This window comes from Coptis chinensis, chromosome 2 (assembly GCF_015680905.1).
Source record: "Coptis chinensis isolate HL-2020 chromosome 2, ASM1568090v1, whole genome shotgun sequence".
Taxonomy (NCBI): domain Eukaryota; kingdom Viridiplantae; phylum Streptophyta; class Magnoliopsida; order Ranunculales; family Ranunculaceae; genus Coptis; species Coptis chinensis.
In genome coordinates this window covers 100,682,227-100,754,315 of record NC_141457.1, presented here as the reverse complement: position 1 = coordinate 100,754,315, position 72,089 = coordinate 100,682,227, and the positions used below count along the sequence as shown (strand labels likewise).

The following is a 72,089-nucleotide window of genomic DNA, read 5'->3' as shown; positions in this document are numbered from 1 at the left end:
AAAATGGAAAGATAAAGCAGCAGAAGCACTCACCTGAGGAACCCTAGCTTGCGTTTTTGCAGAGGAAGCAAACACAGAATACCTTTTTGGTTGTCCCAAATTTGATTTTGTATAAACCGCCCATTCAGTTACCAAGAAGTTATGATTACGACCTTATGCTCTAGCCCACACGTGTTCCAAGATACCGCTTTTTCAAGGGTCCGTTATAACGCGCCGACACGCGTTTCTTCCTCAACCTGCTCTGATTACATCGCGTGCACATCACGCCACCACTCCACTTTCCCGCCAAATTGTCGCCACCATGATTCAAAAGTTCGCCCATCCCCGTCGGATCGTCCACCACAGTGTCGCTCATGTTCCACACGTTTCTTCCATTTTTCTCTCAGAGCGTTTCCCGTAACATAAACACTCTACCGGGGGGTGTGGGAGTGATATCTTCATAAAGTTATCGGGCTCTCACGGAGCATAAGCGAACTCATGACATCGACCTCCAAGACCGACACGTGGAGCAGTTCCTTTATGAACACACATGTGCGCAAAGATAAGCGAACTTCGGGACATCGACCTCCAAAGACCGACCTGTGAGTAGCTCCTTTCATGTAGGTGGATGCGAACAAAGATGTCACGTGCGATTTAACGCATGGCCGCGACGCATACTCGAATAGGATCACCACCAGGGGTAATCATTACCAAAATCTTACTTGTACTTCCCACCACCGGGAAATAAGGGCGACCGCGCCAACTCCCAATCAGCACATGACTAACAATATAACCAGCCCAACACTCATTCACGATCTCCACCTTACACGTGTGCAAGAGACACACGTGTCTCTGGATTGACCTTTCCTTTAGCCTATAAATACCACCTATTTGAACTACGTCGGGCCTCATTCCTCTCTCCCAGAAAAAGAGAAAAGACCAAAGAGAGAGGATACGTAGGCAGCTCGCTCACAAGCGAACTCGGTCCACCCAGAAAATCTCAACCCTTTTTCCCTCTCCTATCGCAAACACTAAGGAAAACCAAAACGCTCCTTTACACCTAGCTTTCAACGCAAGGTCTGATTGAACTCATCCTAATGCTTAACACTTTGAACTTTTGAAGTATAATTTGTTGTATATTGCTCATCATATACATATAACAGGACGGTCAAGTATATACACCGATGCCCACTCCTTTTACAAACTATTCCGATACACCAAATGTCTGGCAAACAATGGTATGAAGAACCCTCATAGTATATAATGTCTTATAGTTATTTTCTAAAATAATCTAATTTGTTTATCTTGTTCCAGGGACTACAAAGTTCAAGTCTTCTAGGAGTGTGTTTGGCAACTGAGACTGGAAACTAATTAAGAATAGAATGGAGTAGGAAACCATTGGAATGGAATCTATTAGAATAGAATTTGATTCCAACTTACAAAATGTGTATTTGGCAAACGTTCAGAAATCATCGGAATTCAATTCCTACTTCAATTAATGCGTTTGGTTGCCGATAGAATCCTCTAACAGACTCCAATTTTTGTTTATTTCCCCATTTTCGATTAGAAATAAAAACCGATTCCCATAGTCTAGGATTCCTTTGGATTAACAGGGGTCCAAAGACTTAATAAAAGGAATTGGAGTCCGTTTAGAATCCAATTCTATTGGATTCTATGTCTCCAAATAGGCCAAAAGTGAGTGGTCCACCAAGAATTCCAGTTAATTCCACTCCTCAAGTCCGATTCCTGGTAAACAAAAGCACCCTAGATCAATTGACTAAAACAGGGGAATCAAATCTTAGCGACACCAACCTACTAGCTTTAATGATTGTTTGATAAATAATGATGATGAAGATGAATTGCTACACCTGCTACACTACTAGTTTCTTTAGCTAATTTTGGTGATATATTGATGTCTAATAAGCTTTTCATGCTCAAAACCGGTTAATATCAAGTGCTTACGTTTCATTTTCTTGTTTCTTTGGAGGTATCACCGTGCTACCCCGCTAGAGGGGCAGCTCGCTAGCATTTCTCATGTCTAAATTCTTACTTTATTGGCGGAAGAATGACTGACAAGTGACGATAGTGTTTACATTCGAGCGGAAATGTGGGAAGTTTCATGAAAATTTCATTTTTTATAAAATGAAACCTTATCAAAATATTAATACTAATACAGGGATTGACTTGGGATTGACTTTAGAGGACAAATCGGCAGAAAGAAGAACTCTAGAGGACACGTTATTTTTGTAATCACTCGCAAAGACTGGGTGGATGAAAGTTCAAATTTACTCTTGACGTGAAATAAGAACAGCTCGGTAGATGAAAGGTCAAGTATACCCCTGAAGAAAAAAAAATAAATGGCCCGATCCAACTGAAACAACCCGGTTATGAACATTGATTGTTCATACCTACAATAGGTATGAACAATGAGTTATGAACATTGATTATTCATACCCCCAATTATGAACATTAGCTATGAACAATGAGTGTCCATACCTATTTAAGCTATGAACAAGCATTGTTCATACCTATCCATGTATGAATATTAATCCAGTTATGAACATTGATTGTTCATATCCACAACAGGTATGAACATTGATTGTTCATACCGAACATTGATTGTTCATACCTACCCATGCTGAATATCAGCTATGAACATTGATTGTGGCTATGAAAACATGAACCCAAAACAGATATGAACAATAACTGTTCATACCCCAAATTATGAACATTAACTATGAACAATAGATATAAACAAAACAGATATGAACAATAAATCTTCACACCCAAAACAGATATGAACATTGATTGTTCATACCCAAAACATATATGAACAATAAATGTTCATACCCAAAACAGACATGAACATTGATTGTTCATACCCAAAACAGATATGAAAAATACGTGTTCATACCAACAAAAAAATATGAACCCAAAGCAGATATGAACAATAAATATTTATACCCAAAACATATATGAACAATACGTGTTCATACTTAAAGTAGGTATGAACAATACGTGTTCAACAGTAAAAATGAACAATCATTGTTTGATTAACATTAAAATTTTAGAGGATCTTGGTGGAATCGAACGACCATCACCTTTGGATATCTCCAAAGTACTCGCCCATTTGAGCTAAAGATCCACCAGGGTTTAATTGAAAAAAAAAATGATAATGGTGTGATACTTCATCTTCAATGTCTTTGATTTTTTGGATAATGGTTGCCATCTTTGTTCAACTTCTTTAAAATAACTGAAGCTTCACACAACTTCGTCTATTTCTCGACTTTGGTTTTAGGTTTTTTCTCTCGTAATTTTGTTTGATTAAAATAGGGAAGGGGTTTTGGGTTTTTTCTTTCGTAATTTCGTTTGATTAAAACAGGGAAGATATTCGATTTGTAGTTTGATGAGGAGCGTCATGAATCAAAAAGTCAGGTCAGTTAGAGAAGAAAGGGGTTTTGGGTTTTCTCACTCGTAATTTTGCTTATTAACAAGAAAGGGTAAAAATGGTATTTAAAAAATATAAAATAAACCGGGCCAATTTATTTTGTCTTTGAGGGTTATTAAAATCAAGAAATTGGGTCCGTGAGTTATTTCATTGATGAAAATGGTTTTGTGAGTCATTATCACAAAACACTGTCCTCTACCGTTGTTTTAAATTGAAAAACCTAATTTCTTGATATTAATATAGGGTCGGAATTCTCTTATTTTGAAATTTAACAGTTCCGACTGGAAGTTTTGGAATTATGACAGTTTTGAAATCCCAAACTATCCTAACAAATAGCATAGTTCAGTTTGTGATTACAATAAAACTTTTGGAATTCTACTGAATATTTCGGTTTTTGAAAAATTCAAATTTCTAGATAAGAGTTGAAAAAACCTGAATTTCGAAATGCACTCAGAATATAACATAATAAAGACTAGAATTCCAGTTTTTAGATTTGTTGGAATTCAAGAGATTCCAAAATCTTGAACAATGCTAACAACAAGTAGTCAACAACACATGTTCAAAACTATAATAAAAAAAAGAGTGGTGAAGTTCAGAATTATTGACTAGTCAATGAAAATCACCTTACCAAATCATCATTGTACCGAAATTAGTAAATTATCCTTGTATAAAAAGAATTGAAGGCAAAAATAATAGTGTATTAACTGTATTCTGTTATTATTATGACTATTGTTCTATACGTGTAGATCAGTAGATCTTTTCTTTGCTCACTTGCTAAGGCTGAGTCTAATGGCTCTCTATCCTCATAAAAGTAGAGTCAAAACTGATAGTTTTCACTCTATATTGAGATACAAAATAGGTATTGCGCAAGTTGTTCTTTTTTTTGGGTTATTTGCATTCGGCGCCAGATGAAATGGAGTAGTTTATTGTGGGTTTCCTTCTATATCTGTAAAACCATTGGACCCATTTTAATTTCTTATATCTCTAAAACTATTGTTAAATTGAGAAATAGAAATAAAGAGTCCAAAACCGTTGAACTCTGCCTAATTCGTCCGTCAACGTGCATATTGTCTCAGTTGCAAGTTATTCTAAAAGTTCATGTAAAGAGGGCAGATTATCATACGCATAAGTTACAAACTTACTAAACAATAAGTCCCGTTCATGATAAATAATAAAAAGAACCCATAGACTGATCACATACCACTTCGAGTTGCAGAGCATTCAAGTGGCATGACTTAATAACCTTTTGTGCAAATTGATGTTTAGAAAATTTAGTGTCCAATCCCTGCATTTGTTGGGTACATCTAGGGTTGTCAATGGGTTTTAATAACTCGATAACCAATTCAAACCAAATCGATAAAAAACAGTTTGGGTTTTGGTAATTTGGTTTGTACTCGACCGAACCGATACGATATTGCTTTGGTTTCGAGTTTGCCCTCCACTAAACCGATATGAATCCGAACAATGTCATTTTAGTAATGTTTATGATTAATTTTGTATAGGTTTTATTAATTGTGTGGCTAAAATTAATTGATTTGATTTAAGATTTAATTGATTTTATAGACTTCGGTTCAATTCAGAATTGGTTTGCAATATATCTTATCGGTTCAGTTTTAGATGAAATATAATATTATCGATTCGGTTCAGTTTCGGATACCTAATTATCTTATCGGTTCGGATTAGGATTTTTTAAAACCCGACCCAAACCAATCCATTGACAGCCCTAGATGTACTTAGGATCATTGTCACCAAGTACGGTACGGGTTTAAAACAGTGTATTTGAAAAAAACTTAGTTCGTGTTTTAAACGAAACGTCTAGGGAAAAAAACGGAAAAAAAAGCGTAAAAAAACGTGAGGCATAAAAAACGGGTTTAAAACGGTAAAAACGTATAATACGTACAAGAAACGGTAAAAACCGATGATAAAGAATATAATAGATAAAGAATTTGATTTTTTTATAAGAGTGGAAAAAAGAATTGACATATAAAATAAAAATAAAAATAATACAAATGAAAGAAAATTCAAATACATGAAAGTATCAAATTATTATTACTCATCCAAATACTAGAAGTTTTAGATTCAGTACCAAAACACGACTCTAAATAAGATACTACTAATTACCAACCATAATGGCATAATCAAGTTCTACAAATAAGTTAATAACTTTAAAATTTATAATTAATTATTAATAGTCCAAAACAAAATAAAACCGTCTCAATAAGTCAATCTAACGCCCACTCTTCAAAAAGGTAAACTCCAAAACCCCTTTTTCTTCTTCGTGTTATCTTTTAGATTAAAAAAAAATAAAAAAAAAGTTTTAAACGGGAGATTTTCAAAATCTCGGGTTTTAAACGTTTTTTAAATTTAAAACGCGTTTAAAACGGTTTTTTTTTTAAAACCCGGGTTTTAAATTGGAACCAAACGTCTTGCCAAAATCTCGGGTTTTAAACGCGTTTTTTTCAAAAAAACGCCGAACTTGGTGACAATGCCTAGGATTGTCAATGGGTTTCGATAACCTGATAACCAACCCAACCTGAACCAATCCGATAAAAAACAGTTTGGGTTTTGATAATTTGGTTTGCCCTCTACTGACTCGAAACCGAACTAATAAAATATTGGTTAGGTTGTAGGTTTGCCCTCCACCGAACCGATAAGATGATATTTTAGTAATATTTATGATTAATTTTGAATATATTTATCAATTGTGTAGTTGAAATTAATTGATTTAATATAAAATTTATTTTATTTTATAATTTTCGGTTCGGATTGGTTCGGTTTCGATTTGTAATATATCTTATTAGTTCATATCGGTTCTTCGGATGAAATATAATATTATCGGTTCGGTTCGATTTCGGATTCCTCATTTTCTTATGGATTTGGATTCGGATTTTCCAAAATCCAACTCAAATCCATCCACCGCCCTAGCCCCAAGGTAGATCGTACCCTGATCGAATTAATGTTAAGATGAAATGTAGCTTCCAGGAATAACAAAATGTTAAATAGAGCTGTACAGTACTACAGTTTAGCCTTTCACACAGTAACTTCAACAGTGTACCTCTCTTCATATTGAATTTGGTTCTTGGTCTTGTTTTATGTGCAAGAAAATGGTCCAGAATTCCAGATACAAGAAAGGCTTGTATGCATAATTGAAAAAGCAACTCTTGTCCTTAGCATATACATGATGTATATCATAATGAGTGTGAATATAATCAGATAGTGTCAATAACTTTGAAACAATATTTTCGTGACGAATTTCATAGCTGAATGTTTAGCAATTCTAGAGGCGGTGGAGTATGCGATTAAGAGAAATTGGAGGAAGGTATGGGTGGAGTCAGACTCGACATCTGCGGTTAATGCTTTTGGAACTTTAAGTATACCTTGGTGTATGAAGCAGAGATGCATAAATCTTTTAGACTACTGCAAATTGACTCCAGTTTAGAAAGAAGCCAATTTCACAGCAGATCAATTGGCAAAGTACTCGGTCAGTTTGCAAGACAATGATCAAATTGTTTTTATTGTAAAACCCCCATGGATAACCAAATTGAAGGTTCCATGATGTATATCATAATGAGTGTGAATATAATCAGATAGTGTCAATAACTTTGAAACAATATTTTCGTGACGAATTTCATAGCTGAATGTTTAGCAATTCTAGAGGCGGTGGAGTATCGCGATTAAGAGAAATTGGAGGAAGGTATGGGTGGAGTCGACTTCGACATCATGCGGTTAATGCTTTTGGAACTTTAAGTATACCTTGGTGTATGAAGCAGAGATGCATAAATCTTTTAGACTACTGCAAATTGACTCCAGTTTAGAAAGAAGCCAATTTCACAGCAGATCAATTGGCAAAGTACTCGGTCAGTTTGCAAGACAATGATCAAATTGTTTTTATTGTAAAACCCCCATGGATAACCAAATTGAAGGTTCCAGAACATATTTATTATAGGTTTTGTTAAGTTCTTATAGTGCTAATGTGTGAGTAGACTGTAAGTAACTCCTCATCCCAACAACCACCTTTCATCAATACAAATTTTTGCTTACTGAGAAAAAAAAAAAATTTAATTTTCATAGTTCAACTTTTGTCGCAACAACGCTTTTTTAGTTTTTCCTCTATTTGGAATAAATGGGACTGAAAGTTATAGGAATCTAGATGTGAGATAGGCTTCACCACAACAATCTATTTTTAGGTAAACTGACTTTGGTTTACAAAATGATAGGTTAGTTACCTCCCTGGGGTCAATGAATCTCGTTAGAGACTTAGAGAAACATGCATAGAGTTATTCCCATTTGGGGTTGATCAAACACTTAATTCCTCAAATTCATAATTCTTTTCCTTGATACTTTTGGTTCATTCATGCGTTCATTCAACTTTTGCTTTTGGTATTGCATTTGCTGTTGGCACTCTAATTTCCGCAAATGTACACTCTTTCGAGACGAAAGTGATGCATCCATCTTCTTATCATTTCTTTTGGTAATTCGTAATCATCTTAGTTACGGAATATACTAAGAAATTCATTCCACGCTTCAATTGAAGACCAACTTACCTTGCAAGAAACCATAGACTTAAAATTTTCGGTTGGAGATAATCTTGTCAACGATGGAGCAAATATAAAAGTATAGAAATCAGAATAAAATATCAGGTAGGTAAAAACCGCAACAGGATATGCACTGTTCATTTATACCTGCCAAAACTTGAGACTGTTGGGCTACTTGAATGATTTGATCTAATTAAGTCATCTAACTCAACAAGAAAAGTTTGGAATAATTTTTATATTATTTTTTTTTCTCTTATCGGTTGGAATACCTTCATTCGTATAATGCAAGTGTTGTACTACAATTTCGGTGCTTGCATGGATTTGTACATAAACATAAAAGCTCAGGCAACTTCATGAATTATGCTGTTATCCATGAAACCATGATCCATCAGTTATACTTACAAGGGAAACGATGATAATTCAGAGTTTAGACATTGTCATTGTGATGTTACTTTCTGACGCATTTGATAGTTGCCCTACATATCATAGAACACCAACTTTTTTTAATTCATTCATTCACTTATCTTGGAGTTTGGTGGGCATTTTGATTGATGCACTTAACTTTCCATTCTCCATCACTGGAATACATAATAAATATTTGATTGAAAAGAATAATGCTCTACACTTTTGGTGATTATTTATGTTTATGGTTTGATCCAGGGCCGGCCCTGAACTTTGAGGGGCCCAAGGCGAGTTTCTTAAAACGGGCCTATATTATTGAGAAAAAAAACAAGTCTTTTATCCAGTGTTCTAAAAAACGTTAGGCAGTAGTCGGGCGGTGGGAGAGTGCCTAACGCCTAGACCTTCTAGGCAGTGCCTAGATGGATTAGGCGCTAGGCGGTTTTTTTTCTTAATATATATAGTAATACACACATATACTACAAGAAATGAAAAAAATCATTTACCATAACTCAAAAAATAAACACATACAAAGATACTTATTACAAAAATGCATAATAGTTGAGAAATATTGACCTCATATAAAAACATACTCTTTGTTATAGTGGCATATAATTTACATTAGATTTAAGTCTTTTAAACTCATTCAAATCTTAAGCCTACACGGGCCTTTATTTTTCGACATTTAATCATTCCAAAAAAAAAAAAAAAAAACTGGACCGCTGGAGACTCACCTAGCCGCATCCTAATCGGTCCGTCTAGACCCTCCTAGTCGGTCCACCGATTTTTAAGCGACTAGGGCCTAGGCGAGTTGGTTGGGCACCAGCTGGCGCTTTCAGACCGAATTTTAGAACAATGCTTTTATAATGATGGGACGTGGGCCAATGTTTGAGTGGACTTGACTGCACATAATTTGACTGGACTGAACAACCTTGAGTCCTTTACATGTGGTCTAGTGGGTATAAAATTATACTTGGGAGACCAAAATTTAACCAACAAGCTGGGGGGCCCTAGGCGGCCGCCTAGTTGGCCTGCCCTCAGAGCCGGCCCTGGTTTGATCTGATTATCACTGAGCGTCCGAGCTTAAAAAGTGGCTAGTACCAGCACCATGTGTGGTGGACCGCCATATTATGCTATATATTTTTCCTGTGTTGCCTAAATGTAACATCAACAAATTGTTTTTGAGAGACTAATGAAGTGAAGGCGATATAGATCTTCTATTGGTATTCCTAAGGCTGAGTCCAATAGCTCCCTATCCCTTTAAAAGTAGAGCTAAAGTCAACAGATTTTACTCTCTATTGATAGAGAGTAAAATATGTTGACTTTAGCTCTATTTTGTTGATTTTAGCTCTATTTTATTGATTTTAACACTACTTTTAAAGGGATAGGGAGTCATTGAACTTAGCCTAATATTCTTTTGCAACACAGTAATTTAGACCTTAAAACAGGTTTTTGTATATCGGCGCATATTTTGTTGATGTTGTGATCATTGTACAAAATATCAGGATATGGATATTTATCGATATTCAATTTCTGGATATGTATCGTGAATATATCCTTTTCTTTGAGTGATATTTGACATTGTTTCACATGCAAATATCGTAGATATATCCAAAATATCGACAAATATCATAGATATTGTAGATATTTCTTAATATATCATGATATATTATTTATATTTATTTGAAATATAATGGTAAATATTAAATAAAATTGTTATATATACAAAATATCGCAAAATATCTCCAAATATCATAAATATCACAAATATCATCAAATATTATCGATATTTAAAGTCGTATATATCTCTAAACATATCGTGATATTTATATTTTTTTCTAAAATCTGGATAGATATCCCCAAATATCGCGATATATCGGGATATTTTGTAATATGGTTGTGATAACAGACTTATATGCAGAGCCGGCCCAAAAAAGACTTTGCCAAAGTGGGCCCTTACAATGAACATTGAAGAAACTCGAAATAATTATTTCTTAACCATTTGTTACTGCTATTGGATCCCATTCAGCAATTTTAGATTTAAGGATCTTTAGGTTTAAAGATAATCGTAATTAACCAGAGTGCATTTGGTGCGATATCCTATTGCGAGTACTGAACTCATTAGTCGTCCCAACTCCCAAATGACCTGATATTCATTGGATGTGATTCTGTGAATCTAACTTCTGATGCATTTTCGTACAGAAATTACGATTTACTGATAGAAATAGTACCTAAGAACTTTATTTGCTTCTAGTCTTCTACTAGAAGCCTTCTTATCCATAGCGGATTGGGCCGGATTTGGGTTATAAAACTACGGGTAGCGCAAGAAGGCAAGAACAGTTAACAATAACCTGAAGCTTCTCATTCACCTGGAATCTTATTGGCAACCCGCAACCCTGGTCACTGTGAAAATGAATTGACATGGCATAAGAAATATATATTCAAATTAGGAGAATTTACTGAGATCACTGTACATACTATCATATCGCAACTTAGCACTGCTGCACTGATCAAACTATCATAGCATACCGATAAGAATGAATAGTGACTAATGTGGAAGTCAAAATATAATTACTGGTCATAACTATGATTAGCGCTGCGAATGGGCCGAGACAAATCCGAAGCCCGATTGAATCCGAACCGATAAGACAAGGACTTAAGACTTTACATTTAGTCTGATAAGATCATTGAGTCAGGTATGGACATATCCTTGTCCGGTCTGATAATGGTCTGGCCCGAAATCTATGATCACGTTGTATTTGCCACACAAGAGATGAGGGTTCAATGCTTGCTACTTACGAATCTGATTAATTTTTAGAAAAAAAAAAAAAAAAAAAAAAAAAAAAAATCCATATATTGCTAACGGACTTAGGCTTTGCCCGAATTCGAACTTGTCCAATAAGACCAAGACTGGGCTTGGACTCGAAAATTCATATATGTTATGGGCCGAGTGTAGACCTAGGTGTGTCCTATTCAGGTCCGGCCCGTTGACAGCCCTAACTATGATCTCTTCCGTATAGTGATTTGAATCACACGAGATAAAAAACGTTATGCTTAATTCAACATTCCTGTGTTTTACGAGTTCCAAAACATGTGCGAATGTGAAACAAAATTTGCAATCGACATAAGCTGCAAATTTACAAACAGATGTGCTCCCAATGTGAATTATATGTTGCACCGGACATACTACTAGAGTATATCACCTTCTATCTTCCTATATAGAAAAATATGGGGGTCGATGAACAATATTTGTAAATGTCCCCGGGGCTATTTGGTAATTTTACTGTTTAAAATAGTTTATTTTTAGATTTTTTTTATGGGCATTTCGTCATTTTTCATTAAAAATAAATTATTTTTGTCAACATCATGGGTCTACGTTTAGTGTTCATATTTTTTTTGATGGGTCCTATTTGGTTTGGCCAGGTGCAAGAGGCTAGTATATAAAAACAAAATGGCAATATATATATATATATATATATATATATATATATATATATATATATATATATATATATATATATATATATATATATATATAATTTATTGTCGATAATTTTATAACATTGTAAGCAAATTTCAATACGTCTAGACATCTTCAAATGTGCTGATTTTTTCTAAAGATGATCTGTATTGTGGGGGAGAACATCTCCACTAAAAATCACTTTATAATTCATTGTTTTTCATAGTAGAGTTTTTTTAGAGTTCATATAAGTGGAATTCATATAACGGGCAAGTATATATATATCCTTACAATTATTTATTTAATAATGATGTTTTACTCTAGGGATCTAGGGGTTGCAGCCCACCCAACTTTTCTAAGAAAATAAAAAAAAAAAATAGTTATAATAGTATACTATTTTCCAAAAAAAAATTGATTAGGAGTGAAAATTTGTAGTAGCAGCGCATCTTGAGTAAAAATCTTGGATCTGCCCATGGTAACAAGTATAATTATTACCAATGGTAAGGGCACTTTCGGCCTCTGTCCTCAGAGTTACTAACCCTCGATTTGCGATACAACAAACTTATACAAAACACATATCTTACTGATGAATAGTGATTGTGGAAATGTAGGGGCAATTTCATCATTTCACTTTTTTTTTTTGCTTTTAATATTTTTTTTGACTTCTGGATAGGTAAAAAGATAATTTTACATTTTAAAAAATTTATTCTGAAATTGCCATCATAGGTGAACCCTCTATGTCTAAAAAAAATAGACACACAGGGGTATTTTGATAATTTCATTGTTTAAAATAGATTTATTATTATTATTATTATTATTATTATTATTATTATTATTATTTTGTATGGGCAAAATTAGGGGTGATTTCAGATCGGATTGGATAAACGGCATTCGGAAATTTTTCCGATGGCAATATCCTTTCCAAATCCGATCTAATTATTTTTCGAATGACAAATTTTTTTCCAAATTCGAAAAGTTTGGAAAAATTTTAAAAATTTCGCAATCGGCAAAATTCGAAAGTAAATCGGAAATTTGAATTATATAATCAGATTCTCTTTTAGAGATAACAATTTTTATCCAATTAATACATTTATTTAGCAATAATTTTGAAATTTATTCATTCAGTAAACAACTTAGACATTTTAACACACTTATTCAGCAAGTTTTTTTTTTCATGTTAATGCATTAATTCTATAAATATTAATATAGGAGAAAGAAAGACATGTACTAGAATGACAATCTTGATTTCTTGAAGGTGTGAGAGAGACAAGGTTCTACTTCTCTAGGATTTTTATTTGGTTTGTAAACTATATATAGTTTTAATTTAGTAACTATATAAAATAGATGATTAATATATCTTAAAAATTCAAAAATTAATTAGAAATCGGATCAGATTTTGAAAACACATCCAATTCACATTTAATTATTTTTCGAAAAAATGGATATCGAAACACAAATATCCTTGCTAAATTCAGAAAAATATCTATTGAAATTCATAAAAAATCATGTTTTCAAAAAATAAATTAATTAAAAATTAGCACCCTAAAGAAAAAATCATTTTTTTCGACATCACGGATTCTATATTACTGTTCATAGTTTTTTTTTTTTTTTTTTTTTTTTTTTTTTTTTTTTTTTCACATCGGTGGGCCTATATATATATCTATTCTACTCTGTAATGCGGCGTGGGCAAGCGAGCCATTTGCCGTGGCAAATTCCGTTCGCACCAATTCAGACGATTTTACCCTCTATTTCTATTTTAAAAATACAAGAAAGTAGCTAAATATAAATGTAATAGTTGTTTTATTTAGGGGCTAAGAGGTAAAAAATGAAACTTGCTTTATTGATGGCGTGGCCAACTTTTTGATTGAGTTGTCTCTATCAATACAAACTATTGGACGATTCTGTCCCTATTTTACATCTTCAATTACAAAATAATTGTTTTAATATTTGTTATGTTTTAGGGGTAAAAATGTATTTTTTTCGAAAAAGTTGGTCAGTGCAAATTGTGGCAGAGTGGCGTAGCCACGTGCTCAAAACTAGTATAATTTAAAGAACTGAAGAAGTTTGGAAAACGGGACCTAGCCCGTGCTAACATGCTAGTAGCCTAGTAAACGACACTTTTAAGTTCTAACAACTCGGTTAGAAAATGAGAGTTGTCACACTTTAGATTTCATCGCTGACGACACTTCTTTGACAAAGGACTTCCATCCACTCACCTTTGAAGTGTTTTCTGGTAACTTATATATAATACTAGTGATGATGGTTATGGTACCCCATGCTTGATGAATGTTTGATGAAAGAGAATCCAGTTTATTTTACTGTAAATACTTAATGTATATGTATAACAGTTCACACTCAAACAGTTTTGTATATATAAATTATCTCTATCATATATAAAGTTAAATTAGATACGTAGTTTGGAAGGATTGATAAGAATTATATTATTTTGATTTTCAGATTATGACAGGGTTTAGATATTTGAAATCTTGATATTTCAAAGAAAACTCTGTCAAAATTTTATAAAATTAGGATGACGTAATGCCTCGAGATATATCACCATGTCCTTGGGATGTGTGTTGGATCTGGAGCGTTACAACTTTTGAGTGGGAGAGGGGACATGACTATTGAAGAAAAATGTATGAATATATAGAACTCAAGACCAACTTCATTGAATGAGGTGATTTCAAAAAAAAGTATTGACTACCTTTAATGAATGAAGAATGAAGAGTTCGCTATAAGCAATTATTAATCTTACGTACTTCACCATTAGATTATGCCAAAATTGTTTTTTCCTTGACAATCTAATATAACAGTTTCAAACTTGAATCAAACTGGAGACATCAAATTTGAGGTTCTTGAATGAGAAAACTATAGCCTATCAAAAAAGATAAAAAAAATTCCAAACAAACTTTAAAAAAAAAAAAAAAAAACATAGCGCACCTGAAGAGATGGTTTTTTCTTTTCGTAAAAAACCGATTGAATCAAATTTCTTTTTTCGTAAGAAACCCATCGAATCAAATTTCTTTGTAAGTAGTCGAATTTTTAGATAATGAAATAAAATGTTTACTCGTAAAAGCCCTTTTTGTTGGGTTTAGCTTTTCTTTTTGGATAGGAAGAATTTCAATCCGGAAAGACTGCTTTGGTTTAACCTGTTTTTAGTAATATATACTAAATAGGACTCTCAAAGTATTTTTAGCACAAATCCCGAAAAAATCAGGACCACCACTTAAGTTCTTATAACTTGCTTAAAAACTGAGTTGTTTTGTATTATAGACTAGAATTTAACCCGTGGCCAGTGGCGGAGCTAGGAATTTGAGTGAGGGTGAGCCACCCAAACAACCAAACATACAAAAAAATAATTAATAATAACTAATTTCTTTTAACTAATAATTCAAACTTAACCTAACCACAAAATAACTATATTTCGAACATCAAATATCTTATAAAATGATACAATAGGAACATTGGATCAAGAGTCTCTAAAATGTAATGTCCAGAGAAGAGGGCAAGAGCCGGTAGAAAGCAATAGACAACTAGACAACGAGGAATATTGAAGTGAGCGGGTAAATGCCAACGCTAAGGTATGCAACCCTTTGCGAAACTTGAGGCGGGGACCGCAAGCGAGTATTGTTACGAGTAAAAAGATCTCAATAGGAGCATTTTAACATTTTAAAACCCACCAATTTTTATATAATGAAAAACGCTAGTAGAACAAGATCACGGTGCAAATTCCTTCTTGAACACCTACAGAAGCAGCTACCAAGCGTCCTATTAACCAAGATCACATACGGAGTTTACCAGCTTCACTAACGAGTAACGAGTCCATTTCCACAATCTTTGACCAAAAGTCATCATATCCACATACCACATAAGGACCTATTTATAGTCATTATTTTCCAACACCCTAGCATGGGTTGGAACATCTTCAATCTTCATAAGGAACACCAATATGCTGGGATCTTGCATCTGGCATAAAAACTCATCCCTAAGTCCCTAACACAACCTCTATTGACTAAAAAAAGTAAATTCCACCATTTAATTAAACACACCTCGGTCTCAAATTCGTGATCACATGACAACCATAATTAACACTAGAACACATTGACTCCTAAAAACTCCTAAATACAACCCGGAAATAGACCTAAAATAGACAATGTTACAAATTGCCCTTACAGTTGCAAACCTAAGTATTTAGTAAATTCACAATAAGAAATTAAGTAAGAGTTGCCATTAAATAGTATGGTATATGAATCAGTACAAAAAGATCAAAAAGAAGACAAGAAACCAAATAATGTGAGTCTTACCTAGTTACTCCACAAGAAGTCAAGAAAAGTAGAAACTTTTTAGTAGAATAATTGAGAAGGGAGTTAAGTAGGAGAAGTGGAGTGCCTGAGGTTTGTTTGGGTTTATGGTGTTTTTTTCCCCTTTTTTTTTGTTTGTTTGTTTGGTTTTTTTTTTTTTTTTTTTTGGTTCGACTGATAGTATATTTTTTTTTCCGGAAAATTGAGGGTGAGCACTGCCCATTAGCAATGCCACTCGATTGTTATTATGGGTGAATTTATTGAATCAAACGCCATTTTACACCAATTTATTTTTTAAAAATTTGGCATGGTTTCCCTTTTTTTTGACATCTAAAATGAACTTGTATTGCGCCATATTGATATTAGACATGATATGGATTATAAATAACTTCATACGACAATGCGCCAGTTTTGGATTATAATAACACATGATATGTAAATTATTTGCATGAACACAAAGAGGGTAGATCTAAGATGATGATCTAACATGCAATGTGTTATTATAACTATTATGAGCAGATTTGGTACAAGCAAAACTTTAGAAGCTTAGGTAGGTTTTGGCACAACCTAACTGCCTAAAGTAGTCTTAAGCAGGACAAAAAAACTCTAGCAGATTGCAAATCATATTGTTGGTTCTCATCTTATGTTAAAAGAATGGAACACCAAGTCCAGCTGAAAAGTACTCAGTTCTCATCTTCTAGCTTGGATTCTACTTACACCTTCAGAAATCTCTCGTCGAATCAGACAAAAAATATATGTATTAAGAAACTTATAGCTATGATTCAATAAATTCTAGCTATAATTTTAACTATAACAAACCAAAAACTAAACGATACATCATATTAAGCAGAGAAAAGACAGTGGTAATACTCATGATGACATAGTACTTGCCGAATTTGAAAGCTGGCCTTCGTTATTGCGGTTATGTAAGCATTCTCTTTTAACACACAATTGTAAGCATTCTCTTTTAACAATAATGGCCCGAAACACTATCCTTAAACAGATTCTGTAAGGCTATTCATTAAAACCGGAAGTTCAAAATCATAGATTATCAAAGATTTACCAAAACAAAAGGGAACATACTGAATTTTATAGTTGTGCATATTGCTTGCCTACAATAATTTGAATTTGAGTAGATCGTTTTATGCAAGTACCAAAATCTATAGGGGAATGAAGAAGAAAAATTTACGTGAAATACCAAAATAAGTAGGAAGAAGAACGTATAAGTGTCTAACAATTATTCTCTCAAAAATTTCTCTAGAAAGGATACATATATATTAAGCAAAGAAAGGACAGTGGTAATACTCATGATGGTATGGTACTTCCCGAATTTGAAAGTTGGTTTTTGTTATTACAGTTTGTGTTCAAGTTAAATATTCGTGCTAGGCAGACTAATACTTTGAGGAATATGCCACATTCACCTAGTTGATTTTTCAATGAAGTTTATATGGGACTTCTAGAAAACTAATCCAACCAATTTAGTAGTCAACAAATTTATTAGAAAAGTAAAATACTGATAAAATTATGTAAGCAGTACCTCCAATTCGTTTTTTCGACTTTTTTAAAATTAAATATATAGAGATCGACATAGTTCTACTATAACTAAACCGACCATAAAGCTACATGCATGATAAAATGGGTAGTAGAAATTTGAATGCATATTCACTCTAGAACACTAATACAAATAAATTTAGAAAATTGAATATAGTGTCACAACACTCTAGCTAAAACTGCTATTCAACTACGTGCTCTACTCAGTCTCAGTGTAGCTAAGTTCCTTTCCTTTCTCCATCCTTACCCGATTTTAAAAAAATAATAATAATGTTAGAATCTAGTATGCAACCGAGACAATTCCCAAAACAGTAAACTACAATTCTTTCAATTACACAGGATTAAACAAATAGAACTGAAAAAAAGTATTTGAAGATCAAAGAGCCAGAAAGAGAGTACCCGTTATCTCCACAATTTGAAGAAAGTTATTGAAGAAGTGTTGAAAGAGTTGAATTTGGAGTGCTTTTTTAGGAGTTTTTGTTTTTTTTTTGTGTGAAGAAAAGAAAAAATAGAATATTTTTTTTTTTTGCGTGGAGAAAAGGAAAATTAGGGGTTAGGCGAACTTTTTCTTTTTTATTTATGGTTTTTCTTTTGGGAATTTTTAATATCCCCCAGACACTCTCAAATCTGACCGCAAAATTGGCTTCTCTTCAACTTTTTGGCACATAAAAAAATTAAAAAAAGAAATTCTTACTCACGAAGAGTTCAAAAGAGCTTGACTTGTGCGAACTCAAACTTAAAAAACAAAAAAGTAAATGTGATGAAACTCATAAAAAAACATATCCTAATTAATTAAGGTTTTAGTCTTCATGCTTAATGCTTCAAGCTTCAGAGTTAGTAGCCATTCTTACTCCATCAATGAGTACTCTCTGCAAGCAAGAGCCCTCCATCCAGGGACACTAAAGAAGGATTAAAAATGAAACATAGAACAAAGTTTCAATGTTAAACCCTGATGATAACCTTTAGACATCAAACTTGAGGTTCTTGAATAAGGAAACTATAGCCTATCAAAGAAGATAAAAGAAATCTAAACAAACTAAAGAAAAAAATCATAGCACGCCTAAAGAGAAGGTTTTTTCTTTTCGTAAGAAATCCGATCGAATCAAATTTCTTTGTAAGTAGTCGAATTTTTAGAGAAGGAAATAAAATGTTTACTCGTAAAAGCCTTCTTTGTCAGTAATGTTACTCCAACCCACTTATTTGACCTACTATTTAAACCTACTGATGTGTCAAAAGTCTTAATCATTGATTTGCATAGAGATACGTGTCCGTGTGTATTGCAATGCAACCAACGTTATCCAAATAGTGAGTCGCAATAGTAGGTCTAAAAAGTAGGTCAGTATACTACTCCTTTTTTGTTGGGTTTAGCTTTTCTTTTTGGGTAGGAAGAGTTTTAATCCGAAAGGGCTGCTTTGTTTTAACTTGTTTTTAGTAGTATATACTAAATATGACTCTCAAAGTCTTTTTAGCACAAATCCCGAGGAAATCGGGACCACCACTTAAGTCTTTATAATTTGCTTAAAAACTTAGCTATTTTGTATTATAGACTAGCTATAACCCGTGGCTACGCCACTCTTGCCTCAAAGACACCTCTAAACATCCACAAATTCCTTAGAAACATTTGTGGGATATTTTTTCTAACTAAACTCGATTTTGACTTATTTAAATGACCAAAGTATAGACTTAACTTGCACTCACAAATACTAACTTAGCTCCTGGCTTCCCAATTGTATAAATGCCTTACTTCCATATGGTCGATTGTGGATGTATTTATTTGATATTTAAGGTATGGTTTTGTTTGTAGTTTAATTGTCTTGGAGCTTAGTTGGGTGTGCCTGTTAACTGGGTTTGAGGAAAATTGTGGATGACATTAGTAAACTTGGTAATTGTGGTTGGCAAGGTACTATTGTGGTGGGTGTAGTGTGAGTGTGTGACTGGGAAGGTGTTATTATGCATGTAGTATTTTGATTTTTTAATTAGTTATTGATTTTGTTCTTGTTTGATTGTTTTGGTACCTAGTAGGCTAACTTAACATGGCCTCTCTCAAATCCCAACTTCATAGCTCATGGCTTCCTAAATATATGAAGCAATTACTCTATTAACCATCACATATTTCCATGATTTAAAAGAGAAAGTTAAATTAAATTAAATTATAATATGAAGGAAAAGGTAGAGATTAGAGAATACAAACAATTCGACATATTTAACAATGAAATAATAAATTAAATTATAAAAAAGCTCCTATTTTGAGGGAGAGGGGGTCTATCTATATACCATTGGTTGATTACTTCACTGGTTGAACTTTGTGGGAGAAGCAACATACTCTCGTAACTCCATTACCTAAGTCATTATACTATCCTCGAGTTTTGAGGGTGACCAAATACTTTTGGCTATCGTTGAGTTTTGAGACCACGCCATTATTTTTAATAGTGTGTATGTTCTTAATAAGGTTGTTAGCTTTTGAGTGGGAGAGGGGACATGACTATTGAAGAAAATGGATAAATATATAGAACTCAAGACCCACTTCATTGAATGAAGTGATTTCAGAAAAAAGTATTGACTATCTTTGATGAATGAAGATTGAAAAGTTCGCTAGAAGCAATTGTTAATCTTACGTACTTCACCGTTAGATTATGCCAAAATTGTTTTCTCCTTGGCAATCTAATATAACAGCTTCAAACTTGAGGTTCTTGAATGAGGAAACTATAGCCTATCAAAAAAGATAAAAAAAGAAATTCCAAACAAACTAAAGAAAAAAAAAACATAGTGCACCTAAAGAGATGGTTTTTTCTTTTCGTAAGAAACCGATCGAATCAAATTTCTTTGTAAGTAGTCGAATTTTTAGAGAAGGAAACCAATGAAACAGAGAACCATTGTTAACCAACAACAACACAAAGAAATTGCAAGAAAGTGTTGCTGAGCTCAAGACTAACAGAAGTAGAACTCAAGTGCCAACACCTTCTGAAACTTTGCAGTACGGTATCTTAAGAGACTGAGTTATTATTTGATTTGCCAGTTACCTTAATTTAACATATGCTATAGGTTAAGAACACCTAGTATGAAACTCTTTGTAAACACATATAAAAATGATATAACACAAATATGGAGAACAACTTGATTACTTGACAACTACATTATACTTCTACCGACTATTCAGGTATATTCAAATGAGTCACAGACTTCCCACAACTAACAATGAGCATACCAAAGAATAAATTCTCTTGCAATATAGAAAATTTTAATGGATCCCGGCCCTAACATATAATGCAAAAATTATGTAATTGACAATATTGACAACTTAAAAAGATGGACGGATAGTCCTATACTCTATGGTAATGAACATATATGTTGGTATTGATGAACAACCAAAAGAACGTCCCTTAAGTTTCTATGTCGGAATCGATCGAGGCGAATGAAGTCTTGATGTTGGAATATCATCCTAACACTTTATTTGGAATCCTTACACATTTTTCTTATACTCGCCTCTTCACCCAACACATTACCAACTTTTCACCATCAAAGACAAAGTACATAAATTTATAATTCAACAATAATTAGCACCATGAAAACACAGGGGAAGCAGGTGTCATTGCACTACTACTACATGACCATACCTATATGAAACACATGTAGCAAATCAAAGAAAATAGTCATGGTAGACAAACTGCTTGGTCTAAAGTTTTATGTAAACATTACATGTATACCATGCATAGCCAGGAGGAAGTATTGATCTTGATGTCTGAAAGCTTTATATTCTTAACTGAGAATCAACTGTTGTAGCTTCTATTTGTTCATCGAATCCCCCCACCTTTAGTACTTTTGTTAATAGTTTCGGAAGAAAAAAACTTGGAGTGCTTACAATGTATACCATGCATAGCCAGGAGGAAGTATTGAACTTGGAGTGCTTACCGTGAAGAGAAATAGGGGTTTAAGGAAATCCCCCCACCTTTAGTACTTTTGTTAATAGTTTCGGAAGAAAAAAACTTGGAGTGCTTACCGTGTATTTTTGTTAAAAGCCTTTTTTGTTGGGTTTAGCTTTCTTTTTTGGGTAGGAAGAGTTTCAATCCGGAAAGACTGCTTTGGTTTAACATATTTTTAGTAGTATATACTAAATAGGACTCTCAAAGTATTTTCAGCACAAATCCCGAGGAAATCAGGACCACCACTTAAGTCCTTATAACTCTGCTTAAAAACTGAGCTGTTTTGTATTAAACCCGTGGCTACGCCACTCGAGTCATAATTAAATGAATACACATAAATTTAACCTTTACAGTAGAATTACCATTTTTTTTCTTTGACATTTAAATTGAACTTGTTAGTGTCATTGTGATACCCTTAACTGAATATGCCTTAGAAATCATCTTAGCCGAGTATATGTATTGAGAACAATTTGTTCATCCAGAAGCGAAGTGTACGTAGACAACTTTAACTGTTCATTCCTTGTGTAATCCATATTCAATTTATACATGTTTCTCAAACGGTAGGAGAAACTATAGGGTTATTTAAACAATGAAACAATTATATAATTTAATATGTGAAATAACTACACCTATTTGTGTGAAGAAAATGGGAGTTTGCGTGAAGAAAAAAGGGTTTTTGAGGTTTTTAGTCGGGGTTTTGGAGGTTTAGTATGTTTTGGAGGTTTTTGTCTAATTTAGAGTATTAGGTAAATAGGACTCTTCAAGCAGACACTTTAGTATTAAGTAAATAGATTTTGGAGGTTTTTGTCTATTTTAGAGTATTATGTAAATACGACTCTTCAAGCATTAACACAAATCCCGAGGAAATCAGGACCACCACTTAAGCCCTTATAACTTGTTTAAAAACTAAGTTGTTTTGTATTATAGATTTGTACCATGGCTTTGGCTTGATGATTTTCGTTTAAGTTTTTTTGGGTGTGAAGAAAAGGGGTTTTGAAGGTTTAGTCGGGTTTTGGAGGTTTTTATCTATTTTAGAGTATTAAGTAAATAGGACTCTTCAAGCATTAGTAGAGATCCAGGTAAATAGGACTCTTCAAGCATAGATTGAAATATATAGCATAGAAACATGACATAACATGGATGATGAATGGTAAGACTGTGGTTTTACAGGGAGATCATGAAGCAGATTCTGTTTCTAGAAGACGAAGGTGTTGTTCTTCCTAAAGCTATCAAGAATGTTAGATTAGTAGTATTGTTTTTTATGCTCTCTTGTCCTTTAAGCATTAAATCATTTTACCACTTGTAAAGGACTGTTGCATAGTTTTGATAAATGGCTAATGATAAATTTTACCTTTTTCTTCGTCTTAACACTATATGCTAGTCCATTCTTAAATCAAAGTACATGGACTGGCAGTCAAGTCACCACATTATATCATTTGTTATATTTTCAATGTGTAGTTTTATTTTTTTTGGGGTGGGTGGTCTAGGTTCCAAACGTGATGTGTGAGAAGTCATTTGAAAGAAACATGACATAACATGGATGATGAATGGTAAGACTGTGGTTTTACCAGGGAGATCATGAAGCAGATTCTGTTTCTAGAAGACGAAGGTGTTGTTCTTCCAAAAGCTATCAAGAATGTTAGATTAGTAGTGTTGTTTTTATGTTCTCTTGTCCTTTGAGCATTAAATCATTTTACCACTTGTAAAGGACTGTTGCGTAGTTTTGATAAATGGCCAATGATAAATTTTACCTTTTTCTTCGTCTTAACACTATATGCTAGTTCATTCTTAAATCGAAGTACATGGACTGGCAGTCAAGTCACCACATTATATCATTTGTTCTATTTTCAATGTGTAGTTTTATTTTTTTGGGGTGGGTGGGTCTAGGTTCCAAGCGTGATGTGTGAGAAGTCATTTGAAGGAAATAACACTGACAATGGTGCCTTGCAGCCTTACCTGATCCCTCCAAAATTAACATAGGATCAGCTGATATGTGTTGATCATGGAGTGATAGATCCAACCTCAATATTGGAAATTCTCTATTCATAAAACTATGAAACAAACCCATAGGAGAAGGGATTCAACAAAACTACTCGCCAATGTTTACAAGATTGAATCCATTTGTATATACGTTGATTCCTTTTCCTCTATTCTCTATAGCCTCATCCATTTATCCATTAGTACTTGAGTGTTTAGTCTGGAGGTACTTTGTCAAGCTTGTGTTTACTTTAAGGAGAAAACAATGGCAAGTTATCCTATATATATTTTGCCAAAAATAATAAACGCGGATTTTGGGAATAAAATTGGAAAAAAACCGGTCTATTAGCAGCTTTTGGCTTGATGATTTTCGTTTAAGTTTTTTTGGGCATGAAAAAAAAGGGTTTTGAAGGTTTAGTCAGGTTTTGGAGGTTTTTGTCAACAAAACTACTCGCCAATGTTTACAAGATTGAATCCATTTGTATATACGTTGATTCCTTTTCCTCTATTCTCTATAGCCTCATCCATTTATCCATTAGTACTTGAGTGTTTAGTCTGGAGGTACTTTGTCAAGCTTGTGTTTACTTTAAGGAGAAAACAATGGCAAGTTATCCTATATATATTTTGCCAAAAATAATAAACGCGGATTTTGGGAATAAAATTGGAAAAAAACCGGTCTATTAGCAGCTTTTGGCTTGATGATTTTCGTTTAAGTTTTTTTGGGCATGAAAAAAAAGGGTTTTGAAGGTTTAGTCAGGTTTTGGAGGTTTTTGTCTATTTTAGAGTATTAGGTAAATAGGACTCTTCAAGCATTAGCAGAGATCCAGATAATAAGACTCTTCAAGCATTAAGTAAATAGGACTCTTCAAACATTAGTACAGATCCCGAGAAAATCAGGACCACCACTTAAGCCCTTATAACTCTGCTTAAAAACTGAGTTGTTTTGTATTATAGATACTAGCTTTGTGAATGGAGTAAGCCACGTTTTTTCAACATGTTTTTTATTACTAATTTTTTAGTAGACCACGTGAGTTGACGAAATCACTTTTTTCACATTTTTTTTATTTTTCTAAAAGAAAAAGACTTCAAATTTTGCCACTGTTGTATTTGATGAAATCTACAAAACTGTCACCGTTTTGCCCACCAAAAAACAAATCACAAAACTACGAAATTGCTACGCAAAAACCAAAAAATTACGATTCTACCACTGTATTTTTTAACCCCATATTTTTCTATATAATAAGATATACTTCTTTGACAAAGGACTTGGTCCCATCCACTCACCTTTGAAGGACCACCACTTAAGTTCTTATAACTTGTTTAAAAACTAAATTGTTTTGTATTATAGATACTAGCTTTGTGAATGGAATAAGCCACGTTTTTTCAACACGGTTTTTATTACTAATTTTTTAGTAGACCATGTGAGTTGACGAAATCACTTTTTTCACATTTTTTTATTCTTTTAAAAAGAAAAAGACTTCAAATTTTGTCACCGTTGTATTTGATGAAATCTACAAAACTGTCACCGTTTTGCCCACCAAAAAACAAATCACGAAACTACGAAATTGCTACGCTAAAACCAAAAAATTACGACTCTACCACGGTATTGTTTAACCCCATATTTTTCTATATAATAAGATGTACTTCTTTGACAAAGGACTCAGTCCCATCCACTCACCTTTGAAGTTATATATATATATATTAACAGAAGATGCGCAGTGTATTTCATTTCGTTGACTTGTTTGTACACCAGCCAGGAATATAACACCCCATCTGAAGCCATTGCACATAGACTAACAACGATCAAGAAACCAGTAAAAGAACTAGAGTTTCAGTCTTCAGTGACACTTCTATTACTAGTTACCTCCAATGGGTCAAGGATCAGAGGTTCGTCGCGTGTCAAGCTGGGCCGTCAAGCCTCATTGTGTTACAGAAGAGTCACAGAAACCATGTTATTTGACACCATGGGATCTCGCCATGCTCTCTGTAAACTACATTCAGAAGGGTCTTCTCTTCACAAAACCACCAGATGTGGATATGCAAACCATCATTGAACATCTCAAGGACTCTCTCTCGAGAGCACTCACCCATTTCTTCCCTCTCTCAGGCCGCCTTGTTACTAAGAAAGGTGCTGACCCACCTTCTTACCATGTCGTCATAGACTGCACTGATGCTCCAGGAGCTGAGTTCATCCATGCTGTCGCAGATTTAACAGTAGCTGATATTACCTCCGCTGCCGATGTACCTCCATTTGTTGAATCTTTTTTCGCCTTCAATGGAGTAGTTAATCATGATGGTCATACGTTGCCTTTGCTAGCTGTGCAAGTCACAGAGCTTCTTGACGGCTACTTTGTTGGCTGCTCTATCAATCATTCTGTAGCTGATGGTACATCATTCTGGCATTTCTTTAATACTTGGTCCGAGATATCTGCAAGAAAAGAAGGAAATGATGAATGCATTTCACGCCCACCTATTACCAAACGCTGGTTTATGGATAACCAAGGCCCTAGCATCAACCTTCCCTTCTCCCACCACGATGAGTTCATAGAAAGATACACTCCCCCACTGCTCAGGGAGAGAATGTTCCACTTCTCAGCAAAATCAATTGCACAGCTTAAAGCAAGAGCAAACTCCGAGCAGAATACGAATAAAATCTCTTCTTTCCAGGCACTCAGTGCATTTGTTTGGAAATCCATCACGCAAGCTCGTCTTCTGCCTGCTGACCAGAATACAAGTTGTAGGTTAGCCATTGACAACCGATCCAGACTGCACCCACCTTTGTGTAAAAACTACTTCGGCAACTGCATCCAAACAGTGAAAGGGACAACCACTGCAGGTGAACTACTAGCTAATAACCTTGGGTGGTCAGCATGGCTGCTAAACCAGGCCATATCTGCTCACGACAACAACAAGGTGTGTGTGTTCCTGGAGGAGTGGGTTAATGCTCCTTTGATCTACCAGTTTGGACGATTCTTTGACGTGGACAGCTTGATGATGGGGAGCTCACCAAAATTCGACATGTACAACAACTTCGGATGGGGAAAACCTGTTGCAGCTCGCAGTGGATATGGAGCCAAGTTCGACGGAAAAGTGTCATCTTACCCAGGTTGTGAAGGAGGCGGAAGCGTGGATGTAGAAGTGTGTCTTCCCCCCAAGTCTATGGATGCCCTTCTGTCAAATGAGGAATTTATGGATGCAGTATCTGTTCCCCAATAGTACCAATTTTTTCAGGCTATATGAAATTCAACCAAATCAAATAAAATTGCATTGAAAGATAAATATGAATGTAGTATCCCCCAGTGATATACAAAATAACTAAGTTTGACTGGTTAGCAAACAAATATTTCGACGCATGATAGAATAGAGTCAAGAGATAAAGAAACAGAATCTGGCTATTTAAACTTTTCCATTCGACCATCCCCAATAAGTACATTGTCAAATATGAATTACAATTTCATACAAGTGAGAACAGATTCAGATGTGGAAACTCCATTTCGTATAGACAACTTACATTGATTAAAACTCCCAGACAGACGAGTGTAAGAAACAGCAACCAACTATCTTGATCTCCTAAACTATACAAGGGATAACTAACAAGCTCCGCCTCATAATAAGTTGTTTCAAATACATTTTGAAAAGCTCAAGCACCTCCATGGTTCAAAGTGTAGATCCAAAACCAATCAACCCAAGAAGGCAGGATCAAGCCAAACACAGCAGCAGTCCCTGGAATGCCAAACATTAGTCACCACACCATACAAAGGTAGACCTAGATTTGAGGATTCATTCAATTAGGGCGCCGTAGTCTCAGCCCAACATCCACTCCTTGTTCATGTTGAATATTACCAACACCCAGCACACCAACATCTTCAGTCTCTGGGACTGTCTCAGTTTCATGTCTCTCCTGGGATCCAGCTTCTCCAAAATTATGCAGCCTCCGACCAATTAAATACCGGTCATCTCTAATAGCATTGTGTAGGTTGGAAAACCAAACATGAAATCTTTTTGCACAAAAACACAGTAAACTAATACAGAGGCATCCCACCCAGGCAAAACGGTAGACAGCTGAGTTCACAATCAATGAATATCCAAGCACAGGGAACATCCCTCTCGCAAACACATAAGGAACACACAGTGCTGTCAGCAACTTCATGATGATTGGAATTACAATTTCCCGGAGCACCCAAAGCCCCCGCATTCGGGAGAAACCATCCTCTCTTACCCTCTGAAACTTCAGCCGCCAACTCTCATCGACCAGAGGTGTCATGTGATCCAACATAACCTGTTCCAAAATAGAGAAACAGAAAAGTCCAATAAACATCAAGGGTTAACGAGACAAAGTGACTGACAAATTACAAAATCCATCACTAGTATCCACTTGTAGAAATATAACCTTACCATTGAAATCAGTTTCACATACATCAAAAACCAAATATGTAGACTAGCTATAAATAAGATGTGAACTGGTTTCCAAATCACCAAAGCTTTAAAGAGATTAAGGGTATTATGAAAATATGAAGTAGGATCCATTAAGATACAGTTTCAGAAAAGAGGATATCCATTTAGATTAGGAGTCCACAAATTATTGCCTAACCATTGCTCACATTTGAAACTTTAAAGAAAACCTGGCACTCTTGGTAGTAATATCATAATCCTAATGATGTTACGGGAACACGCATAATTAAGTAGAAAAGGCAAACATATATGGGGCATATCAGCAATTTTCAGCATCGCATTATCATCTATAGTCTGCTTGATATCCTGCAATTGAGAGGAAACCCATTTCCATTTTCCATGTACTAAAAGTGTTGTGTGTCTGGGAGCCAAACTTCAAGGGAATCACATTCTCAAATCACCAAACTTCTCAGTTCAACTCCTCCATCTCCAGTCCCCTATCTTCATCAAGCTTCTTTTAAAAGCAAACTCACTACCTATTTTGCTGCATGGTTTTTCTCACTAACTTTTGCTTATGGTTGTAGCATCCTGCTCGCAGTTTCTCTCATGGTTGAACTCTTCCACCACAGCTAAATTCTTTTCAAAGAACACAGCATAATAAGTGTGCGTTACAGAGGTCTACAACAAACCAATCAGGTAAGTTCCAAGAACAACAGACCTTAACCAAAATTCTAAGTTACATTATGGTGCATAACTGGGAGAAACAATCCAACCCCTACAAGGGCACCACATTTACAATCACAAATATGAAATATATGGTACAGTGCTACGGTAGACCACACTCAGACAAGTACCTAGTCTTTAAATACTTGAATAGCTAGATGCAATAAACTAGAAATCAGTTTGTAATTATCAAAAAATAAATAAATAAAAAAGAAAGGTGAGACAGTATCTACCAGTCTGGTCCAGATCTTAAGAAAGACTAGCCCCAATGCCCAATCCTGATACAAAAGAAAAACTGGGCTCTCATCCACAGGCACTCTCATTGGCACAATCACCAAAAGCTCAAACAGTAGGCCAATCAACACTGGAATAACAAAGATCTGATTCAAAAAGGAGAAAAATTAGAACAAACTTCATAATCTCCGTAGCAAAATTAGCACTGAAATAGCTTTTAGCCTTTACCCATATTGACAGAAGCGCAGAACACTTGAAGACAATACTAGACCACTTCCACATTTGGTTTGCCAAAATCCTTGCTCTCCGAGTTCTAACTTGCTCAATAATATATCTCACTCCAGCTAAAGATGTCCAGATCGTGTAGATTCCAATAATGAACGCATACATATCTAAGGATAATCAAGATGAGGACAAAAAAGGATCAGATTGCATGCGATTGATTAGGCAAAAAAAATATATATATATATATATATATATATATATATATTGAGTCCAGAAGTGCATTACCATTACACTTAATTCCATGAGTTATAGGTAGCCGCGGAATGGAATTGAAGAGTGCACGTCCAAGTGAAATGGGTACAATTATCAAGGTTGAGTTAAAAACAAGTAAAGTCATCCATGCAAGCACCAACAACAGAACAATACGTAGAACAAAACCATATCTGCCAAGAGCAAACCAACCAAATAAGTACCCCACATAAAAACAAATGTAGCAACCGATTGACTTCACTATGGACTTGTAACATTCAAGAAAATAGAAAAGGTCCCCGAAGGCCAGAACATATCTAGATTCCTTCATTGAAGAAGACAGTGATACAGCGCCTAGTAATATGGAATTTGAAGATAACTACCAAGATTTGTGTTGACAACATGAAAACATATACATAATAACAAAAAATACCATAACGGTGTGATGTACTTACTCAGAATCAATGTGGTCATCAGCATCATATTCTTCTGCAATATCAGATCTTGCCACTGGATGAATGCCTCTGTTCATATCGTCATTATTCATAAGTACAACAAGGGCTTGATCTTGCTGCCCAACTCCACCCTGTTGTCCATCTTGTAGCCTGTCCTGTGCTTGCACATTCCCGACTTCTTGCCCACCGTCATTTACACCAGGTCCAGGCAATAGAAAATCAGTTAAGCTAAGTGCCCATCCAACTATGGTAAACCATTGATGGAGAAAGGCTTTAATTGTGGCCCGCAGTTTAAAATGCTCAATTGCAAAAGGTACACAAATTTGAAACAGAAGCATGTCCGCAGGAATCTCCGTAAATGGGTCAGATACACTACACAATAAGAATACTTTGTTAATGCCATGTGAGAAAAAAAATAGATCATACATATGAGATGTTTATGGCAGCACAATCAAACCAGTGATGTCAAGGAGACAGGAGCTTACGAAATATCAAGTGGGAACACCAAAGGTGCTAGTCTCATGGCAAGTTTCACTGGTATGAATACTAACATCACAATCAAGCTTCCATAAACGGCAACAGATAACAGAACCCGACGAGCATGCTTGTGCACCGGATCATCAATTAGATCACGAAATGGATTGTAGTTTGGATCAGCTGGGTCCCGAAGGAAGTATAGAACACCATTACGCAAAACCTAGCATGAGAGAGTCAAAAAGCTCATTAGCGGAATACACGTGACAATCGTAAGTAAGAATGTCAATAAATTAAGATCTTCTAAAAAAAAGAGAAGCAAGGAATGCTGCCAAACTTTATGCCTCCAACATAACTACAGTACCAATGAGGGCATTGTCTAAATGTCTTTCGAAAATTTTGAAATATATTTTGGTGGCAGCAGCAACTATTTTCGTTGAAACGCCACAAATCTCAATCTTTTTAAATGATTATAATCCTTGTAAAAGAAACAAAAGGAACAACACGCCATTAAAATAATTAACCACTGCAATAATATCAAATCAAGATGAGAACAGTTACCCCACGAAGAAGGCTGACAAAGATGCTTATTTGTAGCATGTACACAATCCCAATTATCCAATGTATCAACGAGCTCGCTAGAGGAGAGACTGAAAAGAATTCAACTCTTTGAGAAACTGTTTTCCCAAACATCCTAATAGTACAAATATCCAGCCACCAGCCACACATTAAAGGGAAAACCCCAAGCTCAATAACCAGAAGGAAAGCAACCTTAACCATAGTCAGTAAATGTCTCATTGCTGCCACAAATTGCCTTGTAAGGGATGGAATTGCCTCCGCTATAGATGCAATACCGTAAAGCCTCCCAACAGTTAAAGGATCACCTCTACTATAACGAATCAGAGCAACTACCCCTAGGTAGAGAAAAATCAGAGACGACAAAAATATGTATCCAGCGACAAGAGTAGTAACATCAGAAAGGTGTGAGCTTCCAACAGATGTCCCTTCCAATACGACAACTGGAAGTGAACCGCCAATGCTGTTCGAGACTTCACCTGCACTGGTCGTATTCGCTTTAAGTGTTTCTGCAAGTACATCAACAGCATGAGAAACAAGCCCATCATTGTGGCTTTCAGATGATAAATTCGTCACGGCAGTTAATGCATTCTGCAATGTGAGATTTGCTGAAGAAACAGCTGACTCCGTAATTAGGGTAACAGTTGACAGCAACGGACTTGTAGGAGAGGAGAAAAGCTTAGATATATAGTGGAGAACAATCCGGCCTACTGAAAATGGCGTAAAAATTACCACACCAAGGAAGATTATATTGCTTGCTAGAACCTGCACAGGCAGAGGAGCCCTTCAGACTACGATACTTCACTTTATAATGCAGAAAGGATGGCTGTATTTCTACAATACTTCAAGCAAACGATAAATCTACAACAAGAAATACCAACTGGTGCCATCTCCAGTTAATCAATAATCGCCAAACGCAATTATAAAATAATATGACTTCCTCTAAGGTAAACTCATCAGGGTTCTCTTAGAATAGCATCTTGAAAATACTAGAATTAAAAATCTGATAAATAGAGGCAAAAGCTCGAGTTTCGTGCTACAAAACACGCCTACTATTTATCTATTTGGTATCGGTAAAGTGATTCACTGTGTTACAGAACCTACAAACCTATCAAGGAGAGTTTAGAAGGAAATTAGACAATGCAGAAACTACAAGTCTAAATGTGCAATCAAAATCTTAAAAAAAAAAAAAAAAAAAAGGCAATCCGTCAATACAGATTCCATAAAATTTGCTCCATTCTTTACTAAATTGCAGCAGTTAACATCAGCTTCATTTTGAACGAAAAATTGATCATGATAAAAAACTCTGCAGTGTTATCAAATAAGTGTGCATGTGTCTATGCGAACATAAAGTAACATGTAGAAATTAAAAGCAGAAATGGAATAAGATACTTACAGTGAACGCATTTTCAACCAAATGAAAAACAGGGCCTTGCATGCCGACCAGCTCGTCAAAAGGTACATCTTCTGCACCATCAGCATCGTCCAAGCCATCAAACATTTGTTCAACATGAGCCTCAAGACGTGCTGCCTGCATTTCCAACCTAGCAGCAACGTTCTCCGCATTTCTCCTAATTAACTGACCAGCCCCACCAATACCATCTTCACCATTTCCAATACCAGCATTAACCCTATTATTTGCTGCCGCAGCCCTTCTCGCAGCAAGTACCCCTTCATCTTCTCTCTCACCATCCTGCCCACCTAGCTCTCGTAAATGTCTAAAATAATCCCTCAAAGAAGTAGCACCAAGAAAAATAAAAACAATACTAGCGGACAGCAGAAACCCATGCAAACAATCAGTAAGAATCACAGTAGTAGATATATGTCTCAAAAACAACTTATGAGCTTCACCAAAACTCCGCACGAAAGCCAAACGCCATATCCAAAATGTAATAAATGGTATAATCAGAAGCCAGACAGAGAGCACAAAAGCAAGACGCAAGAAGAAGTGCAAAACATGACAAGCTTTCATCCCAATTCCAAACACAAACTCCTGAAAAGGCAGCCTAACTGGTGCATTCTCAGCATACACTGGTGAGAATGAAAACGGATGCTTACACACCTACAAAAAAACATTAAATTAATTTCTAAATTTATTATAGAGTGGGTAAAATAATATAAAAAGACCGACCTCGCAATTTCTAGCATTGCTATGATTAAGCCACTGTAAGAGACAATCTTGATGAACATATTTAATACTACCACTGCAAGCACATGGATATCTCAATGGGTTTTCATCGTCCCCACTATTTCTACATATTCTACAAACATCTTCCTCGTCATCTTCGTCCTCGTATTTTCTGTTTTTCGATATGTTAAGAGGGTCGAACGATTCCGTGTCCATCGAATTGCTGTTATTATTTTCGGATGAAGATGGTGTCGCCATGGGAATTGACGAAGGTCAGAGGATTAATTGGTCAATTCAGGTAGTCTACCGGTATATATTTTGTTTTTATTTAATAAGTCGGTTGTCCGATATATATCGTACACTCAAACGTTTTGATTTTTTCCCCTTTGGCACTTAATTGAAAGCATCAATCGTCTGCCCAGAAATGCCAAACTAAAAATTCTCATTTTAACGTTACTACATTGACTGTATCGACGCTCCAGCTACAAATCCCTGGATGTCCACAATAATTTACAATCTAAACTCACCCATAACAAGTCCTTGTTATAAACACATGTTTCGGCAATGCAGACATAGAAACTCTGAATCCACAATTCAGCTTCCATGAGTCAAGAAACAAAAATTTGTCACATCTCCAAGTGCAGAATCAAACCACAGCATATGCTAGAGGAATCAGAGCAACCATGCTACTTGACACCATGGGATCTTTCAGTGCTCTCTACAGACTACATTCAAAGGGGTCTTTTATTCACCAAACCCCGAGACATCTCTATAAAAACCATCATTGATCAACTTAAGCACTCCCTTTCTTTTACACTCACCCACTTCTTCCCATTGTCTGGCCGCCTTGTGACCAAAAAGAATTTAGACCCGCCCTCTTATTATGTGTATATTGATTGCAAAGATGGTCCAGGAGCTGAATTTGCTCATGCTGAGGCCGACCTAACCACATCCGATATTTTATTGCCCATTGACGTACCGCCATTTGTTGAATTGTTGTTCGCATTGGGCCGGCCAATCAATTATGATGGTCACGATTTGCCTCTATTTGCTGTGCAAGTCACAGAACTTATTGATGGTATATTCATAGGGTGCTCTTTTAACCATGCTGTAGGTGATGGTATTTCGTTCTGGAATTTCTTGAATACGTGGTCTGAAGTCTCTAGAACAACGGGACATAACATCCCGTGCATCTCATGTCCTCCCATTACTAAACGCTGGTTTGTCAATAATCAAAATCAAATTATTAATCTGCCTTACACTCATCACAATGAATTTATTGAAAGATATGTAGCAGCACCATTTAAGGAGAGAATGTTCCATTTCTCATCTCAATCAATGGCTCAACTGAAAGCAAAAGCGAATGCAGAATCAAATACGACCAAAGTTTCTTCCTTCCAAGCTTTGGCTGGGCTAGTGTGGAGATCAGTGACTCGCGCACGAGGTCTATTGGCTGATCAAAAAACAACTTGCTGGGTGGCAACTAATGATAGATCGAGATTGGATCCGCCATTATCTGAGAACTACTTCGGAAATTGCATTCTTGCACTACATCTGACCCCTACAGCAGGGGAACTGTTGAGCAACAATCTAGGATGGTCTGCAATGCTGTTGCACAGGGCAGTAGTTGATCATGATAAGGTCAAGGTGCGTGCAATTATAGAAGCATTGACCAAGACTCCACATATTTTCCAATTCGGAGCTTCTGTTAATCCTTTTAGTGTGTCCTTTGGGAGCTCACCCAGGTTCAATGTGTATACCAATGACTTTGGATGGGGTAAGCCCATAGCGGTTCGATGCGGGCATGGTAACAAATATGATGGAAAGGTGAGCTCGTACCCAGGCCGTGAAGGAGGGGGTAGTGTGGATTTAGAGATTTGTTTATTTTCGGATACCATGAATGCTCTTGAATTGGATGAAGAATTCATGAATGCAGTCACTCCTTGTCCTACTGGATAAATTGTTGCATGGACTCCATATATATCAGCTACCAAACCAACCAAAGTGCCAAATACGCTTATTAAAATGTTTTTCAATTCCGCAATGATCCAGTGGTAGAATCTCAACACAGATGAAGGGTTGCAAAAATTATACAAGTAGGTGATGGGAAAGTGACCTCCTGCTGGAAGACGGGAGTGTTGATTTGGAGATTCGTTTGTTTTCTGAATCCATGGGTGCCCTGAGTCAGCCTAGATCAGATTTGTCCGAATTGGGCTTGGAAACAGGCTAGATGTGGGCCTAGAATTCTGTAGATGTGGGCTTGATTTTCGGATGGGGCCCGATTTTCGTATTAAGCTTATAGCCCATTGGACTTCAAGTCTAAGACCTTTTTCACAGTTTTTTGTTTTTTTCGATAATTAGACCTTTTTCACAGTAAAATCGCCATTTGCATGAAATTCTCATTACATTGCTCAGGAGTCAGGAGTCACTATGCGTCTATGCCAGACCTGTTTATATTTTTGGTCTCATTAAAAGATTTTCTATAAACCATTCTAAAATTGAATAAATAACGCAAAATGTAGATATTTGAATGAAGTTGACAACACAGAGCAAAATTAAGTCTAGGTGAACAGTCTAACTCAAAAATTCAACCGTAATCCTCTACTTCTATTAAGTAACCAAATTGTCGGTCTGGAAAAGCAGAACTTTTACATGTGGTCTGAGATTCCAAATGATAAAGTTTTACCCCAGTAAGAGGAAAAAATGACATTTGAAAAGGTAAAATGGGGGACACAGTACTGATGTGAGTTACATACAAATACAATCTTTCTTTCGCCGATGTGACAAAGACAAGTGGGGACTTCGTGGTTCTGCAACATGACATAAAGACTTGAATCCAATGCCAAATAAAGTAATTATCTGAAGCTATTCGAGGAAGAATCCAATGTTAACTGTAACATGTAAGATTTCAGTAGCGTAAATGGCCATTAATAATTTGATATATTGGTATGGGCTGAAGATGGAAATGTTCGTAGTTATCAGCTTGGAAAACTTTGCAAATTTCATCCCACTAAACAAACATCCTTTCTCTATTCCTAATAGCAAGTCCAATGAACGCTATATGAGCTGTTAAAAGTCATATAACACCCCAAAAACCAAATAACCATTCCAATGGGACTACTAGAAGGGTCTTAAATTTGGCTAGTGTGATATAACCAATACTTAGTAAAAATCTACAAATTTTATGTGGCAGTACTATAGCAGTCCCATATAGAACTCTTCCCATTGGACTTGTTCTAAAAGGAAAGTGTTAGGACCAAGTCCAAATGTCCAATGAGGAGTTGCTAAAAAGGTGTCACATAAGTTTTTGAGTTTTTTGTAGTACGTCACTATATATTAATACGTTTTTGAGTTTAGTCACACAAAGTTTAAAATTTTGATTTTAGTCACACAATGTCAACAAGTCTATCTCAATTTGTTAGTCAACGTATTTGACTAGGTTTGACCGTACGTCAAAATTCAACTTATTCAAAGAAGTCTAACATTAAAACATACTCACAAAAATTTTTAGACCGTTAGATGAAAAGTTTAAAAATAAATACAAATGAACACTAATTTTTACATGGTTAGACATATCCAAATATTATGATTTTTTGTGAGAATAATCTTCATGATAGGGAAATCATCTCCACAAAAAACTAGGCCTTAATTAATTTATATGTCGAAAATGTGGCTATAATGTGCACATAATGAATGTGCCTCTATCCCTCCCCATGACACACACATATATATATATATATATATATATATATATATATATATATATATATATATATATACCGTATATATATATCACAGGTCAAACGGTCAAACTTAGTCAAATACGTTGACAAACAGATTGAGACAGACTTGTTGATGGAGTGTGACTAAAATCAAAATTTTAAACTTTGTGTGACTAAACTCAAAAGCACACTAATATAGTGTGACGTACTATAAAAATACCCTTTTACCCTAAGTTTTTTAGCTCTTTTAACATGGCAAGTTAAATTTGCCTCATTGAAAACTTAAAACTATTCTAGTGGGGTTTTAAATTTGACATGCTAAATTGATATGGAGGGCACAATTTCTACCATCCCTCTAGTTTGCAAAGTTAATTGGAAATCTATGTCACAAACAACATAAATTCTAGGGTGAACTAGTGTTACCACCCTCCATAGATCCAATTAGGATTCCCCCCCACTTTTTTTAGTAGTTGCTATAATAACTGAAAATGACATAAATGCCCCACCTAATTAAAATTGAATATTTTCTTTTTGAAAACAATGAGGTCACAAATTTATCGAAATATATCACACCAGCCAAATTTAAGAGTCTTCTAGCAATCCCATTGGACTTGCTTTTAGCGTGTTACACAACTATTCATATTATATTACTTAATAATAATTTTAGATTATCCTTCCTTTTCCCTAAAAGAGGTAATCAAGTCTTCGCTAGGAAAAATACTTTTGCCATAAGCAACTTCATACTTAAGTAGTTGTATTAACTCACCTTGGATCTAATTGATGGATATGTGCACCTTGTACGTTTCTAAATTGCTTTATATTATTATGAAAAAAAATGGCCACATAACGCAAAGAGTGGAATCAAGATTTTTATTTTGGGTGACAACATGATGAGTACATACATGGTAATTGGTAAAGAGTTTGAAAAATGAACATAGAAGTTACAAGTTATACCCCATCATTTGCACCTTGTAGAGCACTAGAGCATTCGCTAAGAAGAAGAAACGACTCAATCGAAGTATGTCCAATTAGATACAATATAATTGACATTTTAGCTAGATCAGGTTTCACTAGTGCAATTTTTAAACTGGATACACAAGAGTTTCTAGTTCAATTAGGTGTGTATCCCTCTTTTCATGGGAGATGTTGCAAGTTCGAATTCTACTAAGTATTGGTTGTGATTTTTTTATTTTTTATTTGTAATTATGTGATAGGTTTTTAGGCCAGGTGAGCTTTCGGGCTAAAGATAGAGTGTTGTTACGATTGGTGGACCGATGAGCGAAAACAAGTCTTTATGGACAAAGTGGAGGCAGTTTGGTCTATTCAAAATGGCGCATTGGTGAGAGTTTCCGGACTAGCTAGGTTCGTACTAGGGTCCTTCAATGTAATCGGTGTGGTCTACATTAACTCTATATATTTGAAAGAAAAAAAGTTTAAACTCTATATATTTGAAAGAAAAAAACTTTTAAACTTTTATATATTTCTTAATTAATTCTCTTAGAGCCACGGGGACCAGGAAGAATATGAAAGTTGTTGGCTAGTTTAATCCAAGACAAAAGTAGCCGAGCATTCCATACTAAATTAGTTGACGTTAAGAAGAAGATATAAAAATCATGACGAATAAAGCCAAAAGGAGAGGGGGGCAATTAATCAATTATTATTATTAGTTGGCCTCCACCCAACAAACTTAGAATAAGAGGAAGGGACCGTATCAGTCAACTTATTAATCACCACTTCAGAACCCCCAAAAGAAGGTCTAAAGAAACCAAGCACTCAAATGAAAAAGCAAAGGTGCTATTGCCATTGTATGATGGATCGCACACTCATAACAAGAAATACCTAATCTGCAATACAGCCAACCAGTGTTTAATAGTTAGAAATTTGTTACAGTGACTACTGAATGAAAATTTCTTAGTAGCAAACTTGCTTCACTAACGCAACACTTCGAAGAAATGGCCCACAGCCCCACACACTGATTCATAATGTGCTACTTGTACAGTTTCTATAAAACGATATATGCATCCAACTACATGGCATTTCCATTAATATACTTTAGAATATGTATATCAATATATCATATCAATCAGTATCATAGTGCGCACGAACAGGTTGCTGGAGATGCCATGGGTCCGTTAATTAACATAACCTGGACGAGACTTTAGAAAGAGTTGTGTTAAATACCTGGATGAGACCTTTAGAAAGCTAAGAGGAGATTTTTTAATTAGTAAGATAACATAGGAGTTCTATTTTATTTTATATTTTTTGGCATACAACATGTAAATTAGGAATTCTAAGAATTCTAAGTTCCCAACAGTAAACGCACCAAACACAAACCTATCAACCCACAAACACAAGAAGGAGTTAGATTTTTTACAGCGACTATTGAATGAAAAAATTCTTACTAGCAAACTCTAGAGCCAAACGCAACACTTCGAAAAATGGCCCACAGATAGCCAAAACCATCGAAAATCTTGACTTCTTTTTATCTCTATAAAATATAAAATGAAAAAAGATGCATCCAACTACATAGCAAGCTCCCATTAATTTTTTTCCAGAGGAAACAAAGTTGTTCAATATAAACACTATCAAATTTTAATTTAGTAAAAATATATATATGATATCAATATCACAATTACCAAACCTGAATCAAGGTTTGATTTTTAACATGAATGGACGAACTTTATGAATCTGTTGTGTTAAACTAACTGGATGAGAATCCTTTGGAAAGATGAAGAGGAAATTTTTTTATTTTGATATAAGGTAACATAAGATTTCTATTTTAAATAAATTTTTTGGTTATACAACATGGGTTTAGTTATGATGGACAGGTGGTTGGCTCTACAGTCCACTTGCAGGCCTTGGACAAACGCTGGGATCAAAAAACAAACCACAAGAAGCATAAATAAAAGATTAGAACCCGGCCTGGATAAAGTTGATTAGTTTCAGCAGTGTGCAATGCACTTATTGCAGTTCAAGACACATTGTCCGGGGAAGTGAGCAGATATGAGACGATTTGGACGCCCTCTCTTGCACCTCTTGGGGCATACCAGCTTCTTTTTGTAGCAGTTATTCCGAGTCATGCAAACTTTGAAATTCCTTCCCTTGTGAGATATCTTTTCTTTGTCATGTTCTTTAGCACCAGCATGTGTAACTCCATCTATGTTGGTGTTGGTGGTCATGGTGGGGCTGTAGCGCCGGACTATCTTACCCATTAAAACAGTTGGAATCCAAGTACCACCTCTAGTCTTGGCAAAAAATCCACTCATCCCCTTTCGCAGACTTGCCGAAATACCTTTCCTGGGATTAGCTGCTGCCACAGAGACAGAACTAGCCTCACCAGTGACTATATTTACTAGCAATAGCATAGCTAAGAAACAACAGTGAATCTGGATCTTCATCATATTTTCAATTAAAATTATTTTGTTCTTTAGTTTCTTTATATTTCTTTTGCGCATGTAAATGTTTTATTAATGGTTAAATAGTCAGGGAAACTAATTTGTTTAGTGTGGTGGTTATGGATGAGCTTGCTCGGTGTAAGTTTTTACTAGTGAAATCCATGTGATACAACTAAATCTTAGAAACAAGACACGCATGAAGTAATCAACAAAAATGCATGGAACTTGGATTGATTCACAACTCTTGAAGCAAAATTATTATTGGTTTACTTGCTAGCTAGCTAGTTGTTTTACCCACTAAACAACTAGCTGGCACCTGCTGCTTTTCCAATTCACTGGGTAATAGAGATGAATCAAACAGTTAGAATTTTTTAAGACGGCAACTAAAAAATGTTAAGTACATACATATTTTCAAAATCTTAATAATTTTAGAAAATAAAAGAAAATGAAAAAACAAAAAAAATGTATACAATAGACATAGCATGGGCACATTCTAAGTTACACGCTCATTGAGCGTGCACCTATGACTAGTGTTTATATTCTTATCTCCAATGGTTAAGCGTATGGTTATGGTTTATATGATTATATCTAATGAATAGGATTCAGATACATAATGGCATAGTGCCTTTGGTTGGTCAGATTTGAGAAATAAGCGTGTGATTAGCGTTTAATCTAATTAAAATGTCATTATAGAAAATGAGAGGATACCAAAGGGTTGAAGTCCTTTTCCACATTTAAAAAGCATCTCGTTTCCTGGGTCCCCATCTAAAGTAGTTCTTTTCTAGTGCGACCTCATTTTCTTTTCCAACTAACCCCTCTTTTGTCATAGTAACAATTTAGACTGTGATATGAAACGCGCCTTCTTTACCCCCCGCGCCACGAATGTATGAGGTATCAAGCTGAATGCTTTTGACATTGACATGAAATGTAAGGTACTACGATTTAAGAAGGGATTCTGAAATTGCAATGGGGAAAACGCGGTGGCCCAATGATTTTATGGACCATGTGGTCCACGGACAAGGCAAGAGCTGCTCCTCATTTACATCAACAATGTGTAACTTGTAAGCGGCAGTGAAACAAGTGGTCCGTTTACAAACCTTCGACGTTCTTGTAAAATCATCCATACGGGCAGAAAACAAATTGTGTAATACCGTAATGGCGGTAATGTGATGTTTAGTTTTCCACCCTCAAGGGAAGCTAGTGGCCTCCCACACTAACTCAGTTAGAATGACAATCAGTAATACTTCAATGCTGCACTGAAATACACACCCCCATGGCCTGGCGTGGAAATAGAAAGAGTTGGAATCCTAGCCCGTTGCCCCAAGATGGGAAATGTCAGTAAAACTTAGCTACCAAAACTATACATTATACGCGTCTCATTTAATTTCAGTGTCCATTTTTTCAGAAGTGGCCAGATGGGTCTGACCAATAATTGATATAGAAACTCGAGCTCCCGCTTCATTTTGGCCATCAAACCTACTGCCAAATAAACCTTGGTGTCAAGTGTCAATTCTCACCACCCAAGCGTTACTGTCTCTCTCTCATGGCAGATAACTAGCCGACACTTTCTTCTCCTCTATTTTCTCAATGTCTGTGACCGTTTGCTCACCACCTTAACTGACTTCACATTTGTAGTGTATGACGTTCCTTCCTCTCTTTTCTTTTTGACTTTTTATTCTTTGTCTCTCTTACTATCTCACTTCTCTTTAATGAGCTGTGCATAAAGTATTCACTCTCAACTTTCTCCACATATTTCTCTTCTCTGTTTCCTCAACCTCTCTGTTATTCACTTCTTCCTCAACTCATGAACTAATAAGAAACAAGGTCAGAGTTGTTATTGTGTTTTAGTTTGTTAACCTTAAAGTAAGAACTATGAGATATACATGATTTTTATTTATTTTATATATGATTCAAAAAAGAAATATATATATGTATATAACCTGTTTCTTGACATGAAGAAACAGATAACTGCATGTGTTTATTCTAGACTCAACTTATAAGATACTAGTGCCACTCATGTTTTTCGTCTTAGAGGTATGTAGTGCAACTTAATCTTTCAGTTTAAGGTTGAATATGGGCATCACTAGCTGCCTGCCACTAGCTGAGAACACCCATATTGAGACATTCAAGTGATGTTTTTTGTTGAAATTAGTTTCTTGGTTAGTTTCATTAGTTGGGAGTTTAGTCTTTGTTTTCGAATTTCTATATACAGTTTTCTTCAGAAAAAGAAAATCACAAGATTGATATCAGTGGTTTGTTTTTTTCCAGCCTTGAAACCAGACTGTTACCACCACCGATCAACCCCTCTCCTCTACTTGGTTGGGTTTTCTGATTTCCAGTTTTGCCACCTCTACTCTTCTTTGTCGATTGGCTCGGTTACCGCCAAAACTCCCTCCCTTCACCTCCCTTCCCTCCCTGTCATCAACGTTTTATTATTATTTTATTTCCTGGCATTGTAAGGTCAAGTGGCTCACAAATCACAATTAAAGGGTTAATTGTAATATTGTATAATTGAATGTATTATATGATCCTATCCATACACCAGCGCAACAACCATGCTGGCTTATATATATTATATATAATGTAACTTAACATTTCCATAATTGTAGTTATTTTTCTCACTCAATTTCTATGTTTTTATGCAGTAGAAGAGGGTAATCATGGACCACAAGGCATGGCTTTGGCGGAAAAAATCTTCAGAGAAGACAATTGTTGCTAGTGACAAAGTGAATGTTCCATCGATGGTCCATGGAGATGAGGTAACTGATTCGCCTCCAATGCTTGTTTTGGATCTGTCTTTCATTCTAGGGTTGGATTTTCTCATAGTATAACTGGTCAAACAAGAGGAGCATTTTTCTTTTACTCAAAGAAACACTATCATTTGCATCAGTATATTGTTTTCACTATACTTAATATAGATGAGTTGACTGTTCAATGTTGTTTCCATGAAGTGATGTTCAAACTATTGCATGATCTTAGATTGTAGCTTCCTTTGTAATATTGTGTTAGAACTCTTTTTGTTAAAGGTTAGGCAATCAAAAGGTGCACTACATCAATAGAAGAGTGCAGTTTTTTGGCACAAAGGAACAGACACATATAGGAAAGAAATTAAATATTAAATAGCCGAAGGCCTTACTGATTAGAGCAAATATGTATATAGCTTCGCATTATATCCCAAATGCTGGATGTTATCAAAATTAAGTACTATCCAGTCATCTGCATCTTCTGAGTAAGACTAATATTGGTTTAACTAAATACAGACTCATGGGGCTGATAGAGCAGTCGAATTGCAAAAGTCCGTAGATAGTCTAAATGAAAAGCTATCATATGTACTCTCAGAGTGCAAAGCCAAAGATGATCTGGCAACTCAACACGCAAAAGCGGAAAAAGAAGCTCTTGCAGGTCAGTTTCTTTACTGGATTATATGGTTTCCTGTGCTAATGTTTGAAATATAATTTTGGGTTAACTAGTATTACCCCCCCACTAGATGAGCCAATTAGGATTTCCCCCCACTAGATGGGAAATTAGGGTCTCCTCCCTAAATACACACAAAAAAGAAGTCAAAGTGGGTTGACCGAAATTTTTTTGTGTGTATTTAGGGGGGAGACCCTAATTTCAAATCCTAATTGGCTCATCTAGTAGGGGGTAACACTAGTTCACCCTATAATTTTTAGAAAAGTGGGAACTTTTTTCTCAAATAAGCTGATTCCATTGCTTTGATATGTTATTCAGGTTGGGAGAAAACAAAAGCAGAAGCAGTGTCTCTGAGGCAAGATTTAGACAAAGCTTTGCAGCAGAGAGTGATTGCGGAAGAACAGATATCTCATTTGGATGCTGCTCTAAAGGAATGTATGCAGCAGTTACGCTTTGTTCGTGAGGAGCAGGAGCAAAGAATTCATGATGCTGTCATGAAGACTTCAAGAGAACAAGAAAAAGTACAAAAGGTTTTAGAGCAGAAGTTGACAGAAACAAATAGACGCTTTTCTAAGTTGGAGGCTGAGAATACGCATCAGAGTACGACCATTCAAATAAAGGAAAAACTGATTGAAGATATGAGGGGACGCAATTCTCAGGCAGATGCTGATCTCAGTGCACTAAAGACCAGACTGGATTCAATGCAGAAAGACAATGCCTCAATGAATTATGAGCTTCGCATGCTGGAGAAGGAGCTTGAGATTCGAAATGAAGAGAGAGAATTCAATCGCCGTTCAGCTGATGCTTCGCATAAACAACATCTTGAAAGCGTGAAGAAGATTGCAAAGTTAGAAACAGAATGTCAGAGATTACGGGTCCTTGTTCGGAAACGATTGCCAGGACCAGCTGCTTTAGCAAGAATGAAGAACGAAGTTGATATGCTGGGAAATCAAGCTGGGACGAGGACCAGGTTGACTCCCCCAATGGGAGGTTCAATGGTGAAGGACTCACCACAAGAGAATTCTCCTGGAAGCCCCAATAAGAAGGTCAACTATCTAATTGAGCGCTTATGTGATATAGAAGAAGAGAACAAGACCCTCAAAGAAGAAGTGTCCAAGAAAACAAATGAACTCGAATCTTCAAGAATCATGTGTACACACACAGCTTCCAAGTTGTCAGAGGTTGAGGCTCAACTTGCAGAATTGTCAAAAGGCAATACAACTACTAGGGAGCTGCCAAAAAAGATTTCAGCGTCACGCAGATTCTCCTCTACTTCAGAATCAGATTTCAATGCCAGCGAAGATGCCAAATCATGGGCGTCTTCTTTTCTTCCTGAATTGGAGAATGCCCGCAACGAAAGACCAAGGGGACCGCCATTATACAAAAATGCTGGAGGTTCAGATATGAGTTTGATGGACGACTTCGTCGAGATGGAAAAATTAGCAATAGTTTGCATGGATACATCTCTTGGTGATTCCAATGTTTCTTCAGAAGAAGCAAATGGTAAGGAACTAGTTCCAGTCAGTGACAATTATTCTGGGCTCACTTACAAAAACCAAAAACTACAACCAAAAGATACATCTGTTGGGAAATATCCTGATTGGCTTCAGAAAATTTTGAGAATGGTCTTGGAGCAGAATCGTGTGACACTGAGAAGTCCTGATGACATCATTAAGGATATTAAAGTTGCTTTGGCAGATATGAATTGCATGAGCCCTGGTGAGGTTGATGATGAAAAAGAGAAATTAAGCCTTTCTAGCCCATCCAAGCCTCCTCATATCAGTGGTTACATCTCCTGGAGACCTCCAAATTCCTCTCCCACAGAGAATTCATCTGATCCAGTGTCTGGTACAAGAGTTTTCTCGAAGGAAATAAGCACCGAACAGCTCCGATCAGGTCTTAATGATTCTATTTGCAAAATGATTGAGCTCATAGAAGGAATTAACCAACAATCTTTGAAAGACTTCAGTGGCGAACAAATACTGTCAGAAGAAAATGAGAATCCTTTACCCAATGGGAACGTGATAACATCTACAGGGTACACATACCGGGTTTTCCAATGGAAAAGCATAGAACTCAGTTGCATTCTACAGAGCTTTGGCCACGCTTGTAATGACTTGTTGAATGGAAAAGCTGGCATTGAAAATTTTGCCAGAGAATTGTCTTTGACTTTTGAATGGATTATGAACCACTGCTTTTCACTTCAAGATGTTTCAAGCATGAGAGATACGATAAAGAAGCATTTTGACTGGGATGAATCACGAAGTGAAAGTGAACATGGCAATGGAATGAACTCATTTTCAGAAACAGGGAATCCACAGAGAACCAATGAACAGTCATCATGTTTGGCCTCATTTGTTGCGTTGAATGCGAAAAACCCCATGTCTCAAATGGAGGAGATGCTGTCTAGTCTGAATGAAGAAAATAGGAGATTAAAAGAAGAGCTAAACAAAGTGGGAGTCGGAAAGAAAGATTTGGAAGTAAGTCTTCAATCAGCAACTGATAGAATCGGCGCCTTGATGATTGAACTTCAAAAGGCAGAAAAAGGACCTGCATATTTACAGACAGAAGTAGAAACTCTGAAAGCATCAAAGCAGATGCTTGAGGATCAAATTGAAAGTTACAAGTTGCTCAATGAAGATCTAAGTGTACAGCTTACAGTAGTCAGAGTCGAATTAAATGAGGTTCGTAAGAAATTCTCATCTCTGGAAGTGGAGCTGGAGGAGAAAAGCAACTCTTGTTTCAAATTAGAGACAACATGCCTTGAACAGCAGCTCCAGTTAGAAAGGTATAGAATCAGTTATCTCAATTTTATATTCATGAAAAATATCAAAAGTTTTACCGATATATTGATGTAGTAGCTTAGTTCGCTGGATAATGTTATGCAGTGAGACAAAGAATGAACAGAAGCATGACAGTGAACAAATGGAAAGGCAACTCCAGAATGTAAGATTTTCATGTTATTTAGTCAATAACAATAGATGCTATCAACTGAACTTACTGTTCTTATAATATATTGTAGAGAATGAAATACATAGAAAAGGTCAAGGTAATAATTTTATAATGTTGATCTGATATTCCTAAGGTTTTCGTGTATCTCAACACTAACCTATGTCATAACAGAAAGTGGTTGACATAAGTTTATCCTCAATGAAGATTTAGAAGTACAATGCATTAACAGATGAATACTGAAAGAAGTTCAGAAGGAGCTAAACATTATTTTAAAATAATGCATGATAGTTTATGAAAATAAGGAACCAGAGACAATTGTTGTATGAAATCCTTTCTAGATTTGTTTTGGCTCAATAATTTAGAAGAAGCTAAATAAATTTGTTCTCTCCGTGCTAGACTCAAAAGGCTGAAAGATTGTCTCAGACTACTTTTCTTTTGGCTTACTGAGTAAATCCACCGCTACTGCTTCCAAATTCAGAATACTGAATTTGCAGTCACTGGTGGTTATTATTCAGATTGTGAATTAACTTTCTGGGAGGACTGAATTTCAAAGATTTCAACATCTCCTGATTTAGGTATTGTAAATTGCAATTCTTGCTTAAATTTTTATAATGATTGACCTTGCAGGGCTGGGAGATCTCAGCAGCTTCAGAAAAGCTGGCAGAGTGTCAAGAAACCATTTTAAACCTAGGTAAACAGTTGAAGGCATTGGCTTCACCACGAGAGCCAGTTCTCCTGGACAAGGTTGTCCCAGTTACCCCCTCCACCATCATATCCAATAAAACCCATCGTTCTTCCCTACTTGATCAAATCCTAGCTGAGAAAGACATTGATCCTAATGATCTTGAGTCCCCGAAGATGAAAGAAATTATATGCACCATGGATACTCAGAGAACTTGCAGTAATCCTTCAGACAATCTGTATGCTTGTCAGGCTCCTAATAAACCCACTAAGTCTCTCAATCATTTTACTGGCTCAAACAAAGCAATGTACAAGAGTGATACTGCTGCAGGGATTTTAGCTATAGTACCTGTTCAAAAACGTGGAGGGGGTATCAGTCTACTAAGGAAGCTGCTTTCCAGAAGGAAGAGAGAGAGTAGCAAGAAGATGTCCCACCGATAGAATGCATGACAACATACACACATGTAATCAGAGGGGGTGGAAATTACAGTTGGTTTTGATAGCTTTGATGTGCGGTTGTTCCATTATAGAGAAACTAATAGAGGTCGCTCTATAAGAAGCAATATACTGGTTGAAGATTTTACTGAATGAGGTGCTTGTATAGTCTTGTTTCATATGGTTGGGTTGTACATCTTTCTTTATCAAGACACTTGTGACTGCGTTAATAAATGATAAATTAGCATATCATTTGGTGGGATTTTTCCCGCTTTAATCCACAATAGGTTGGGGATTGGTTGAACTTTTCTTCTCATGTTTTCCGTTTGGTGACTGCATCTTCGTCCTTTGTCAATAGCCAGACAGTTCTTTTAAATGCAACAAGGCATTTGTATTGGGGGTCTTTCTTTCCCTTGACTTTATACATGTACTGAGTGCCAGTTGGGATATCCAATCTAGGGTTGCATTTTCTTTTACATACTGACATGAATTAGGCTGGCTCAGTTTTGGATTTCTAACTCAGCCTTGAAGTGGCATAATGAATAATTGGGTGTAAAAATGAATGCACCTACTCGAGGGAAAAACTATACCATACATGATGTAGACAATATTTCTTTCAAGGGCTATCTATATGTGACTTCAAAAGGAAGAAAAACTTGCCTAGAATTTATAAGTTTGTCTAATTTAGTAATTTTGAATGCTTTAAACGAAGACCAGGTCAGAATCTAAGCTATCTAGTCCAGACTGCAGACAACCTGAGCAGTTTCAAGTGGCCATACGTACAACTACATGAATGTTCAACTGTGGTTTCATTAAAATCTTGCCAAAAGATACTATGTTCTATTGATTATCTAAAATTAGGGTGCAAACATGCCTCAATTATGAGAGTGAATATCATTTACAACAAAACTTCAATAACAAAATTTGAGGAACTCTATCCATAACGAAGCTCCACATTCTATTTATGGGGGTGGGTGGTGTTGCTCAAAGGTCGGAGGAAAAATGAAAACACAATAAATTAATGTGATATGTTAACTTCATTTTTCTAACTAAATTCCCATCATAATATATATTTCTTTACCAGACATCTTGTTTGGCGTCAATCTCTGTAAAGGACGAATCTGCCAATATCGTAAAGTCCAGCATCCTTGTAACATTCAGCAATTCGCTCTTCAAAGCCATCCCAGTTCCCTTCTAAAGAGGCTAAGTCCAACAAAAATGCAGCTTCATCCAAGGCTACCTGCACATGCATTTCCTTGTCAACTGCCTACTAGAAGCCAGAAAACTGTATGAACCCTCACTTTCCCATGCAGAGTTCAAAAGTTTCCAAAAACAATAAAAAACAATTTGATATGATAATTCAAGAAACCTGGGCAGGTGCCTTTCCCTTCTTGAGATCTTCTTGCCTACCCTCCTCCGACACCTTTTCCTTTATGAACTCAATTTGTTCATCCTCCCATTGTGCAATTTCAGCAACTTGCTGATCAGGGCTACCCAAAAATTATTCTCCGAAAATGCCAAGTCATCATATTGAGGTAACAGAAGTGAGAACAGTTTGAACTGTAGTTCAAAAAATTCCATACCTGGTATGTGCAACCTAATGTCCACCATGGTGATTTCAAAGCGCCTCTTGCAGCATCTTTTGCTTCTGTTATTCGCCCAACTCTACAAGGGAAAAAGAAAATGTACTGTATGTAAATGGGATGAATGCTTCCACTATATTCAAGCACAATGCAGTGAATATCATCCAAATCTATTTTGAAAAGATCTTTACGAACTTCAGCAAAACCTCTGCATTGAACACAAAAGGCCGTCCGAATCCCGGAAAATGCTCCTTCTTTGTATAAAACTCCCCCGTCACTAGCGCTGAAACCTTTCACCAACACATGCAAGTTATCCAGAAATGATAACGTTCAATCTATAACATAACTAGACATGCAAAGAGCCAATCAGCTGATTCAGGACTTCTTATGATACTCACATCATCTCCTCTCTCAAAGTGCTGCTTCACCTTACGTTCTAATATATCTGGGAACAAACCAACCTGGAAAAGTTAACACTAAACTGTAACAAACTGCCTCGTAGATTCATTGTGCAACAGAACTTCAATTTTTTTCTTTCTTTTACCTTCTTCAAAAGATAGACATCAAGATTTGCAATCCGAGATTCAGCAAAGTCACCTCTAATATAAAGTTCTTTGCCAGCCTCAGAAGAAATATTGTATAGCTGACCGTTACTCCCGTCACTGTTGTTGGCATCTTCTTCAACTAGAATCCTATGAATGTACTGATCTACCTACAGTTAGGGTATCAGAGGACACAGATCACAATCACTGCAATAAACTAAATTCTAAAAACATTTCAAAAGATCATCAGTGTAATTTATCCACCTATCTATGCAGGGGGGGAAATGTCCCTTAACATGACAACTTACATTCTTGGCCAAAAGCCATACGCCATGCTTACGGACTTCCACAACTGGCATCTCCATCCTATGTGTACAGAAAAAAACACGATGGTGAACGACTCAAAATGAAATTCAGCCACAAGAAAATAAAACTGAGTTCCGTACCCAGGAGGAGCAGTTGGCCATCGCAGCAATGCAGTTACAGCACCTGAGTACTAAGAAGATAAGTGTAAGGGCATTGGGGAAGATGAACTCTAAGAGCTGATAAAATAAATGGCAAGTATTTCATTTTGAACCTGACTGGTTTTCTGATAAAGGAACGGCAAGTGGGATCAACCCTTTCCTAGCGCCAGGAGAGACAATGGTTTCACCTATAAAATTCCTCTATTCAACTGAAACTATGTGGGTGACGGGTGTAATTTAATTGTATGCATGCATAACATACTAAAATATTTACCTCTTGTTTGAAGAATTTTTAACAAGCATTGCAAATGTTGAGGAGGTTGAGTTGCAGCAATGTCTTTGATAAATGATACATGGCCTGCATTTCATTTCAGAAACATTATTAATTCTTGCTACAATTAGAGTGCATGTGAAATTCAAGTGAGTTCATAGTGTTACCAAAAGATAATGAAGAGCATCTGATGATATTATGAGTTTTGGCTCGGCGGAGTAGTAATTTCGGTAGCACTGTGGCGCATGGACTCGTAACTCCTCCGCCAATTTTCATTTTTCTCAACTCTTTAGTCACCCCACGTTGGTTTTGAAGCCGTTTTGCTGTTATCTTTTTTTGAGTACAGAAAAGCTCTTGAACACAAATAAATATGGTAGTTTAATTGGCCACTCATCAAATTTGTCATATTACAAATTTGCCATCAAAACCCACAACCAATTCAACTTCGGGTCGTTTGAGTGTATGGTCTCGCCATGTCGTTTGAGTATACACTCAAACAATACCACCATGTCGTTCTAGTGTACATGCACGCGGTCTGAGCTTGTCGTTTGAGAATTGGCTCTCTGAAATCTCCATGGAACGGTCTGAGCGTACGGTACCACCATATCGTTTGAGTGTACACTCAAATGGCTTGGCCATATCATTTGAGACTATGGCTGTCAATGGGTTTCGATAACCCGATAACCGATCCAAACCAAACCAATAAAAAACAGTTTGGGTTTTGATAATTTAGTTTGCCCTCTACCGACCCAAAACCGAACCGAACTGATAAGATATTGGTTTGGGTTTGGGTTTGCCCTCCATCAACCGATATGAACCCGAACCGATAAGATAGCATTTTAGTAATATTTATAATTAATTTTGTATGTATTTATCAATTGTGTGGTTAAAATTAATTAATTTAATTTAAGATTTAATTGATTTTATAGTTTTCAATTCGGGTCGGTTCGGGTTTGCTTTGCAATATATCTAATCGGTTCGGGTTTGGGTTTTTCAAAACCCGACCCAAACCGATCCATTGGCAGCCCTATTTGAGACAAAGCTCTCTATTTTTTCCATAGAACGGTCTGATAATGTCGTTTGGTATCACATGCAAGTGGTAGTATGACTGGGTCGTTTGGGGATTCTATGGGGCAATATGGGGGAGTCGTTTGGACTAAAATAATTGAGAAGTTCTAAACCAAGAAAATTCCTGATTAACCAATGATTAGCCCAATTAACTAATAAAAATTAATTACATAAACACCGATTACACTTTTCTTATACATAAACACCGAACATTTTTCTTATAATACAAATCATTAATCGATCATAATTGTACAATAATTTATTTAAACAATGATCTGTAAAATTGAATTAGTAATGATCAATTATCAACACATCCCAATTAAATTAACAAAATTGAAATCCAATTTAAAAAATTGGGTTAGGAACAATACAATTAGTTGCACCAACACAATTGCATGCATTTTGCACTCTTTATATGTCATAATATAGTATATATATAACCAAGTTAAAACATGCAATCAAACATGCCAAAATCTAAAATAATAATTTGTTTTATATCTAAACTTGTTATTTTTTAATTGTGAATCATAAACTAGTTTGGGGTTTAGGGTTTAGGGTTAAGTTCAGGATTTACAATTGTTATTTTTCAATTTTTTTTTTCAATTGTGAATCATAAAAATTTGTTGTATATCTAAATTTGTTATTTTTCCATTTTTTTTTTTTCAAATTGTGAATCATAAACTAGTTTGGGGTTTGGGGTTTAAGGTTTACAAATTTCGTACCGACATAAAAAAAAAAATTAATTTCAAATATATTTCACTCAATTTTCCAAATCTAAAATAATAATTTATTTTATATCTAAACTTGTTATTTTCCTTTTTTTTTTCAATTGTGAATAATAAACTAGTTTGGGGTTTAGGGTTTACAAACATATTTCACTCAATTATTCGAAATATATCAAAATTTTAAATATCTCTACACAGAATACTCAAGTTTCTTATTTACTCCTTACTCATTTTTTTATACTTAATCAAATACTCAAGTTTCCCATTTACTCCTTACTATTTTCATACTCAATCAAAACCCAATCAAAATCCTAAATGGAACATGAAGATGAAGAATAAGCATTTGAAGTAATGCTTTAGGTGCAACAACAAATTAGAAAATGAGAAAATAGAAGAAATATTGAAGGTGAAGAACAACCAATAGAAATTGAAGAAGTGACAAAAAATGTTGAAGGTGAAGGTGAAGAAGTTGAAAAAATAGAAGATGTGACTAGTCGAGCAAATGAAATGCCGATAAATCATCGACAACAAAGACAACCAAACCTAAATAATGACGTAACATTTGATTAGAATGAATACAAAATACTTGATTGATTGAATGAATGAATGAATGAATCTACAAGAGAGCATTTATTAGAATGAATGCAAAACACTTGATTGATTGATTGATTGAATACAAAACACTTGAATGAATAAATCAACAACATTTAGAACTCGAGCCCAAACGACACCTCTGGATCGTTTGGGGACTCTAGCAACCAACATGGTGATAGGGTTATATACTAAAAGCATTACTTTTGTAATAACTCTAATTATTTATATTTTGAATGAGAATCATATGGGCAAATGTTATGCATATTATATATATTATTAGTTATATATATGTGTCTAATACTTTATGTTGTAGATGATATAGTGTGTGGTGACACACAGAAGACCATATCATCAATACCTTATAAAGTATAAGTAATCGTTCACAACCTAGATGGATTTGGACAAACCATTGGTATGCTTGTAGTATAATCTGGTATTATTCTATCTTGACTATAGGATTACACTAGTACACTTTGTGTGTATTGAACAGGACCAAGTGAGGTTGTTTCTCTTTATACTGACTATATAAGAGAACAAACGCCTCTGTTATTATGGATGTTTGTCCTCTTAATCTAGATATAATAACGGGCACTAACGTGCATTGTACATTGCTTTAAATCATCAATGAGTGAGATTCATTTGTGAATCAACAAACTCGATAGATTGGGTAATGACATTGTATATAAGCTGTGCTGTTGATTATAGAAGGAATCCGTGTCCTGCAAGAAGTTGGGCTGATGATGTCCCCTTGAGGAGCTCATAAGGATTGTCATGTAAACCCTGCAGGTGGATTTGATTCGACATGACAATAAGGTTGAGTGGTACTATTCAAGGACATAAGAAGTTGATTAATGTAGTTGTCAGTAACTTGACTTAATCAACGCGCATTCGATATCTTAAACACGGGGAGATCAACGAGCATATAATATGGAGTCCATAAACGCTGACACGTAATTTGGGATTAGGGCGGTAGTGCAACAATGACCTTTAGTGAAATAAGCCATTTGTTGACGGACTTGGGCTATGTGTTATGGGCGAACATGGGAAGCCCAAGCCCGTCAGGAGGCCCAACCCTAATTTCTCCTCATGGTCCCTGTTGTAGCCTATATAAAGGAAACATCTTTCTCTGGCCGACTTCTACACAAGAAAAATTAAGGTTTTGCTAAAGAAAAATAGTTCCAGAAATCGGATCCAATTTTGTGAGTGATAGAGGCCAAGTGAGAAAGGAGAGGTTGGTAGATCGTTGCCCACACAACGTCCAATCTAAAAATAGGAATACAACAAAAGATCAAGAGGTTGATTCAGATTCATAGATATTAGATTCTCAGAGATATCAAGAGGCCAATTCTAAAGGTAAATTTCTAACCAAACCGTGACACCCCTTATTCCGCTGCGCGTGGGTGTTTCACGGTTCGTAGTAAATCATTCGGTGAAACCATAACGGTTCCTACACAAAAAAATAACCCTCTATGGAACTACATGACTGGTCGTTTAGGAAACCCTATTGGCCGATGTGGCTGGGTCGTTCGGACTAAATTTAGTGAGAAGTTTATTTTTTTTGGTGACTTTGAAATCTCTCATTACACAAATTGTGTTTAGACTCTTATTTTATTCTATATGTAGGATCCTTTGCCGCGATCTGATAACCGATCATTTGCAAACTCGAATGACGTGGATTGTCAATCAATTTTAAGTGACACAACATAAATATTTAATACGGAAGAAGTATGATGGAGTAGGCATTGATTTCATTTTTTTGTCAACCGCTCTGCAAACTCGAATGACGTGGATTGTCAACCGGATCTTGATGTTTGTAACACCTAAATACCATATCATAAAACCCAGTCCTCTTAAGCTCATTTTCAAATCTGGGAGATCTTATGAATTCATTATTGAGATCCCATTGACTTAACTTGGATAGATGCGGAACACATTTCAACACTCCGCGCTCCGCCTGAAACAACAAATACTCAATGAGGAGAAACAAAAGGTTTTGTAAAGACAAAGGAAAATCAAGATACTAAGTCTATGATAATACCTTACTTTCTCAAACATCACGAGCCACATGCACCGAATAGTGAAGCTCTGACTTAGTAGGGCCACCACCATATACACCTCATGTGTACGCCAAATCATCATTGGATTTTTTCACATAGTCTACCACTGGAGGTGCTTTGACTTCGACCGGTGCTTCAACTTCTATCAATTTTTCCAAATCATCATCCTCTTCATCATTGTCATCCTCTTCATCACCAGACTCTTCCCCATCATCTCCATCCTCACCATCATCATCCCCATCATTTTCAACTACACTCTTCTCACGATCCATTGCTACATTTACTTTTACATCTAAATCTTTATCTATATTAATATCATCCTCACTCTCAGTTTCACTATCACTCTCATTATCTACATTACTCGGAACAACCTCATTGTGGTCCCCTCTATGCACTGAGGCCGAGGTGCCCGCTCCCATTTTTCTCTTATTCTCTCTTTCTACATCACCTACATTAGTAGGATCATCATTTGCTTTTCTATCATCTCTACGGATTGAAGCCGTTGTTTTCGACCCTCTATCTCTCTTCTTCTCAAGCTCAGGTGCGTCACCGCGACCCGAAGAAGAATCGCCGCCACCAAACAACTTATGTACACCCTTGAATGTAGTTTTTGCTGCATTCTTTGATCGAGGACCCATTGCCCTACAAACAAAAATAAAACAAGTATAAGTTTAATCAAATCGAATAATTCGTATTACAAGTGTTTTCAAAATATGGCGTGTCCATGTAACCTAGCTTCAAACACTCAAATCATTCAAAACGATCATTCCATGCACAATTCAAATAACTCAAAATTTTGCATTAACTCATACAACTCATACAGAGAATATTCAAGAATATTAAAAAAAAAAAAAAGACATTCAAAAGACCTCACTGGGTCGTTTTGGAAGTGGCCCAAACGACCTAGTGAGGTCACTTGAAGCATCTTCAAAACGACCTCACTGGGTCGTTTGGAACTTTCTCATATAATACTTCGTTTTAGATTCCAAACAACTTGCATTGTACTCAAATAACAATGAAATAGTAATCAAAATAACAACCATACTTATTATTCAATAATAGAAACTACAAATTTAGAAACTAGAGTTGAATTAAAATAAATAAATAAACAAAATGCACTCACAAAAATTGATATTCGAGTCCTTTAAAATTATTGTTTGACACTCCAACACCAACTCTAAACTCCAAACTCCAAACTCCAACTCTCAAACTCAACTCCACAATGTCACCCAAACTTAATGTCTACAATGAGTGTTTGCACACACCGTTTAGAATGCACAAAATCAAGTTTTGAATTTTGTTGGTTTGCACACACCGTTTAGAATGCACAAAATCAAGTTTTGGTTTTGGGTTTTTTGTTAGACTCATGGGAGAGATGACCGGTTAGGAAAGGTTGAGTAACCGGTATGCGTTGAAAGTGTGGGGGGTATATTGGGCTTGCTTTGGACTTCGCTGTTGAGCTTGGGCTGGGGGCTGCCCAATCCAATTCATGTGGCGCCCAATACAGGACTCATAAAGATTTGGGCTTCATTACAGTGCTACCCACAATTACATGCCCTTTCCTTTGGGCTTCGATTTAATATGCAGCTTGATCTGCAATTTGACTAGTATACTATTATGCATTGGGGGGCGTGAGCGGAGAGGGAGAGGGAGTGGGAGTGGGAGGAGTGGAGAGGGGAGAGGGAGAGATTGAGAGGGCATTGAGAAGGAGAGGGAGAGGGAGAGGGACGAAGAGAAGAGATGAGGAATGAGGACAGACAGACAGACAGTCAGAAACCAACCAAATGTCTTTTGTCCACATACCTCTCTCGGCCCAGAACATTCGCTCCACTCACTTGATTAAAGTATTAAACCAACGTTTTCATCTTCCCTCGGCTCAACGATGAGATTGATATTGTAATTAAGTTTTTGATTTTCTTGATAATGAATTTTGAATTTCTGAGTGCTCCATGTGTAGGGCTGGTCATTGAGTCGAGCTATTTGTGAGTAACTTGAGCTCGACTTGTTGAAGGCTCGACTCAAACTCGTCCGAACAAAAGTATGAGTTGAGTTTGAGCTTAATTTAAAGATCATTCTAGATAGCGAGTAGTTTGAGTTCGAGTAGCTTGCAAGCTACTCGTTTTATAAGCCCATACGTAGTATATAATTTATAATTTACACGTCATTTTATACTTTATACCCAACTATAATTTACAATTTATACTAGTTTTAATGTTTTATATACATTTTTTTTTTTGTTCAAGTTCAAGTTCAAACGAGCATAATTGAACTCGAGCTTGAACCTGAGCTCGAGCTCGAAGTGTAAAACAAGTCGAGCTATTAGTAGAAGTAGACAAGTCGAGCTTGAGCTTCAATATTAAGCTCAAATGCGAGTTCGAGTCGAGTTCAAGTTGAGCTTCTGCATGTGCGAGTCGAGCTTGAGTATAACAAAACTCAACTTGGGTAGTTCGCTAGCACTATCCATGTGGACGTAGACAAGTATGCCAAACCAAGTTAAATCTCCACTTACTGAAAGTTCAATTTCTCTGTATTTACCAATAGAAGTGTGTCATCATGTCCAAACTCGAAAGGAGTATTTTGTTTCAAATATATCACACCAAAAACCAAATTACCCGTGTGTGAGGGAGTGATATTCCCATTCAGGAATATCAAGCACGTGCTCAGCATGGTGGGAGTACCACACCGACCTCTGACTTACTTCTCCACCTACGTCACTAGCTCGTGTCCACAAGCTACGAGATCGCTCTAGAACAGATCGTATCACTACGCATATCGTTCTATATCATGACTCAACCTATCTTTTAGAAACAATCATGACCAAAGCTGCACTTACATAAATCACTGCCGCAAGCTACTAACCACTGCTACTAATCCTCATCATTACAGCATGCCTACCAGCACAGTTCTCACACGCCTTCTCAATCTCCACCTTACATTTGTGTTGATCTTTACACGTGTTGGGTTAAGATTCACTTTCACATCTATAAATACCTCCCATATGAATTACGCTAGACCTGATTTTTCTCTCCCCCTAGAATCGAGAGAAAGATACGTAGGCAGTTCGCTCATAGAACGAACTCGGTCTGTCCAATAATCAATCCCTTTTCCCCACCTGATCTTATATGTGAAGGAATACTAAAACGCTCCTTTACATTGGCGCCGTCTGTAGTCTTGATTTCTTGAGAAACCACTTCACAAATCCTTAAACCAAAAAGAACAATACTCAAGCCCACGAAGCATGGCAAGCCTCGAAGCTCAAATCCAAAGTTTGGCAGGTCAGCTAGGAACGATGAATGAGCAAATCACCCTGCTCAGGCAGGAGAACGTCACACTTCGCGCCAAGTAGACACGCAGAATCCACCTGGTACCTTAGCAGAGGATGACATTAACAAGGTTAATCAACAGATTAACGAACTGTCATAAAGGATCGACCAAAGTGCAGTCAAGAAAGACGCTTCCTAGATCGTTCAAAAGATGTTGAAGACATACCATGCGTCCCCGTTCGCTGTTGAGGTACTTAGCAAAGCTTCTCCTCCATATTTCATTCAACCATGTTTTCCAATGTATGATGGCAGCACGTGTCCTGGTCAACACATGGCTCGCTACATTCAAAGCCTTGCACTATATATAGTGCACCAGAGTTCGATCATTTTCACTGTCGTTTGTTTTCCGCCAATCTCAAAGATGGCGCGCTTGATTGGTTCTTTTCACCCGAGCCAGACTCGATAAAGACCTTCGAGCAGCTCACCGACTCGTTTGCTAGTCAGTACGTGATAAACACCCAAAACTGTAATATTAACCCCCGAGAGACATATCATTTTGGTCGATTATGTGTTTAATAATCATGTAATAATTATATTTTCGTACTTTTACAGGTTTCCGCAATTAAAATGAATATAATGATAAAACATGCATCGAGCATGCGGAATACTAGAATATTTGAAGTTTCCCACTCAACCCCTGTGAAGCCCAACAAAGCCTGACTAGAGCCGAAGTTTCCAAAATAACAAAACCAAACGAGCGGTCCACATATAAGAAGCGAAAACTTCCGAAGCTCAAATCGGATAAATCTAGATGTCGACGTTTGCTAGTAAAGCTGCCATAGCGACCCGGGCGACGAACTCTGCGCAAGGACAGAAAGTCGTAAAAATGCCAAAATCGGCGCCGCCACTAGACACACTAAGTGGACCCACTCTGCGGGCCCAAAGGCATGACGAGTCAGCATAGGCAGGTGGCAAGTGATGAGTTCAATTTGGTGCCACCTTGCAAGAGGAAAGACACGTACCAATTCAATGTTTGAATTGAATTGGGCTAAAAGACGAAAACAAAACATAAAAAGACAAAACCTTATAAAGAAAATGACAAAGCTAAATTAAACCGGGTAAAACCAAAACTTTGTATTTCAAGGTTTTGATTCTCTCAATTCAACAAAAGGCCAAAACTAAATTAAAACCGTCTCCAGCCTATATATATGAGGGGGTAGCCTTCATATATCTTCCTTCAGCATTTTCATGCTTTAGTATCCGCTTAGCTTTAGTTCGTTTTCTTTCAGTACTTACATTATGTCATTTCCATTTCAGCAGCTTAAATAATGTAAGTTATTTTACCCTTAATAACAGTCATTTCTTTTCTAGTGTAATTCATGTCCTGCATTTATTTACTTAATGTATACAGCAAGTTTTATTATTCCTTCTATGACCATGAGCTAATCCCCTTCGGAGGGTTATCTTTGCTTTCGTGTGAAAATCGGATTGACTCTTTAATATTCTAGAATCACTACTTAGGATTTAGGTATATATTAGACATCCGGTCCCAAAATGACCGAGACTCGTACCAATTTGAGTCTTGATGTTCGAAAGTATCAGTCTCGCGCGACCAAAATGTCTCGTAGCGACTCTGCAGTGTCGGACAACTCTCCAATTTGTCCAAATTGATGTGAAATCGAGCCAGGAGCTGAAATAATATACCAGAGATGAGATATTAGTTAAACTCCTTATGCTAGTGCAATGCGACCTAGAGATGTGGGCATGCGCTAGGGATCAATACTTGACGTCGTCTCCGAACACAAGACGAATTAGAGATGTAGTGATGTGATAGTAAACTGTTGAAAAATGATTCTTGCATGAGCATGATTAACTCTCTCCCTGTTTCTCCATCTTTGTTTACCTACATCAAAATCACCGTAGTAAGTTACATTAATTGCACTACCGTTAATTTAATTAAATCCAACTAAAAAACCTAAAATCCTACTCACCAAAAGTTGTAATTATAGTTGTGAACCTTTTCCGAGCCCTAAGGTTTGGATGATCCCTTACTCGACCTATCCTACCAAACCCACGTGAGTAAGGTAACTTGACTAAAACGTACGACTATACGAACGTTGGACTTTGGACTTTTGACTTGGGTCTTTGGACTGTGAACCTCGGACTTAAGAAAATAAGTAACGGAAATCAATAAACGTGTATAAAGAATCCGTTCTTATCAGTACGTCCATAACAGGCATAAAAAAGCTGATATTGATTCGCTATTCCAGCTCTCACTGGGCTATGATGAAACCATTAGTGAGTTTTTAGGTCGGTTCAAAGCCGAACTACTATGCATGGAAACTGGTCTCAAAAAGTCATTCGCCACCTTGGCATTCTCCAACGCCTGCCGCATGCGCAACACGACACTCGCCAGATCGCTGATGAAGGAATGCCCCGAGATGTTATCCGAGCTATACGCTCGAGTAGACAAATACATTAAGTTACAGGAAGGCCTGTAGTGTCAAGGCCTACTAGAAGAAGAAGAGGTCGCAGCAATATCCGACGACCCCCCAGCTTCAAAAAAGCGGCCCCGACATCAAGAACGAAAGTCGGGAAACAGAACGAACAATGACTGTGAGTTCGCTGTTCTCACACGATCTCCCGCCATACATCTTGAAAAGATCAAAAAAAGGCGCATATTACCGACCCTCTTGTATAACAGCGGAAGATCGATCGGGCAAGCCTTATTGTGCTTTCCACCGAGCCAAATGTCATGAGACCGATGCGTGTTGAGGGCTACAGCATTACCTTCAGGACCTCATCGAAGCAGGGCATATCAAGCAGTACACCAACATCGCCGATAACGACCTGCACCATAAACTTATGGCTCGCAGGGTGCGTAGTAGAACTCCACCCCGCCATGATCGCCATAATGCTCAAGCTCGCTCCCGCAGCAGAGGACGTCCCAGAGACCGTTCACGCCATGAGCGACGTCAGCACTCATCAGATCGCGACAATGACAGAACCATTCATATGATCACGTTTCCAGATAATTCAGTAACATCGTCCAGAAAGAAACGAAGGCGCGTCGGCGCCCTTCAAGAAGTTTACCATTTCTCTTCCCAGGCCGCACCTGCTCCACGCAGTTCTAGTCGCAGTTCAGGTGATATCACTTTTACAGAGGCCGACCTCAACAAGGTTTGCCTCCCACACAATGACACACTATTGTCCATGTCAAAATCAGTGACTGGACAGTCAAGCGTGTTCTGGTAGACCCTGGTAGTTCGTGTGACATTTTGTTCTACCATACCATCCAAGAGATGAACCTGCCCAAGTCAATCTTCATAGATCCAATCGCTCCCCTCTATGGGTTTAATGGCTCTAGAGCCGACCCAATTGATGATATCATACTCCCAGTCTCAGTGGGATCTAGAGAGGACAAAGTCAACTTCAATACGCGTTTCAGTGTCCTGGACATCAAGTCATCCTAGGACGGCGTTGGATTCATCAAATGCAAGCTATACTGTCAACACTACATAAAGTTCTCCGCTTTCCAGGCCCGAGGGGCATGATGGAGCTTCGAAACAATCAATTCGAGGCTTATCATTGTAACCAAATCCTCTCAGCGAACAAGACCCCTGACTCACCTATCAACACAAGGAACGAGCCCACCAGCTACACAATGGCCAAAGACTTGGTCACTGAAGTCAGAGCCAAAGCACTAAAATAGAACGCTGGGGGATCCAACAAGAAGGTCTATTCGTCTATACAGTCCCCAAAGGTCGTTAAAGCAGTTGTTGATCCACCAGTTAGGACCCCAGAGGTTGCTGCTCCACCTGTCAAGACCCTAGAGATCGCCCCACCATGTCTTATACAACCAATACAGCTTCAGAAGATCACTCCAGCCTTTGTTGTCATGACCACAGAGATCATACCAGACCCTATTGTCGTAACCACAGAAGTCGCTCCAGTTCCTGTGACCACTCCCATTATTTCTCAGATCGACAAAGCATCTCCAGAACGCAGTCCCCCAGAGGACGCTCAACAACCACAAGCCATGGTACAAGCTGAAGAAAGGCAGTGAGTGAACTTAGGAACCGAAGACGATCCTAAATTTGTCTATTTAGGGGCTAACCTTGATCCTACACTCAAGGCCCAACTTGTAAACTTGTTATCCATGAATAAAGATTTTTTTCGCTTGGTAGTATATTAATGTACCGGGTATAAATCCTAATGTTGCATGTCATAGACTAAATGTCAACCTTCAGGCTCGACCAGTTCGACAGTGACCTAGGAGATTATCATTGCAGTTTCAAAAAGCAATCAATGATGAGGTCGACAAACTCAAACAAGTCGGTTTCATCCGAAAGGTCGATTACCCCGAATGGATCGCTAACATAGTAGCAATTCCAAAAAAGAATGACATGTTCCAGGACATGCGGCTGGTCACTGACATGTTCTAGGAGATACCATGACGACATGGTCGTCAAGAGCAAGAAAGTAGGTGACCACCTCACTCACCTTTAGCAAGTGTTCTCTAGGTTAAGCTGAGCTCGAATGAAGCTGAATCTAGAAAAGTGCCTTTTTGGAGCGTCCTCAGGGAAGTTTATGGGGTACCAAGTATCACAGAGGGGGATCGAGGCTAACCCAGACCAAATCCGAGCATTCTTGGACATGCCTGATCCACAGACAAAGAAGCAAATATATGAGCTATCAGGAATGGTCGCAGCACTTAACCGATTCATCTCCAGGGCGTCAGACAAATGCCGACCGTTTCTACAATTTCTTAAAAAAGGTGAGCAGTTCTCGTGGAACGACCAGTGCCACCAAGCGTTCGCCACCCTCAAAGAGTGCCTGACTACACCTCCTGTCCTGGCAAAACCAACAGATTGTGAAACGCTGGGGCTTTATCTAGCAATATCGGACTTTGCCATCAGTTCGGTTCTCTTCAAAGAGAAAAACAACTCAGAGAAACCGATCTACTTTACAAGTAAGATGCTAACTCCAGCTGAAAAGAACTACTCTTATATTGAAAGAGCAGTACTCGCATTGTTATATTATGCACGGAAGTTTAGGCCTTACTTTCAAGCGCATCCGATCAAAGTACTCACCGACCTCCCATTGAAGAAAATCCTTCATAAGGAGAACAAGACAACTCGCATGGCAGTATGGGCCGAAGAACTCTGCGAACACCACGTCGAGTTCGTCCCACGCATCTCTCAGAAAGGGTAGGTTATCGCAGATTTCTTAGCAGATTTTCCTATCGACGACCTAACTTGGGAACCAGAAACAGATATCCCATCTACAAAGAAGAATGACAAGACCGTCTAGTCTCTCTTTGTAAATGGATCTAGCAACCCCAGAGGAAGAAGAATCGAAGTTGTCTTAGTGTCCCCAGATGGAACAATGATAGATAAATCAGTTTGCATCGACTTTGCGACCTCCAACAACGAGGCAGAGTACAAGACATTAATCATGGGGCTTCGAATGGTGCTACAGCTCGGTGTACAAGAGCTCCAAGTCTTTAGTGACTCGCAACTGGTTGTTCGCAAAGTTGCTAAAGAATACACTACCCACGAAGGTAACCTTTCTAAATACCTTCAAGTTGTTTATCAGTTACTTTCTTCTTTCAAGACAGCCACAATACATCATTTTTTGCGTGACAAAAATCGTTATGTGGATAGTTTAGCTTATCTGGCTACCCAAACACCGAATTGCTCCCCTAGGCAGTTACTCATTGAAGTAATTGACCGACCTGCTTACCAAGCTGAACACGTCTTAGAAGTCAGTGACCTGTGCCCACTCTCTGAAAATCAGATGAGTCAAACATGGATGCAACCCATTATAGAGTACATCCAGCACGGTACACTCCCAAAAGAGCGTGCCAAGGCCAGCCAGATTCCATATCAGGCACGTCGTTATTGCTTGGTCAATAACAAGTTATTCTGAAAATCTGCTGGCGGACCTCACTTGAGGTGCATAAGCCTAGAACAAGGTCAATTAATTTTTGTTGAAATTCATGAGGGAGAGTGCGGGAACCATGCTGGAGATTGCTCTTTGGCCCACAAAGTGATCTCCCAAGGATAATGTTGGCCTCGAATGCAGATCGATGCCAAAACATATATCCTCAAGTGCATCAAATGCCAGACCTTTAGCCACAACATCATCCAACCAGCTCGCGAGTTGATCAACATTGCGAGCCCTTGGCCATTTCACATGTGGGGCATGGACATCATGAGACCTTTCATCCCACAAAAAAGTATCAATTTTCGCTTCATCTTAGCTGCAACTGATTACTTCACTAAGTGGGTCGAAGCAATTCCTTTAGTTCATGTCAAGGAATCACATGTCAGAAACTTTACCTGGACTCACATCATTACCAGATTTGGCTTACCACACACATTGGTGATGGACAATGGTTCCCAATTCAAGGGAAAAATAGTCAAGAAGTTTCTGGCCAAGTGGAAGATCGTCCATGCATTCTCCACTCCTTAGTACGCTCAAAGCAAATGGCCAAGTCGAGGCTAGCAATAAAGCAATCTTAGCAAACTTGAAGAAAAAGATTGAAAAGAACAAGAACCAATGATCAAATCAGTTAGAGAACATTATGTGAGCTCATCGCACCACAACTCGCTCCAACACAGGCAAGTCACCATTCTCTTTGTGCTATGGCAAAGAAGCGGTTATTCCCACCGAATTGACAGTCACTACGACTCGCTTAGAACTTGTCGAGTCTGGACATAATGATTCCGTCCTAACTCGAGAGGTCGACTTGTTGGAAGAACGCCGCGACCTAGCAGACATCAGAGTGACATCTTACCAACAAACTCTAAAGAAGTCCTACAACAAGCGAGTGCATCCTCGATGTTTTTAACCTGGTGATCTAGTTCTGAAAAAGACTCAAAATGACTCCAAGCTATCACCAACATGGGAAGGACCGTATATAGTGGAACAAGTCGTTGGCAATGGAGCCTACTAGATCAAGCCTCAGGAGAGGAAACCATTGCCACGCCCTTGGAACACTTATTTGTTAAAGAAATTTTACCAATAAAAATTCATTGTTGTACATTATATGTTTTTTACTTACTACAAATTCAAGTATACTCTAGTTATGTTTCCAATTACAACCTATTTCACCACTAAGACATGACAGTCACACCGCAATCATCATCAATATACGCGAACTTCCAGCACTCTCATGAGTTTCAGCGCTCTCAGTGAGCAATACACTTTTATAAGCTAACACGCTCTCCGTGAGCAGAACGCTCTCTTGAGCTTATAGGCTCCATAGCCTCTCCAATTCTCACTAGTTGAGGACCTATACTTCTAGGATCAACTCAGTGAGAATGCTCTCAGTGAGCGATACACTTTCATAAGCTAACACACTCTCTGTGAGCAGAACACTCTCTTGAGCTTACATGCTCCATAGCCTCTCTAATTCTCACTAGATGAGGATCTATACTTCTAGGATTAACTCAGTGAGAACGCTCTCAGTGAGCGATACACTTTCATAAGCTAACACGCTCTCCGTGAGCAGAACGCTCTCTTGAGCTTACAGGCTTCATAGCCTCTCCAATTCTCACTAGCTGAGGACCTATACTTCTAGGCAAGGACCAAAATATCGATATCGGTAAATATATCGGTGTACCTAAAAACTGATATATATCGGATATATCCATTTTTTTGTGACCAGTCCAAACTATTTAAAATATCGGAAATATCGAATATATAATATCAGAAATATTAGAAATATATTAGGAATATATTGAAAATATCGGATTTATATTAAAAAATGGTCAAAAACGGCAAACGATATATATCATAAATATCGATTATATCGATTATATCGGTGATATAAAGTTTTATATCGGAAATTCCGATATATATCGGGAAAAAATGGTTCAATATTCGGTGGATATATGTCGAAAATATCGATGTTGGTACAAAAAAAATGATATATATCGGTGATATATCAGATATATCGGCGATATTTTGGTTCTTGCTTTTAGGATCAACTCAGTGAGAACGCTCTCAGTGAGCGATACGCTTTCATAAGCTAATACACTCTCCGTGAGCAAAATGCTCTCTTGAGCTTACATGCTCCATAGCCTCCCAAATTCTTACTAGTTGAGGACCTATACTTCTAGGATTAACTCAATAAGAACGCTCTCAGTGAGCGATACGCTTTCATAAGCTAACACGCTCTCCGTAAGTAGAACGCTCTCTTGAGCTTACAGGCTCCATAGTCTCTCTAATTCGCACTAGCCGAGGACCTATAACTTTAGGATCAATTCAGAGAGAACGCTCTCCACGAGCCATACGCTATATTAGGCTAGCACACTCACCCGAGCTACCAAGCTGCCTATACTGTCCTTACTAGTGGTCCACCCACAAAGGAAAACATTATCTACGAGCAAAATGCTTCCTTAAGCTAAGTCTTAAGCTTCGTAGTCACTATATGCCATATTCATTACGAGCACAATGATAAGTACATGCAATCAAGCATAAATAAGCAACATGCATTCCATAAACCCCCATTAACTGAACTACCCGAATAAACTCAGGAAACCATTTCACTAATCCACCGATCTTCTAGGTCTACCTAGGAAATCCAGATCGGCATTCTTATAATTTTTGGCAAAAAGAGAACCGCCCAGGTTATCCCAGGAAACCAGCTCTATTGTTTCAGGCCAAAGGCCACACATAAACACAAACTTAAATCACCATTTCTAAACAACATTATCAAAGCTTTCAGTAATAAGTGCATTCAGCACTTGAGAGGGACTAGGTTCGCCGGAGGTCGCAATAGCCGCATTGGAAACGGTCACATCCAGGTCGATCGGAACCTACGAAGGATCAGCTAATACACCAGTAGCGAAGGAGGCACGACCTCAGGAACATTACTAACATTTTCGAGTGTTTTGTTCCTACGATCACCCAAAGCCCCACGTTCATATTCTTCCTGCAACTCATTGTATTTTTTCTCCAGCTCCTATACCTCAGCACGAATGGCAAAATAGGCCTTCTTCGCCTGCACCGTGGCAGTTTTGCATCTTTCAGCAAAGGCATTCACTGCGGCTAACTTTATCTTCAGGTCGTCCACCTCATGCCTCAGCTCGACTGACTTATTGACAGCTGACGTCTTCTCCAAAGTCAATGAAGTCAGCTGCATCTTCAAATCGTCCAGTTCTTTCTTCTCAGACTGTTCCACTTCTCGAAGAGTCGAGAGCTCGTTCTTCAAAGACTCGACCTCAGTCTTTTTCCATCTCGGTAACCGCGGCCGTTTTCAATTTTGGTACCCGAAGAATAAGGCGTGCATCAATAACCACGATACAAGCGTCGATTATCAAGCAATAACATGAGGTGGAACAAGGCAAACAAATCACAACACAGGAAGTACTTACCAAGCACCACGCCTTATCCATCCCCCTTAAGTTCGACTCCAGCTCCTTGGAATCCAAATCCTTCCTATCACCATCCAGCGTCATACCCTCTAGCAAACAAGCAGCTATAGTTGCGGATTGTAGCTACAATCCGACCTCTTCACAAAGCGTTTTTTGCTAGACGTCTCATCTACATACATCAGGTTGCGCTCCAGCTCATCTTTTCCACCACTGGAGTGACCTTTGCCAGTTTCTTTAACAACAACCTTCCCCTTCATCTTACCAGAAGTATCTCCATTGACTTTGGTTGGAGCGACCTCCGTAATCTCTTCACCCAGCACGCTGAAGTCGACCAGCAGCCTAGACCTCGAACTGTGAGTCACCCTCCCCCTAGTTTGCCCTTCACTGTCAGGTCCCGAAGTGCCCCCAAACACAGTTTCAACTACCCTCGCGACCTTCACAGACCGGGCCTCAGGTTCGTTGCCCTTCCTCTTCGGTAAGCGACTTCGCTCAGGAATATCAAAGTTGATATCATCCAGATCGTAGGGTGCGCCCCCTAGACCCCTCTCAACCCCAGCCCTCGAGGCACTAGCACCTCTAGGGGGTCGCTTCGAACCAGCACGACTTCGGTTCTTATCTTCCCTTGTCACCAGGTTGCTCTTGCGCTTTTCCATCACAGGTCCACTAGATGCTTCACCGATCAGCTCACCCCGAGCCCTCTTCTTCTCCCTAATCGCAGGCCCTCCCCGTTCCATAAAGAAATGTGCAACCTCAGGAAGTTTTGCCTATTTCTGCGCTCGAGTTAGCCTTGCGAACTTCTCAATCACCTTCTGATCAGTTCCTTTCTCTATAGCGAGCTCTGCACATACAACAAAATAGTAGTGTCAATACAAAGTCAACAGATGCAATATCGTTACACTCAAATAGTGTACTGGTACCCACTAGTTCACATATCCTATTTTTCACACCAAACCCTCTAGCACAGAAGTTCCCAAGTAATAGCAATGACTTTTTATCCCAAGACTCGTTACTCACACCGTCCAACACGCTCGACCTCTTAGTTCGTGTTTGCAAACTAAAGTTAAGAACTCGAGATCGCTTTACTGAGAAGTGCTCAATAATGTCAACGACCCCTATCCGATACTTACCGCTGGCATTCAACAGGTCAAACACCTTGAACAACTGCCACGTGTTACCTACAAACTGACAGGGCATTTTGCCACAAAAGTTCAAAAACGCACAGACCAGTTTAGAAAATAGAATCGTCATATGATCCCTCAACTACCCCTCACAAACTATAACCCCGTAGTTCGGTGGATTGTACCTATCACTAAAGACTTGTGTGTCCTGTCCTGGCTCGTGGATTTCCAGACCGCTTACGGTTATTCCATAAGTCTTTCTTAGATAGGGGAACACCCTCAAAGCGTGTTTGTCTATAGTCCTAGGCGTCAGCCCACTGGACGACGATCTCTCATCGCGACCTGAAGTGTTAGTTACAGCAACTGCAGATGTAGATCGGGCATCATCTTCCCCATCCTTAACCTCATCATCCTCATCATCATTATCACCCTCACTCACACCATAATCTGACTCCTCCTTCTCTTCCTCTACATCATCCCAACCAAGAGAAACTTCGCGAATCTCATTAGATCGCGTATCGTCTGAGTCAGACATCTTTCTCTTGTCACTCACAACTCGAACAACAGGCAACAAAACGAACGACCTAACAACTTAACAACAAAAAGCAAGAACGAAGCAGAGAGTTGAAGATCAACAATGGCAGAAAACTAACTTGAAGACTCTTGATGTAGTGAGTATTTATGAAAAGAGAAGCAAGAAATGGTGATTCAGATAACCAGTGTTGTTTTGTATAACCGCTCCTCCAGTTCCTAAAACGTTATGATTACACTCTAGCCTTAGCCGCACACGGCTTCCAACAAGTTGTCCTGTCTTTTCAAATCCCAAAAAAAATAGGGCAGCACGTTTTCTCTGCAATTGCTCAGATTTGCTCATGTGCCATACACGTGCGAACTATTACCGCATACCAGTTCACCATGTAGTACAAATCGATCTCTATAGTTCCTTGGGTATTTCCATTTACATTAGTTCATCTCTTCATGCATTCTCAACACGCGCTACTGTGTTCTCTCAGCAGATCGCTCTCAGTAGATCGCTTCAATGAACTGCACGACCTACTAAGAGGGGGCTGTGTGAGGGAGTGATATTCTCATTCAGGAATATCAAGCACGTGCTTAGCATGGTGGGAGTACCACACCGACCTCTGACTTACTTCTCCGACCTACGTCACTAGCTCGCGTCCACGAGCTACGAGATTGCTCTAGAACAGATCGTATCACTACGCAAATCGTTCTATATCATGACTCAGCCTATCTTCTAGAAGCAATCATGACTGTTTCAGCAAGATTTGCCAAAACACACCAGTTGAGGGTTGGAAGTAATGTTTTTTTGGAGATGGTGAAGGAGATGGTGGTTGGGGAAAGATGAGACTGGACTTTGGTTTTGAAGTTGCCTACATACCCAAAGATATTGCTTGGGATCAAGTTTCGATGCGTAGTTCTGGAAAAATGACGAATGTTGGATTTTATAGGTAGGATTGGTGATAGTTACTTCCTCGTTCTCTAATATTCCAATCGTGGGATGAAGTTGGAGAACTGGCGGGAGAACTGTCCAATCATGGGATGAATTGGAGAGTTGGCGGGACAACTGTCAGCTCGTGGGATGAAGTTAGAGAACTGGCGGGACAACTGTCAGCTCGTGGGATGAAGTTGGAGAACTGGCGGGAGAGCTGTCAGCTCGTGGGATGAAGTTGGAGAACTGGCGGGAGATTTGTCCAATCGTGGGATGAAGTTGGAGAACTAGCGAGAGAACTTTCGTGGGATGAAGTTGGTGGAAGTTGTTTGACTCGCAAAACATGTGCGCAATTGATATTGATTTTACATGTAGGTATGTAGGCTTTGAGCATGGGCTCGAAAAGGGCTTTATAGTAGATAAGCTCGAGCATGGGCATGTGGACTTTTTTAGATAAGCTGGCACTGGCTTTTTGTAGATAAACTCTGAGCATGGGCTCTAAGCGTAGACTTTTTTATAGCTAAGCTCTGAGCATGAGCTTTTTTTATAGATAAACTCTGAACGTGGGCTTTTTTATAGATAAGCTCTGAGCGTGGGCTTTTTTGTAGATTAACTTTGAGCATGGGCTTGTATTGAATTGGGCTTTTATTGGGTCACATTTGTGGGGGCCGGAACATCGCCCTCTCTTTGTTACATGGGCAAGGCCCATGTGGCAAAGAAGTAATAATGATTGTATTCGTGGGAAAAATAAAAGTGGTCGGAAAATTTCTTGAAGAGTTTGACATGAAATCGGTATAAAAAATCAAATTTGTTCGATAAATGATGGTATTTTGGTAAATATGGGAGCCATTGGAATTGGGCTTTGTTTGATAATGGGCCTAGAAAAGTTTAGATTGTCTACCCATTTGGATCAGCAAAAAAGAAAAGAATAAGAGTGGACAGGCTCACAGGCATATATTGACTTCGAGATTCAAAAGTGGAATACTTGGAGAGAGAAAGGATATCAAAAGCGTAGAGCATTAGAAGCTTCCTTTCTAGATGTGCCTTTAGAGCTCGGATCAACATCAAGATAAATGCATACTACTTGAGATCCTTGGAAAGCACAAGTGGTTCATCAGAGGGTGAATCTTCTACATCAAATGAGAAATAACCGGGGAGAAATTTTCCCAAGCTTTCGGTTGTTGGTGGAGCTGTTGTTCTTGCTTGTAGCTTTGACCAAGGGCTCTTAACGAAGGCAGTTATATTTTGAGTAGCTAGAAGTTTTGCAAAAATTGGGGGGACTTTGTGATTAAGGTGTAAAACTTGCAGTTGCACTAATTGATGTTGGAATCGGTTCTCTCTTCTACAAAATTAAGGGTGTATTGGTGGAGTTTCAAAACAGATTGATCGGCTAACTAATAGATAAGCAACTTTCTTTTTTGAAAAACTGATCGGTTAAAGAAATTGATCAGCAATAGTAGCTACAAGGAATGTAATTTGGAAAGCATTGGTTTCTCTTATCAAAGGATCGGCAAAAACCAAAAGATTTCTACCCACTCAACTGATCGGTATTTGTTTGGGCGGCAATCGAGTGATCGGTAATTGGATTATTGAGCACCTTGATTTTTGGACAGGTTTATCGGTTTTGAATTGGTAAAGAGGATCGGTAATTAAAATAGATTGGCAAAGGGATCGGCAAGTGATTGTGCGGCAGTTCAAGGGAGCTGAGCCAGATGCTCTCACAGAGGATGGGTGCCTGTGTATTTGCATTCTTGATAGAAAGAGCATCATTTAGGCGGCAAAGCTGCTTTTGTTGGCTAGCGGTGCAAGAGCCTATATTAGCAATACTAATGGTGACACACCGTTGCATCTAGCGGCCGGCTTAGGCGATAAGGACATGGTGAAGCTATTACTATGGAAGGTGGTGAACAAAGAAATTTGTAATCATCTTGGTAAGGCAGCTT

The 72,089-nt window shown here is 37.4% G+C and overlaps 4 protein-coding genes across 8 annotated transcripts; 2 read left to right on the top strand and 2 right to left on the bottom strand.

The window, feature by feature from the left end:
• The first annotated feature begins 25,185 nt into the window (after positions 1-25,185).
• Positions 25,186-35,066, top strand: LOC147519647 (uncharacterized). The gene is made up of 2 exons (XM_086594161.1): positions 25,186-26,785; positions 33,614-35,066. The coding sequence occupies exons 1-2, from the start codon at positions 25,440-25,442 to the stop codon at positions 34,983-34,985; spliced, it is 2,718 nt and encodes a 905-aa protein (XP_086450287.1). The 5' UTR covers positions 25,186-25,439; the 3' UTR covers positions 34,986-35,066.
• On the bottom strand, positions 26,945-33,320 carry LOC147519648 (putative E3 ubiquitin ligase SUD1). Its single transcript, XM_086591218.1, has 9 exons — positions 33,030-33,320; positions 32,295-32,960; positions 30,884-31,663; positions 30,334-30,545; positions 29,849-30,220; positions 29,430-29,587; positions 29,148-29,311; positions 28,919-29,065; positions 26,945-27,849 (listed from the first exon to the last, which is right to left on the bottom strand). The coding sequence occupies exons 1-9, from the start codon at positions 33,282-33,284 to the stop codon at positions 27,355-27,357; spliced, it is 3,249 nt and encodes a 1,082-aa protein (XP_086447344.1). The 5' UTR covers positions 33,285-33,320; the 3' UTR covers positions 26,945-27,354.
• Positions 35,067-41,615: 6,549 nt separating the features above from the next.
• Positions 41,616-47,919, top strand: LOC147519646 (filament-like protein (DUF869)). 4 transcript variants are annotated; one of them, XM_086591214.1, is made up of 6 exons: positions 41,616-41,779; positions 42,789-42,902; positions 43,404-43,545; positions 43,876-46,345; positions 46,446-46,503; positions 47,137-47,919. In XM_086591214.1, exons 2-6 carry the CDS (start codon positions 42,804-42,806, stop codon positions 47,629-47,631), a joined length of 3,264 nt encoding a protein of 1,087 aa, XP_086447340.1. In that variant the 5' UTR covers positions 41,616-41,779; positions 42,789-42,803; the 3' UTR covers positions 47,632-47,919. The 4 variants fall into 4 exon arrangements, with proteins under 4 accessions (XP_086447340.1, XP_086447341.1, XP_086447339.1 ...); XM_086591215.1 differs by lacking the exon at positions 41,616-41,779 and adding an exon at positions 41,793-41,967 and having other exon boundaries at positions 42,792-42,902; XM_086591213.1 differs by lacking the exon at positions 41,616-41,779 and adding an exon at positions 41,793-41,967.
• A 526-nt stretch (positions 47,920-48,445) lies between these two features.
• Positions 48,446-50,836, bottom strand: LOC147519645 (protein IN CHLOROPLAST ATPASE BIOGENESIS, chloroplastic-like). 2 transcript variants are annotated; one of them, XR_015212308.1, is made up of 11 exons: positions 50,653-50,836; positions 50,489-50,572; positions 50,328-50,402; positions 50,197-50,239; positions 50,059-50,116; positions 49,753-49,920; positions 49,607-49,669; positions 49,404-49,498; positions 49,209-49,290; positions 48,995-49,115; positions 48,446-48,865 (listed from the first exon to the last, which is right to left on the bottom strand). XR_015212308.1 is itself a non-coding variant. In XM_086591217.1 (11 exons), the coding sequence occupies exons 1-11, from the start codon at positions 50,759-50,761 to the stop codon at positions 48,725-48,727; spliced, it is 1,029 nt and encodes a 342-aa protein (XP_086447343.1). In that variant the 5' UTR covers positions 50,762-50,834; the 3' UTR covers positions 48,446-48,724. The 2 variants fall into 2 exon arrangements, 1 of the variants encoding a protein (XP_086447343.1); XM_086591217.1 differs by having other exon boundaries at positions 48,995-49,105; positions 50,653-50,834.
• Positions 50,837-72,089: the final 21,253 nt, after the last annotated feature.

Bases quoted from the DNA above. Each gene is read 5' to 3' on its own strand.
- LOC147519647 (XM_086594161.1), top strand. From the start codon at position 25,440: ATGGGTCAAGGATCAGAGGTTCGTCGCGTGTCAAGCTGGGCCGTCAAG. The intron at 26,786-33,613 runs GTACCAATTTTT...GAAACTCTGAAT, and splicing joins GCAGTATCTGTTCCCCAATA to CCACAATTCAGCTTCCATGA.
- LOC147519648 (XM_086591218.1), bottom strand. From the start codon at position 33,284: ATGGCGACACCATCTTCATCCGAAAATAATAACAGCAATTCGATGGAC. The intron at 30,546-30,883 runs GTAACTGTTCTC...CTCTCATGCTAG, and splicing joins TTGTCAGCCTTCTTCGTGGG to GTTTTGCGTAATGGTGTTCT. The intron at 30,221-30,333 runs GTAAGCTCCTGT...CTTATTGTGTAG, and splicing joins GTGTTCCCACTTGATATTTC to TGTATCTGACCCATTTACGG.
- LOC147519646 (XM_086591214.1), top strand. From the start codon at position 42,804: ATGGACCACAAGGCATGGCTTTGGCGGAAAAAATCTTCAGAGAAGACA. The intron at 43,546-43,875 runs GTCAGTTTCTTT...TATGTTATTCAG, and splicing joins GGAAAAAGAAGCTCTTGCAG to GTTGGGAGAAAACAAAAGCA. The intron at 46,346-46,445 runs GTATAGAATCAG...AATGTTATGCAG, and splicing joins CAGCAGCTCCAGTTAGAAAG to TGAGACAAAGAATGAACAGA.
- LOC147519645 (XM_086591217.1), bottom strand. From the start codon at position 50,761: ATGAAAATTGGCGGAGGAGTTACGAGTCCATGCGCCACAGTGCTACCG. The intron at 50,240-50,327 runs GTTCAAAATGAA...CTTAGTACTCAG, and splicing joins TTTATCAGAAAACCAGTCAG to GTGCTGTAACTGCATTGCTG. The intron at 49,499-49,606 runs GTGAGTATCATA...TGTTGGTGAAAG, and splicing joins ACTTTGAGAGAGGAGATGAT to GTTTCAGCGCTAGTGACGGG.